Source organism: Mesocricetus auratus, unplaced genomic scaffold, assembly GCF_017639785.1.
Source record: "Mesocricetus auratus isolate SY011 unplaced genomic scaffold, BCM_Maur_2.0 Super-Scaffold_6730, whole genome shotgun sequence".
NCBI lineage: Eukaryota > Metazoa > Chordata > Mammalia > Rodentia > Cricetidae > Mesocricetus > Mesocricetus auratus.
Genome location: NW_024429184.1, coordinates 22857018 through 22929106, shown reverse-complemented (window position 1 = coordinate 22929106; position 72089 = coordinate 22857018). Strand labels below are relative to the sequence as shown.

The window sequence follows — 72089 nt, the reverse complement described above, 5'->3', positions numbered from 1 at the left end:
TGCCTATTGCACATCGTATGAATGAGACTGCCTCTGAATCTCATCCTACTATCTCTTCCTGTCTTCAGAGACTTCATGACAATGAAGGTTGTGGTGTAGAGAGATTCACATGGTATCGGAACCAGAAGATCTGGTTAGGAATCTGGGTATGGGTCAAGAGAGGCCGTGCTTTTGAAAGCATGTGCCCAGGGTCTGGCTCCCTCCTGACCTTCAAATGTGGAGTTTGAATCTTAAAATGTTCAAGATACAGCTATAAAAATCACCACCTACATGTAATGATGAGGACAAATACACACCGGAAGAAGTCAGTGTAAATAATCGTAAACATCAAATCCAGCAGTTCTTAATAAAACAGTGTAAAAAGGACTGAAGCATCTAGCCTTTAATTATTCTGTCAGGCCATGAGTTAAAGGCAGGTAATTTAGAATGTTCAACAACTATACTTGGTTGTGTTTAGTCAGCATAGGTTGACTTTAGTCACTGTAGTAATTTTTTTAAGCTTTTCTATGGCCATGTTTATTTTCTACACGTAGAAATATTTAATTCATCACATTTTTGGGACAAATTAGTCATCTTCCCTAGCCTAGTTTTATTTCTTTTCATTTATCAATAGTCACCTGCAGAATAACACAATGTATACATTTCATTGCCTGGGGGACCAGCCTCCAGAAGCGCAGGGCTCAAAGGGAATCCATGGAGTCCGGTACTACTACTTTTTTATCTGAGGGGGTTAAGGGAAAACACACACATTCTCTTGATGGTTTTCTTCAGATCTTTTGTTTATTCTTTTTTCTGCATTATCTATTCTCTATTCTTATCTCTATCCAGTTATGTCTCTTCTGTCTCTCTTGATGTTTTCCTTCTAATTCTCTCATTCTTGATGCCTTCCTTCTCCTTCCTCTAACTATATCTTTATTCTTTCCCTTGCAGCTTATATATTCCAGCAAAATCTTTCATGCAATGTAAAATCTACTATGTGGTTACATTCTACTTTTCAAGTGAATGATTGCAATGAATACAAATAAAAAACAGTATGTTTTCCATATCCCTTAACAAGATTAAACATTTTATGTATTACATGTGAAAAACAAATTATCCCAAGAACCCACGTACATTCATACCCAAGCAACTTGTTATAGATTAACAGTGTAAGGAAGGAAGATATTATACTCAGTCAAGTCTTTTACTAGAAGGCTGCATTTTGTGGTCACAAAGAAAGGACCAATTACTCTCTTACTTATCTTGAAAGGTAAGCTTATAAGGAATCACAAACCTAAACTTTTATACATGAAAAACAATCAGTCAGCTCTACTTTAAATCTTTAGGGTGCACACCCATGCCCACTCATCAATAGTATTTTATATCAGGAGACTGAGGGCAGAAATTGGTATAAGGAATTAATCATCACCTTCGGTCATCAACCATTGCTAGCAAGAAAAGTTCATCAGCTAATAAAAATTGGCTGCTTTGTTCTTGTTCCCTGACCTTAAAAGAGTTTGTCACTCAACTTCGTGCTTTTCTAAAACTTTAGATTGTCTTCTTGGGTTTTTTACCTCAAAGCTATTTGACAAAACATCTTAGTCTAACTTTAAGTTATTTTCAAGTCTTTGTTTCAGCTGTGATGCATTCTGAAACCTGAGAACACGCCTCCCAACATTAGGTTAACAGAATTTAAGTTAGCTGTCCTACAGGGGCCTAACTGTTTTCCTTAATCATCAACCCAAGCCACAGTCTATACAGCTTCTCAATGGAAACTCATGTGTTCTAGCTGTGTGACACTTCCTTGCTTTATTTTTTAATCATCAAAATTCTCTTTAAACTAACATTAATATTATCCATTAGACAGTACAGCTCAGGAAGAAATCATCTTCATAATAATCCACAGGTAAAAGTGCCCAGTAGAACTGGGTATATCCATGAGATAGAACACACTACAGTACAGACAGTGGGGATCTACCCACACCTGTTCACACCACGTAAAGAGAAAGATGGTAGAGGCAAACATGTAAAGGCACGGCAGAAGCAAAAGAAATTCTGGGGTCTGTGGTCTCAGGGCCTTGCCTATCCTAGATTCACCCATCAGGGATTCACCTCCTGGTGGCCGACACCCTGAAGTCAACTGCCATCTGCTGTTCCTCTGACATGGCCACTGGCATGCATACATGCATATGTGATTGTGAGTCACTTGCAGCAATAGACAATGTACACACTTGCATATATGTATTTGAGCACACACGTACTCTCTCTTACCCCCAACATGTGCAAATTAAGTCAAGCAGACAGGATGAGTCACCTCTTGCCTTTTAATTCAGGTTTTAGGGGCAAACAACTCTGTCCTATTTTTTCTCATCGGAGAAAAATATGGAGGAACACATTAGCATTCTCGAATGCACTGGCCTCATGCATTCCCTTTCTTGTACATGTTCTTGTCACCTTGCCAAGGTTTTCTAATATCTGCATGTCAAACGCAGATTGCAAGGCCCCTGGGCTGGATTCACACTGGCCCCTTGGCTTTTCACAGAACCTTACATAGCCTTGTCACCAGCTTGATGTTAAAGCAAATAATGCCAGGCCTTTGCACTGAAGACTGAGGAAATGGGACCACAATAAACATGCCGAGAATGAAATCAGGCTCTGTTGTAATTATTAGGTCAGAGGCAGGTAAGTGCAATTATTTCTTCACTGAACAAAGACAGATGGAGAGTAGCTGGCTCTGCAATAGGGGGCAAGGTTCACAAGGGCTGGGATGTTTAATCTGCAAGCCTGCATGCATTCAACAGCCACATATTACCTCTAACATATTTTTTCCTCTACACCATTCTTTCTCTTTGCTTTTAAAAAGCAGTATTAAATTGGTTACAGTTCCCCCCCCTTCCCATACTTCTTTCTTTGCTTACAGGCAAGGACAGGAAATTAAACATATCTAAGGACTTAATGTTCAAAATCACCTTGTGTAATTGGCTTGAAGGGTTAAGGCATGCTTTTCTCTCCATCTTTTAGTCTTAATGCTATTTCTCCTCAGAGGGTTTGCCTGTCAATAATTGATGGTGCTTTCTTGGGTAAATGAGCTGTTTCTTGGGACGTTATAAACAATATTTGGATTCAAGTTTATTTTCAAGCTGCTTTTAAAGTCCTGAAGCTGTGCTAAGTGAATAGAAAATGCTAAATGTTTGAGGGCGTCATGCAAGCTCTCAAGTGCTAACGGCATGAGCTGGACTTAAGAAAACAAATGGAGTGTATACCCTCTGAGAAAACGGGAACACATTTGGTTTCTCCCAGAAGCATATTGATTTGGAAAGGATGTTTCTAGAAGCAAGTATCATATTTCTGCTACATGCTGGGCACTGTGGTCTACGGCTCACATGGTATGTATGGACTCTGGTAGACTCACCTGGCTGACATTCATCCATAGATAAGGAAACCGAGGCTCAGAAAGGTTGGTTACTCCTTCACTGCATGAAGCGGACAATTTATGGGCTTGACATTGGTATGAGTTGGATTATGAAGTTGTGGGCATTCTACTCTACCTAAAATCAGATGTCTCTATGACCTGGCTTTATTCTGAGGTCAGTGGTGTTCTGCCAGTGGTGGTTTATCATCGAACCACTTCTAGGTCTCTCTTGTGTGTTCCAGTCAGTATGGCTGTGCTTTGGTCTGTTTAGTAGAGAGGACTTTAAGTGTGGAATTTTATCAGACAGTTCTGCTGTTCAGAGAAATCTGAAAAACCACATCTTGGTGAGAATAAATATCTACCTTTTAAAAGAGGAATATTAATACATGCAAGAATGCAACTGACATATACAAAGGAGGGTAGACTGAAGGATATTTTTCTCCTTTCTCTGCTCCCAAAGATATGGTCAAAGAAAATTCTAGAATGACTCCACTTGAGCTGAGATTCAGCATCTTAAGTTTTCATTTAGCTTGGTGATTAGCCCATACCATGCTATTATTTCCTTTCTCTCCATTTCTACATCTGTGGGCTGGTCACTCTCTCCCACCAGACTCTAGCTGTGATATACCAAAGATAAGTTAATCTGAAAGCAAAATACTCCTAAATTACAAAGTATTGCCATTATTGCACTTTCTAGTTTTTAGGAAGTTGGAAGATCATCAGAAATTGATCTGAACACCACAGTTAGGACTTCAAAGGCAAAGCAGTAAGAGTTTAGGCTGTTTTATCATGGGGCAGATGGGAATGTAAAACGCATAAAGCCATTTTTAAAGGCTCGTTTGGAACAATTGCTTCAGAGATAATGGCTTATTACATTCATAATATCTGCCCTTGAGTTTTAATTCTGCTGCTAATTTTTAAACTTCCAAGTGAAAGATATACTATAAATCACTTTGCCTACTCCCCTACCCCCGCCTTTAATTGTCAGGGCAAGTATGTGCTGAGTTTAAAAGGATGAAATAGCCGACGTGAGACCAGATTGCTGCTCAGCTCACACAGTGAGCTGGATCCCTGAGGTCTGCCTGCCATGCTTCCTTCCTCTTCTTCGTGCTTATTTCCTCGTTTCCATTACAACCGTGTACACGGGGAGAAAATACCCTAGCAGCTCCAATGATCCTCAGTTTAGCATCCAGACGAACGCACACTGGAGTGTGCTGAAGGCCAGCCTTGCCCTTACTGATAGCACTATGAACAGCGTGGACCCTAAAGGATGGACAGCTATTGTTCCCCAGGAAGCCTAGAGAGAATCCTTGATGAATACTGAGCTGCCTATAGCTTGGCTGAGTTCAGCTCTCCCTTCCACTTGTTTCTAAGCAGTAACATTTCAACCCACTTGCAGCCTGCTTAGTTTCTAGGACCCAGGTGGAAGAAAGATCTCCCTCTGATGAAACCTGTCTTTCTTAACCTCATAGACCTTAAATCCACAGGTGCCCTTCCTCCTGACTCCCCATCCTCTCTTTTTATTATTTCCGGATTTCCCCCATTCTTTCTCTGTTTTCACTCCCCTTCACTCGCTTCTTGTTTGTGTCCCTTTAAGAAACTCAGGAGCTGTGGACAAGAGAGCTAAATTAATTTGAGGAGACTTGGGGAAATGTTAGGGGAAGGTTGAGAAGACAAGTTGAGAACCAATAGTGCAATATAGGAATCCTCCCCCAGTTCTCGTGGAATCCTCTTGTGGTTTTTCCATGATACTTTCAAATTTGATTTTCAATTATTTCTGGCCGGAGATAAGAAGCAAATGGTTTATGAGTAGTGCCGTCTGGGACAAGCTCTTCTCTCAGACAAGATTGCTGTGGATAGTGCTTGTCTGGACTGTGCAATTAATGCCGCTTGGCACAACATATCTATTTCTTCCAAATTCTGGGTTTGGAGGATTCTGTCTGTGTGTCTTCACAGGACAGTGACTTCAACCAACACCCTGCAGCAGAGGCCGCAGCCACAGAACACTTAGGTGTTAAAGGTTTGTTTACCTAGAATTAAAATGAGAATTAAATTACAGAGAAAGACTGAAATGAAAATTGCAGGGGGTAATTTTGTCAGCCTACTCTTTTTCCAGTCAGCTACCTAATCACATCCACTTTTCCCTGTTGGGCTGTTTTCCCTTCTTGAATCCAGGTAGTGGGCCCACACCAACATGGTGGGTTCTGGTCAGCAGGAATGCCTCAAAGGGAGTTCCCTGTTGCCAGTCAGCACAGGGAAACAAAGCCTACAGACTCTGGAGCCAAAGTTGACTGGTTAAAATTCAGGTTCTGCACTTAATTTTTATATGAGCTTGGGCAAGTGATTCATTCTAACTCTCTTTTTAAAATGTAAAACAGGACAAATGCAGTTATTTTGGCTCTAGGATTTTGTGAGCATTCACAGAGGCGACAGCTAGCTCTGTCTTACTCTCGAGATCACTTTAAAGGGAGAAACAGCTACAAGAGGACTGGAACTTATCCTACTCCTCACCCCTGACTAAATCTATAAGGTATGTCCTGAAGTCAATAAGGTGACTTAGAGCACTGAACAATGACACCATTATTCTTGATTCATTTGCAGTTAAACAAACCTGCCTTGGGGATGGTCTTACCTTCCATCTCTGAGGGCACTCAAGGGCAACAGCAGTGGGCTGTATGTTTTGGGAGTCTCTTGAATAGCCCTAGCCAAGCACTCAAAGAAAGGCTTCTCATATCTAGTATGGGTTATTATTTGGTGGTCTTTGACTCTTGGAGGGAGTGCCATCACCCCAGATGAGAAAAGTTCATCATACATATATATATATGGGGTGGAGACATCTTTCCTGTGCCAGGGTCATGGGTTCATTACCCCAGTGCCTGTGAGGAACAGAATCAGTTCTCTGGTGTTGGTGGGGCGACTCTCCCCTGACAGTGAGGGGTGGGGCCATCTTAGCAAGGCCCTTGTACTTCAATACATGATTTAACCCATAGTTCAATACATGATTTTCATGGCAACATGAGCAATAGACGTCAACACACCCCAGCTGCGGCAGGACCATGGACCAGACATGGCCAGCAGCAGCAGCAGCAGCTTGGGCCTGGATGTCACCATGGCCCCTGATGGCAGTGCAGGCCTCTCTGATTGCCATGGTCCTGGCAGCAGCATGGTCCCAGGACTCCAACATGGCCCAAGGTAGCTGTCCAAACTCTAGGCAGTCCCATGGCCCTTGATGGCAATAGGAGGCATGGGCCTCAAAGCAGACCCTGGCTGTGGCAGGACGATGGATTCAGATGTGGCTTCTAACCACGGCTTGGTCTGACATCAACATGGCCCTGGGTGGCAGTGCAGGCCACACCAATCTGCATGACTCTTGGCAGGAGAATGATCCTCAGGCACCAACTTAGCCTTGGATGTCAGTCTAGACCCCAGACTTCTGCACTACCTTTGGTGCTAACTGGAGCAACAGACATCAACACAGATCCTGGCTTCAGTGGGATCACGGACCTGGACATGGCCCTTGGCTACAGGTGAAGCTCAGACATCTCCACGACCCTAGGTGGCAGCCCAGTTCACTCAGATCAGGATGCCCCTGTGGTAGCCTGGCCCTTGGGCACAAAGGTGACCACATGTGGCTGCCCAGACCCAGACATCTTCATGGACATCAATAGAGACCATGGCTATAGCAGGGCCATGGACCCAGACATGGCCCTTGGTAGCAGTACAGGACTGGAGGTCACCATGGCCTCAGGTGGCAAGCTGGCTTCCCACATCAGCCCATTTCTCATTGCCTTCTTCAGATCTCCTCTCTCCACAGGACAGAAAGCTCTCTGCATTCCTTCCCTTTTATTTCTAGCCATATATTTGCTCACCATAATGTTGGCAAGCAGACCCCATGATTTCCCCCGACTCCACCCCAGGGGCAAACTGCTTGGGAGGGTGTATGTGTGTCCATTTGTGTGTATTATAGTTTTTTTATTGAGCTAAATAGTGTGATTCCTTATGACCCTTCAGTCATTCATATTGTTATTTGACCTTCCTCTTTCTCCTATAAAGGAGCCCCCTTTCCCGTTCCCGCCTATCAGATCACTTGCATCCTGCTATTCTTCCCACCTTATTTTGTATTTACTTCCCCTTGCCTCCCTAAGGAACCCCCACTTTCCCATTTTGCCGTCTAAGTCTTAGTAAGAAAGTGAGTGGGCAGCAGAGACACACTGGGATCCTTGGAGGGCTTTGGGTGTGTTTAGAACAAGCCTCATATTCTGAATCACAAAACTACCCATAAGGCCTCACAGATCACCATGAACTTCCTGAAGTCAAGTGCAAAAGATGCAGAAATATGTGCTTCTAAGGCACTTAATTTTCACCATATTCTCAAAGAAATCCTTGATATCAAAGAGGTGTAAAATCATGTTGGCTCATGCCTTTAATGTAGGACTTAGGGTCTCTTTTCCCACTTCTTATCTTTTAGATGAACCTCTGAGTTTGAGGCTAGCCTGGACTGCATAGAGAGACCATGTCTCAAATAAGTAAACATACTCCCTGCAAAGACAAAAACCCAACAACAACAAAAGGAAAGTGTATTGACACTAGCCTTCAAGCCAGTCACAGGTAGAATTCATATTCCCATACAAGTGCTCTTAAATTTCATGCAGGTTGTCTCATCCATTCTCTAAACATACATTTAGCAAATATACTTATTGTAGCTGAATTCCTCTTACCAATTTCACATCTTTTAAGACTGCTTTCCCTCCGCAAATTGTTTGCTGTGGTTCTCAACCTGTAGGTAGCAACCCCTTTGTCAAACCTCTGTCTCCAAAAATATTTACATTATGCTTCATAACAGTATCAAAATTATAATTATGAGGTAGCAACAAAAATAATTTTATGGTTGGGGCCACTGCTGTGAACTAATCCTTCTGTACACTGTGAATATGTATTGTTCTCATTGGTTAATTAAAAGTTGACAGTCTGGTAGCCGGGCAGGAAGTATAGATGGGACAGTGAGACACAGAGGATGCTAGGTGGGGGAAAAGCAGTGTAAGGAGAGATGCCAGACAGCCACCGGGGGAAGAAGATATGCTAGAGGACAGTAAAGTCACCAGGCATGTGGCAAAACATGCATTAGTAGAAATGCATTAATTTAAATATAAGAGCTAGTTAGTTATAAGCCTGAGCTATTGGCTTAGCATTAATAAATAATACTAACTCTCTGGTGGTAATTTGGAAGCAGTGGTTGGGATGGGGTGCAGGCAAATGGGACAGAAAGCTCCACCTACAGGTTACCACAATATTAAGAACTGTATTAAAGGGTTGCAGCATTAGAAACGTTAAGAACCAGTGGTTTAAAGCATTATTAAAAATCCTTTAATATACAAGAAACACACAAAGCACAAAGGCACTTCAATAATGTCCAAGTACCAGAGTTGGTATCCTGGGAGTAATCAAAGAAAACAAGACTTTCCTTAGTACCCTTGGGGAAGGACACAGTATCACCAGGCTCTGGACCAATTCAGTGTAGACCTAGCTCTCCATGATTTTCCTTGTTACAGTCCTGGCTTTGTTCCCATGCTTCTCCTCCAGTTTTTGGAAATCTCCTAGTTCCAAAATGGCTCTTTCTTTAGTTCCCTAACATTTTCCCTTAGTGGAGATGGCTAGTTACCCTCTCATGTTATTAAAGTTCCAGGAAGTTGTCATAAAACAAGAGGGTGAAATGGTACCCTCTCAGTACTTTGCTGTTGCTTTCTGTCTGTTGTGCTTAAAATCTGAAGACTGGAGGTCTTGGGCTTGTCATTGAAGACTGTTTGGCTTCCTTCTTGTCAACACTTGTTTGGAGAGGAGCTCAGTGTGGTTCCAAGGTACAAACTGATCTTCAAGGGATGATATAGTACTCAAAAGTAGTTTCTGGGGTAGGGAAGTTCTGGGAAAAATAAACTGTGTCTGGAAACTTCTGTGTCAAGTATTTCACTCAGTTCTTTCATCAGTGGACTCTGAGGATCTGTCTGCACCGTGGGTCTTCCCAGATGTCAGTGCAATGCAGAGTAGGAGAGCCGAGATCTGAGTCCCGTGTTTGTTTAGGGCTGTTTAGCTGTCCTGCTGGTAGGGTGTGGTGATGGAGCACTCTCCACCTGGATCAGAGTGGGCTGGATGCCTGCACTAGGTGGATGAGGTTCCACAGTGAGCCAGATGACTGTTGCGTGGCAGAGGCAGAGCTGGAACGAATGGGATACTCTCACTAGTGGTGGCTAGGGGCCCAGTGTGCCATGACTCTGCCTCTGAGTATATGTCAGCTCAAGGAAGAGCCCCACGATTGCTTCTTTTCCGTTGCTCCTTTGTCGTTTATTGTGTCTGATGTTTCTTCAAATAACTTCGTCAACAATCTCTCTTGAACTTGCATCTAAATTACTACCCAAAGCAAAGATTGACCCAGGGAGGTAACAGCTTACAGTGGTTTTGAAGCCTGTGTCATTTTTGTGTGTTTGTCTCTTCAGGTTCTTAGTCTTCTTTGGGCTGGACAAAGGCAATGTTCCATGTGTTGATGACAGACAGTCTGCTGCTTTCAATCGGTGGTAGCTGTGCTGTATCTCTGCTCATTTCTGGAATACCATATGCTCAGTTTTACCCACTAGGGTTGGGTTGGCATTTGCTCTCAGAATGTTATAATGCAGTCAGGTGTTTCATGTCCTATCAAAGAACATAACTCTGAGATGTTTCTTCTCTTAAGTTCTTGAAGCATACCCCCCCCCAAGCCCAATGTTTCCTGAGACTTCAGATCTTAGAGATCAGATCTACCCCAATTTCTCTCAGATCATTTCAATAGCATATAACACTGGTAGCACACACCTTTAATCCTAGCACTTAGAAGGCAGAGGCAGGTAGATCTCTGAGTTGGAGGCCAGGTTGTTCTACATAGTGAGTTCCAGGACAATGAGAGCTACAAATAGAAACCCTGTCTGGAAAAACAATAAACAAAACAAACAAAACAAAATCTCTATAAGGCCCTAGAATCCTGTACTGGTTAGTCTGGACTGCTCTCCTTTGTGTGCTGTGAAGTACATGCCAGAAACTACATAGGAAGAAATTGACCCTAACAGAACAAGTGTGCCTCCAATTGCAGACAGTTTAGCCCCACCTTCTGTTCATTGCTCTGTCTTACATTACATCATCACCTCGGCCCTCTTTCAGTAAACATCTGAAAAAATTTTTAAAATATTTATTTTACTTTATTTTTTAAGTTTAAATTTTATTTTATGAGTATGGGTATTTTTGCCTGTGTGTATGCCTGTGAATCACTTCTATGGATGGTGTCGTCAGAGGCCAGAAGAGGGGGCTGAGTTCCCCTGAAACTGGAGGAACAGATGGTTATGATGTAGGATGTAGCACCGGACCTCTGGAAGAGCAGTAAGTGCTCTTAACAGCCCAGCTATTCCTTCAGCTTATTCAAAAGAGCTGAGAATGTAAGTCAGTGGTAGGCTATTTGCTTAGTATGTGAAGAACCCTGTATTTGATCTCCAGTGTTGAAAAGAGATAGTGTACATGGAAGAGTTGAACCCCTTCAAGATCTGCAATGCCACCAGCCTTAGCTACAAACATGGCTCAAGGCCAGCCTAGGCTACATGGGACTTTGTCACAAGCAACCAACAAGCAAAATGATTTTTGTTTCCTATTTCTGGAGGAAAATTCTCAGCAGCTTTTGATTTTTCTGCAAACTTTAGACTAATTTGTTTATTCCTCTCTGGTAGTGGATTTGTATCTTTGTATTATTTTTAATATTTCATATCTCCTATTACCATTTTTGTCTTTTCTGAATTTGATTGTATATTCATAATGCATAGTTTTTGTTTTAATTCATTTTCCCCATCAAGTGCTCCATTTACTGACTGCTGCTGGGTTCTTTTCACTGAAACCTACCACTCCACCTATTTTGAGAACATTTTGAGCCATTTTTTTCAGTTCCAATAAGAATCATGTTTTTGTCATTACTTAGAAAATATGTGAGCTTGGCTTATGCTTCCCGTTAACTTTTAATAGCTGTCAGTGTCGAGCCTACTTCATAAGCCAGGGAATGCTCAAGTGGCTCCATAGCAACCGCCAATTTGCTTATCCCTTTCTGTGCTGGATGACACTTGGCATCTTGGCCTTTATGCTAGAGGATTATAGGGAAGATGTTTTAAATGCTACCGTGTCTATGTCTACTTTCACAAGTCTTCATTATAGAGTGAAACAAAAGAAAGAGGCTGGGATTGAGTTTCAGTAGTTACTAGTTCTCTCGGCTTACTCCTGCCAGTCTCAATAGCCCTGCATGTGGCGGCCATGCCTACCAGAACCACACAGCTGTGGTGCTGGAGATGAACTTCGTGAAGCATGGAATTCACAGGGCACTTCCCTTTGGGGAAATGAGGATAAGAATGGTGAGTTTGAGTCATTCTCAATCATCCCTGACATTTCTTTGAATTTCTATAACCAGAGGCTTTTTAGGTTCTCCTAGGTCTCAAAGAAGTATCTCATGTCCTTTGTGACCTCATTCCTGGAGTTGGTACTCTTGCCAGGCATTGGCTCTTCTTATGAACAAAATCCTAGATATGATAAACAGGATGGTCAGCTTCAGGTCTCCAATTCTCTTTGCCCTGATTCTGAGTTTGGTCCATGAGCCATAAACAGATGTGATAGAAGCAGAACCTTGAATACTATATATGTAGCTGAGCTGGCTCTCTTACTCTCATGTCTTTGTTAATACAATGGAGACACTGCTCCCACGAGGAGGAAAACAGCCATCTGTATAAGAGTATCACACTACTTGAAGCCAAACTAAATCACCCAGCAGCAATGCGACCCCAGTTATGAAAAGAATTCCTGCAAAAATCTGTTGACACCCAACTGATTCCAAACAAATAATTATACACATATATGGGATGCTTCTGAGGTGTTGATACTCATTGAAATGTAGCAACAGAAACTAGGAATACTGGATACCATCACCACTGAGCTCTTGACTTTATGAACAGTAGTCTCAGTGACAGTGGGCCTGGGAGGTACCACTTTAGGAGAAACTGAACATTCATGTTTAACAGTGGGTGGGGAAGGATAACTAAAATACTATTAAGTGTATTTTGAAATAGAGATTCTTCAGCATGAAAAGCTGTGTGTGTGTGTGTGTGTGTGTGTGTGTGTGTGTGTGTGTGTCTGTGTGTGTGTTGTAGAGTGCAGTAGGAATAATAAAAACCCAGAGATAGATATTGGGGTTCAAGCTGATGGTCAGATAAGCAACTAGCTCTTACCTCTACTTCAGACTGAAAGAGTGATCCAGGCTCCATGACTGTAATGCTTCCTGTCTGGGAACTAAAATCTCCATATGAGACCCTTTGATTCTTTCTTATATTCCTCTCTCCACCCAGCCATATCACTTCTGTCCACCTCCCTCGTGCTGGGAATAAAGATGTCTGATCTAAAGAGCTGAGATGAAAGATCTGAGCTCTGTTACTTTTCTTCACTCTTGTGTAGGCCAGGGTGGCCTTGAACTCAGATGCATCTGCCTGTCTCCTGAGTCCTGGGATTAAAGGTGTGTGCCACCACTGCCTGGCTCTATGGCTAAGCTAGTATGGCATCTGGGATTAAAGGTGTGTTTTACCATCGCTTGTCTCTATGACTTGTGGCTAGCTTTGCTTTCTAAACCCTCAGGCAAGTTTTAATAAATCATAAATAATATGTCATCACAGTGGAGTTGTATTAGTACTTTTCTGTTGCTGTGATACAGCACCATGACCAAGGCAACTTATGAAAGGTTTATTTTGACTTCTATTTCCAGAGGGATAAGAATCCTTCATGGTAGGTGTGGTAAGGAGGTAATTGACCTCCATAATGTCATAGGGAGTGGCATAGTTAGGAGGTGTGTCTTTGTTGGAATGGGTATGGCTTGTTGGAGGAAGTGTGTCACTGTGGGGGTGGGCTTTGAGGTTTCCTATGCTCAGGATACCGCCCAGTGTCTCAGTCAACTTCCTGTTGCCTGCAAGATGTAGCACTCTCAGCTCCAGCACTATGACTGCCTGCACACTGCCATGCCCTCCATCGTGATAATAATGGACTGAACCTCAGAAACGGCAAATTGCCACCTCAATGAAATGATTCCTTTATAAGAGTTGCTTTGGTCATGGTAACTCTTCACAACAGTAGAAGCCCTAACTAAAACAGTGTGGAAGTGTGGCAGCAAGTCCCAGCTATGGTGGCCGGCCGGAGAAGGAAGCTGAGAACCCACATCCACAAGTGCAAGCACAAAGCGGAGACAGCAGACTGGAGGTGGCTTCAGCTCTCTAGTCTCGAAGCCCTTCCCCAGTGATAAACTTTTTCCAAGGTCACATGTTCCAAACCACCCCAATCAGCACTACCAACTGGGAACCACATATTCATGTACCTGAGCTAATGGGTGATCTCCTTCAAAGCAGTATAGTACTCACCTCCCAAACCACATCAATGGGTAAAGAAAATGGCTGAGGCATTGTGGTTTGCTGGGGAAGAAGGTCACCCTTAAACTTTTTCTTAGTCTAAACTGGAATGCATTTTTTGTTGGGGGAGGGTTGAAATAAGGTCTCACTGTGTAGTCCTGGCCACTTTGGTGTAATCCTTCTGTAGAATGTGTAAATTATGCTGTGATTGGTTTAACAAAGAAGCTGACTGGCCAGTAGCTGGACAGGATAAGGTTAGGTGATTTGTAACATGAATGATAAAATCCATTGACAGGTATTGGGGTTCAAGCTGAAGATCAGAAAAAGCAAAGCAGCTGGACACTAGCTCTTACCTCTACCCCAGGCTGCAAGGGCTGTCCTGTTCTCACAAATCCTCAGAGCACAATTCTGACTGCACTGCTCTCAGCCAAGCCTCAGACTGCTATCCCGTGCCTTCCGTGTCTGGAAACTAAATCTCTCATGAGATCCTTTGCTTCTTCCTTTTATACCTAGCCTAGTGCTGGATTAAAGGCATGAGCTATGTTATTCCTTTTGGCTCGTTCACTCTATTGTAGCCCAGGGTTATCTCGGACTCACAGAGATACATCTGCTTCTGTTTCCTGAGTCCTGGGATTAAAGGTGTGTATCACTATCACCTGGCTTCTATGGCTAGCTAGTATTGTTGCTGGGATTAAAGGAATGTGTCAATACTGTCTGGTCCTGTGGTTGTAGCTAGCTTTAAATTTTGATCTCCAGGTGCTGTATTAGATCATAAACAACATGTGAGGAAATCACCCTAATGACACTGGGAAGAAGAAGGGCAGTCGGAGGAGTCACCACCGAGACACAGAGAGGAAACGGGAGGTGCAAGATGAGAGGCAATGCCCTGTGGCAGAATGTTGATTAATATAAATGGGTTAATTTAAGTTGTAAGAGTTAGCAGTAACAAGCCTAAGCTATTGGCTGAGCATTTATAATTAATAATAAGCCTCTGTGTGGTTATTTGGGAACAACTGCTGGGATACAGAAAAACTCCGCCTACACTTGGCTGTCCTGGAACTCATTTTGTAGACTAGGATAGCCTTGAGAGCCACCTGCCTCTGCTTCCCAAGTGCAAGGGATTAAAGGTATCACCACACTTGGCTAGAACGCTTTTATTTCCTTCCTTGATTTTCAGCAGTATCAGCAAAATGATTGTGTAACTCACAGCTTTTGTACCTTAGCAGGTACCTGTTTCCCAGGCCAGTTCTCTGGTCTGTATATTGATGAGATGAGCATGCTTAGCTTCTCATTGCAGCCTCTTCGTTTGCAAAACAAGGCAGCAATCTGTGCACGGCAGCTAAAAGATAACACGCGAAGCTGAAACTCAGCTGCCTCTGCCGACTTCTATTTATTTAAAATTATTTTATTTACCTGTGTGTGTGTATATGCACACGATGCATGCACGTACAGATGAGATGTGCCATGGAGCATGTGTGAAGGCCAGTGGACAATCTTGAGGAGTGCTTTTTTCCTTCCACGGTGGGTTCCAGGGGTTGAACTCAGGTTGTGGGGCTCATGTAGTGTTTTTACACACAGAGACATCCTGCCAGCTACCTGCCACCTAGTGACTTTTGATCCCACAAATCTACTCAGTTGTGTCAGAAGACCTGTAGGACTGATGTTCCACACTGAGGGTCAGGAGTCGGGTATTCACAGCAAGGGAGGCTACCAAAAGTCAGGTAAACGAAGGGCAAACCCCTGGTTCCTAACGGGACAGGATTCTTCTTTCCATGTTTTTCCTTGATCCTTCTTCTCTAGCTCCTTCCATTGACAAGATAAAGATTCTCCATATTGCAGAAAAAAAAAGGTGGAGACTGACCAAACAGACAATGGCTTTAGAGTTCTTGAGACACCATTGAGTCAAATTCTAAGTGAGGGACCAGTGCTTCAGGGACCATTGTTACGATGCCAGAAATTTTGGCTCTGTTCTGCTTCTGGAACTCCGGAGAATCAGACTTCTCCCTTTACCTGAAGTTATCCAGGTCATAGCTATTGATAGCCTGCGACTTTCTTTAGCAGGAAAGAATGAGTGAGGGTGCCAGGAATTGTTTCTGCACTGGGACATCTGATTGAAGGTAAATTTCTCATGCAAAAGATAGCTATCATGGAAAGTTCCCTGGCATTGTAATGGCTTTTCTGTGAGTACGGAATGGATTTTGTTGATCTTTAAGATTACAGCACCAACCCTATCAAGGATAAGCTTTGCATGTGGATGGCTGGAAGGGGAAGGCGGGAGGCATCATAACAAACGTTCTCATACCTCTCAGCTCAGAGAAGTTGGACTGGATGATCCCAATGGCTCAAGGACACAGGGAGTAGCAACTAAACGTTCATGACCCACATAAGGACACATATTTCTGTGGATAGAGACATGACAAGCGGGTGTAACCACCAGTGATGGTCCAGGCCCTGGAATCCAAGACTAGGTAGACTGAGTGAGGGATACAGCATTTCAGTGGAGGCCAGTTGGAGAGGACACATCTTGTCAGTGGAGATCAACTCTCAACAACTAAACCCTCCTTTACTGTAGCTCTGTGCAATCCCTGGAGTTTGACTCAATCCCAGGGAGGAAGGGAAAGTCCATGGGCAGACTCCACACACTAATGAAATAAGTAAGAACCTATTGGAATGCTTAAGCTTACTTGGATGTGGCCAGATCATTTTCCTATCAGGAGGCATGAATGGCTTGAGATAGAAATTAACTTTGATTTTTTTTAAAGGAAAACTATGCATCTGAAAATATAAGCTTGTGGGTATGGAAAAGATGCATGCTTCATTTTCATAAGTGACAGGAACAGAACTTTTAGAAACTGGGACAAACGATTTCATGTAGAAATGCAAAATCATACTATTGCATAGTCATTTGGTTGTTGCTGGTGAGGGGCTTCCGTATTCTTTCTGTTCCAGTTCTCCTGGGGAATCTGGACCTTACCATTACCACTGGATTTCTGGTTATTTCTGCCCAGCCGCCCACATATGACACCTTTGTGCTCAGGCTCCGAGGCCTTGCTTGCTGTAGTTGTGGGAAGGAGAGTCTTCAGCCAAGTGCTGGCTGCCTCAGAGTCTAAATCTTGGCATTAAGCCACTTTGCCAAATGGCCAGAAATGTCCAGTGAATACTTTTGTTCAGTGGCCCATATTGTTTGGCATTGATATATTACATTGTTTCATGGGCTAACAACTTCCTTGTTGATTTAGAAACCTTGGAAGTAAAAGTACTTAGAATACACAGATAAGATAGGATGCCCACAAAGATACACAACAATGGAGCCATTCATATCATGATACACATGCTACAAGAGATTGCTCATTAGAAAAATACAATTACAAAACAAAACAAAGGGCCATAATGGTGCACACCTTCAATGCCAGCATTCTAGAGGCAAAGGCAGGCTGATCTCTGTGAATTCGAGGCCAGCCTGGTCTACAGAACTAGTTCCAGGACAGCCAAGGCTATGCAAAGAAACCCTGTTTCAAAAAACCAAAATTAAGTAAATAAAATTAATTTGCAAATATTCTTAGATTAGCTGGTTAAAATAATACTTCAGGGCTGGAAGATGGCTCACGGTATAAAACTCTTTTGCCTTGTAAGCTTGAGAACACAGATATCGATCCTTAGCACCCTCATACAAGGTAGATACAATACCATGTACCTATAATCCCAGTACTCTTATGTCTAGATTCAAGAGAAGAGAGACAGGAGAATCCCCAGATGCCCTTAGGTCAGACAGTCTGGTATATAGAGTGGCAAACAACAAGAGACTCTGTTTTTAAACAAGGCGGAAGGTAAGGATCCACATCTGGGGTGCACACATGCGCAGCAGCGTGTATACACCTACACTCAAACCCCCCGCCCTCACAGAGTTTCCAAAGTTTTTTCAAATTTGGAGAATGTGGGAAGGAAAGAAAGCTAATATGTCTAGAGGACTGTAAACATATTTGGGAAGAGTTGAAATGTCCCCAAACTTCCTTCAGCATACTAACAAGGACCTTAATTAACTCTACTTAACAATCTCATGAGAAATCTTTAAGCATACTTGACATATGAGAAAATTGTGATGTAGGCAACTTCTTCCATCCACATGCTAATTCTGGTTGACTGTGCTTAGAAATCAGAGAGCAGATAATGACTTCTCCAATACTACATAACTGGTAAGATAATAGAGCTGTTTTTGTTTTTAACTATTATCTCTCAGTTCTTTCCACTTTAACGGTTTTCTTTATAGGCTTTCCAACATCTCTTTGGGTAGTTTGGATTCCTTTCCTCATTCTTATTGGTGATCTTGATAAAGATTCATAAGGTGGATTTGGATTGAATTACCGAAGGGTGGCAATGCTAGGAATACAAAGTCCTCATGTAGGTTTGAGTCAGCCAGTGCTTGCCAGCTTTGCCTGCACAATAGAATTAATGAGACAGCTTATACATCATATTTATAATTGACTCCCATTTCTGGCCAATCAAATTAGCACCCCCAGGTGGAGGGGGCTAGAGTCTGGGCACTGTTCTTTAAGAAAAGGATCATAGGTGATTTTTCTATGTAAGTAGGACTGAGAACCACTGGCTGAGGTTCACATTTCAACACACTAAGAATCAGTTTGTAACAGGATATGGCAATTAGCACAGGTGCTAAGTCAATGCACTAAGTACCTTATCAAAGCAGGTTATCACCAGCGGGTGGTAAAGGGAAGAACACTAATCAGTCATCAGGGAGGGCTGCTGGGACCTGCAGTTCAGGATGCTGTTCCGGGACTTGAGAAATGAATGAGCTCTCAGCTGTATAGCTGGCGTTGAGATCTCATATTGCTTCCAATTTTAAGAACGAGGAGAGGGAAAATAAATGATGAGGCTCTGTGGGAACTGATGCTCTGAGGTTTCCCTATGCTTTACTATTTGTGAAATGGTGGGTCTTTGATCAAGAAAGAGATTTCTGCATATCAAAAGAGCTGCAGCCTGAGGAAGCCCTGTATGTTAGGCACATGCATAGTGGTAGAAACAGGAGGAAGCTAATCCCCACCCAAGAATTGGTGTTCTTATTGTCCAAGACAGCATATATCCAGAGGTGCCTTAGTGTATGTGACTGAATCTACAGTGTATGTGTCCTGGTTTGCTTTCTGTTGTAATGGTAAATGAAAGACCCCGAATTTATAGAAATAAAATATAAGCTTAAACAGGGAGGGCACCCCACTAGAGAACTTGGGAAGTGAGCAAAGGACCCCATCCCAGGAACTGGCCAAACCACAGAATGGAATGTATGGTTTAGCAGCCTTAATTGCAGAGGGGCTATAAACCCACAAAAGGCCAATTCTGGGCTGCTGACGACCTGTGAAGAACTGACCAGGGCGTCAGAGATGGGCAAACAAGACTAGTAGGAAACAAGGAGATGATAACATCATTTACTTAGGGAGAGATGATTAACTCGTACCAAGGTTTGAGGAATTTACAACGTGTAGGTCAGGAAGACATCTACTTCCCCTGGTCAGTAGTCACGTACCCCGCTTCCCCCGTCACAAGATAGGGACCCCTCCCAAAAGCTTGTGGTTTTTGTCTTTAAAAGCTGATTGTAACTGAACCTCGGAGCCAATAGGTCTAAAAGCTGACCGAGAGGCCCATCTGCAGATGCCTAATTAAAGCCTCTTGCGTGTTGCATCAAAAGGCGCGTGGACTCTTGATTCTTGGGGTGACAAATCCAGCTTGGGGACCCCTCCTCAATTCGGGGTACCCCAACAGTAAACACCATGACGAGAAGAATGTGGGGAGGAAAGTGATTTTGCTTATACTTCTGGGTTGTAGTCCACCATTGAGAGAAGTCAGGGAAGGACCTCAAGTGAGAACTGAAGCAGAAACCATGGAGGAGCACTGCTTACTCCTCATGGCGTGCTCAGTCCATTTAGTGACTGTTTTCCTTGTCACTTCCTAAACAGTTGCCCTTCTCTGATGGCTGCCTGATGACGGTTGAAATTGCTTGCTTGCTCCTAAAAAAACAAAACAAAACAAAACAAAAACACCCACCAGAAGTTAAGTGCCCAAAAGAGAGGCATGTGTTTCTCACTCCAGTATTTCTGGTTTGTTGAACAGGACTAGTCATTTGACACCCATGTGCTTCCAGTTTATTGCTTAGTGTTTGGTTCCATAATTTCTTTTCCTTACATGCATGTAGTTCTGGATATTCAGGACTGAAAGAGCCTTTTAAACTGTTCCAGACTGAAGTTGAAGCTTATTATTAATTTTCCTCATTAAAAACTAGTAAGTAGCAATCCAAGCACTCTGGAGCCTGACGTAGGATGATTGTAATGAGTTCAAGGCCATCCCAAGCTACTTACCAAGACCCTATTTCTCAAAAAACAACAACAACAAAAATTCACCCTTATAATATAATAGTAGTAACAGCAATTAACTGGTTAACTGGTAGATGTTCGTATGTCCAAATGTAGTAGTTTATATATAACAGTGTATAGTAATTTTAAAACAATCCCTCCTAAACTGGGCTTGAATCTTAATTTTGTCATTAGTTCTTGCAGTGTGGCATTTGATGGTACCAAGGAGATGAGGGACGATGGGTCAAGAAGCAACTGTTGGAGCTAGAGAGATGCCAACAGCACTGGTTCTTCTTCCCGTGGACCTCATTTTAACTCTAAACACTCACATGATGGTTCATAACTGTCTTTACCGCCTGTTTCAGGGGGTCCGATGTCCTCTTCTGACCTCTATGGTCATCAGGCACTCAAATTGTGCATAGATGTACATGCAAGTCAAGCACCTGTAAAAATAAATAAAATAAGCCTGTGTCTTCATAATCCTTCAAGATTGGCAGCTCTTTGTTTCCATGTTACCCCTGAATGTGGATGACTTCTGCTGTGGAGAGCTGCAGCTTTTCAAAGTACCGCATGTCTGCAGGAGATATTTGCTGTGGGTATCTCCCTGAAAGGATGTGCAATGATATTCAGATTGTTCCGTTGTGTGTGTGTTTTGGCTGCTGAGGGGCCCTTGGAAGACACTCCCCCCAGCTCTTGCTCAGCTCCCACATTATTAAGCCATGCCTTCTGGCTTCTCCTCTTTTTTACTCTCCACAAACGAAACTTTCCTAGAGATAGGCCTACTGGGGTTAGGAAATAAAGAGGATGCCTGTTAAATATGACTTTCCGATTAACACAAATCATTTGTTCAAAACATGCTAAGATGTGAGTTATTTGAAATTCAAATTTCACTGAAAGTCTGGTATATGTGTATATTTTTAAAAAAAATCTGGCAGCTCCTTTGAAAGCTCAGTCTTTGGAAAATTCAACCCTGTATCGTCTATGAAGTAACAAGCAGACAAGTTACCAACTTGAAAGAGAAATGAAAAAAACATTCCAGGGAGAAACATTCATATGTTAAAATCTTGTGGTATTATCCAGTCAAAATAACTGTGCTGCATAAAATACTCATATCCAAGTGAAGGGAAAATCCTTTGCGGTGTTATAGACAATTTGTCCACCTGTCATAGGTAATCTTTTTCTTTTCCTATTGTCAGAATTTAAATTTCTTTATTGTTTCAGTTATTTTCCTGGGCAACATAATAAATTTGTTCTTTGACAATTTCATGTGTATATAGAGTTTACTGTGATTAGTCTCACACCTCACCCTCTCATATCTCCCTTCTTAAACCCCATCTCCCTATGATAACCCTTTTCCACACTGATATCCTTTTGTTTCTCACTGCACCAGGCCCATCTGTGTAAGCATGGGTGTGGAGTCGTACTTTAGAACCTGGTGGGTTCATCAGTGGTACACAATTTAAGACAATGGCTACCCCTCCCCTATGATCCATCAGTAGCCAATAGTTCAGTAGGGAGGTAGGAAAAGCAGCTCTCCAACCCTTCCCTGCTGGTTGCTGACAGGTCTAGTCTTTTTATATTTTAATTTTTTAAATGTCCAGAGAAAAGCCAAAATATCACAGGGACTAGCCCCTTGAAACAATCTCTTCCTTCCTTCTTTCCTTCCTTCCTATGATTTTAATTTTTGAAAATAGATTTTTTTTTTCATATAGAATGTTCTGATCACAGTCTCCCCTCCCTCAAGTCTCCCCAGGTTCTCCCCACCTCTTTATCCATTCAAATCTGCAAGCTTTCTTTCTCTTCCCGTTAGAAAACAAACAGGCGACAATCAACAAACAGAAAAAAAAAAAAGGAGCTCAAGGAGAAGCACAAGGAATACATACAGATACAGAGATACATACAGTTGCATACACAGAAGTCACACACAAACACAAAATCAAAAATCAGAATATATAAGCAAAAGAACTGTAAGGTTGGGGAGGAAAAAAAAAGCCCGGACAAAACATCATGAGCCAAAAACCTTCCAAAAATGGCACCGAGTTCCTTTCGTGTTGGCCACCTGCTGCCACGCAAGGTGAAGGTTCACTGCAGGCAGCCGTAGCTGCCGTGAGCTCAGGGTCGCATTGACTGCGTCATTCCCGGGAGACAGTACTTCACAACCTCCTCTCCACCTTCCATCTTGTGTCTCTGCTCCGTCTTCCTCCGTGTTGTTTGAATCCTGGGAGCAGATTTTATTTGACAGTCAGCAGGGTGGAGTCTTTGAGCTGATACAGGATGTTCAGATTAGCCAGGAACTAGATGCCCTTGCTGGAAACAGGTGATCTTTGGGGTGGATTAAGTGAGGTCCAAGTAAACAGAACTCACTTTAAGAGATTCCTGGGGAATGCTGAATTTAGGTTTCTGTTTATCCAATAACAACCCTCTGTTTGCCAGTAGAGTCCTCCTGTTTAGGACATTGTTACTAGCACTGGCCGTTTTGCGCACTTTAGACCTAACATTACGAATGCTAAACCATTCACTTGAACAATCCTAAAACCAAACGAACTAGTGCCTTTTTATTTAGAATGTAAGGTTTTTAAGCACATAAGTAATTCTTGATAGCTATAAAAAGAGGTGTAATGAAGATAAATACAATGTGAAAAAATCCAAAGATGAATATATATCCTATATATGGAGGAAGCCACTGTAAATACTTTGTTGTGGATATGGAGTACTTTAAATAACTAGCACATATATTTGTTATATTTGGAAGTTATCATACAATTTTCATTTGATTTTATCACTTACAGTGTTCTTAAAACACAACTTCCCTCACACATGTTATTAATGCAAAAGAATATGATAATTCAAGACAGCCTGAGGAATTCTGAAGTGGAACTTTATTATACAGATAAATTTGATCCTCATGTTTTAAACAATATGCTTAATATTAGCATATTATCAAATAATGAAAGCAGTGAAATATTTACAAATAGGATGCCAAGTGTACATAATGCTGTAATAATAAAACAATGAGAGGAACTATCATTACTTAATCTGGGGTTAAATATTAAAATCCTAACTCACTCATTGTTTTTATTCTAATCAGTCATTTATGTGTCATTGAGGAGATTATAGGCACTAAGTCTGTAGGTTTAACCAAACAATCAAGGCATGTGCCCATTCTCACACTTAGTCCTCAAAGTAGTGGGAGTGGGAGATAAAAATGTATAAACGATAGATATTTAAATCAGGAAGGACAGAGGGTATAATCAGCGACAGAACAGTACACTGTGATCAGGAAGTATTAGTCTGTTTTGATCTGAATTATAATTAAAAGTAGAGTTTAGTGGTCAGAGGATTCTTGGACACAATACAGAAATGATAAGTTTTGGATTTGTTGCTCAATATTGCAATTCTTGTGAGAAACCAGTGAGGAAGCTTTTATTTTCTTTTGAAAATATATGTTTTTATTTAAATTAGAGACATGCATGCTTCACATGTCAATCCCAGCTCCCTCTTCCACCCCTCCTCCCTTGTCCTTCTACCAGCCCCCCCAGCCCCCCCACCCAATCACCACATCATTCCCCAGGGAGAGTGAGGCCCTCCTTAAGGGGGTCTCCAGAGTCTGTCATTTCATCCATGGCAGGACCTAGGCCCTTTCCTATGTGTCCAGGCTGAGAGAGCATTCCTCCATGTGGAATGGGCTCCCAGAGTTCATTCGTAAACCATGGTAAACACTGATCTACTACCCAAGGCCCCAGAGATTTCTGAGGCTTCCCAGTGAGGAAGCTTTTATTACCTCCTGTATGAGATTCAGAGAAGGTAGGTAAACATACTTTTTAAGCCATGCAGATTTTTTGTTAATTTAATTTTTACATTCCATCCATGCAAAGTTTTATGTTATCATAAAATCTACTTCTGATATGGGAATGTTCAAATTTTTAACTAGGACTGGAGAGATGGCTCAGTGGTTGGTGCATAATTATGAGGACCTGAGTTCAGCTTACATGTAAAGGGATGGGTATGGCAGTACACACTAATAATAAAGGGCTGGGAGGGAGAGACCAGGGAATCACTGGCCAGCTAGTCTAGCCAGTCAGTGAGATTTAGTGAGAGACCTTCTCCTGAAGAGAAAGGTGGAGGAGTGGTTGAGGAAGGCTCAGCATTGACCTCTGGCCTCCGCATATGCACCTGGGAGCATGCATACTTGAACACATGAGCTCAGAGGATACACTAGACACGTACACAATATTTAAAAGTAGAGCCTATGACTGATGTCATCACTCTTCGCCTGTCTAGGGCGTTTCCTGCCATTTATATTGCTAATTGTGTAGGAGTGAACCTGAGGAGAAAGTAGCTGATGTCCATGATTTAATAGTCACAATTTCCATTCAGTTTTCCTTTCCTTCCTTATATTTATTTTCCAACAACACAGCTTAGGTAGATTTTTTTAAAACAAGGTAGAAAACTATGGACATTAAGACAAATTTTTGAATTTTGGAGCAATGGGTTTGTGAGTGTGCTTCTGCGTGCGGCTTTTTGCAAACCTGATTACGAGTAGTAGAGCTTTGGGGAAGAACTCATGAGAAGCCGAGCTGCCATTATTGCCATCAAGTAGACAAGGAAGTGACTGTGTAAAACAGAGCCATATTCTGGGGCTGGGAGCAGAATAGGAATATAAAACGTATACCTGATTGGGTGCTCCACCATATTGGCTTACTGATGGGCCTCAGAGTCCTGGCTACAAGGACTGGATTCTTCTCAAAAGACTGTCTTATGTGTACTTTCACACTGAACCCTGAATAGCTGAAGTCCTGGTACTTTAATCTGTGTGAACAGCATGGTCGTGGTGTGTTTATCTTAGACAAACATCGAAGCATGTATTTTAAATTTCTACACTGTTTATCAACAAGAGTAAGATTACTAAAGTCTTTCTAGTTGGATAGTATGTCCTGCTGAGTACTGAGAAAACACAAAAGTCAGCTGTAAAATACTGAAATTTGTAACATATCTGTACTTGGAGATTTTCTCATTTGGAGAGGTCTTGGAAAGTGGAGTGTATGGCTAGAAATATTATCTTTCACTTCATTGAGACGGGGCTGACAAAAATTCTTACTGCTAGTGATTATTAATCTTAATTTCCCAAGCATCATAAAAAGCTGAAACAACTTTGTAGTTTCTATAATAAAGCCCCATAATCTTGAGCATGAGATTGAGGAACTCTGCTCGGAAGCTCACAATGGTGGCTCTTTTTTCCATATACTAATGTGAATTTTTAAAAGAAAGGAGGGGTGTGTAGACAAAGGCAAGGGAGAAATGTCAACAAATAGTAACATTTAACAGTAGGACAGAAAACACACATGACAGAAAAGAAACCAATTCAGAAAATATATAAATATATAGATATGTAAAATATGTAGATATATTTTTATGTGTATAAGGTCATGGTATTTGTATGTGTGTATTTGTTGGTGCATTTGTACAAATGTGGATGTGAACACACCCAAATATATGTTTGTATGTAAGCCTGAGTTTAGGTGTTTTTCTGAGTCATTTTCCACTTCCATATTTCTGGAGACAGGATCTGTCTCTTAGTTGGGGGCTGACCAATTTGAGCTGGATTGATCAGTGAACTCCAGAGATCTAGCTGTCTCTACCTTCTCAGGGCTGGAGTTACAGATGCAAAACATTATGGCCGTCTTTTACATGGGTGCTGGGAATCCAAAGCCAGGTCCTTGTTATTGCAGATAAATCACTTTGCCTACTGAGGCACCTTGCAAACACCTTGGGCATCTTAATAGTGACTTTTGGAATTCTCTAAAAAGAACATAGTGATGGAATGTTAGTTATACAGGATTCGTAGTGTTTAATACAAACTAAAATTGTGTGAAAATAGGGTTGGTCAAATGAAGCAAAGATGTATTCTAAAATGCAAATGAGAAACATTAACAAGTATGTTAGTACACATAACTTTGCAAATAGTATGATAGATACAGCACATATATGCATTGATGATATTGGCTTTAGGATGCTGTAATGGTTTGAATGAGGATGGCTCCTATCAACTCTTGTGTTGAATATTTGGTCTCCAGTTGGTGGAACTATCTGAGAAGGATCAGGAGGTGTGGCCTTGTTAGAGGAGGTGTGTCACCAGGGGTGGACTGTGAGGTACCAAATATCCTTGTCTGTTTTCTGCTAATAGTTTGAGATGATGTGAGCTCTCAGATGTTTCTGCTGCCATATCTTTGCTATCGTGGACTCTAAACTAGTGGAACCAGAATCCCAATTAAATGTTTTCTTTTATAAGTTGCTTTGGTCATGGTGTCTTATCACAGCAATAGGAAAATAAAACAGAAGTTGGTACTAGGAAGTGGGCTCTTGCTGTGGCAGATACAATCACTTTGGGAGGTGGTTGATCGCTGTACACAGAGCTTAATGGACCATCCTCACAGGAATTTGGAAAATATGGAGGCCCAGTTTAAGAGTTTTCCAAGGGGAACAGCATTAACAACTAGGTTAGAGACTGTTCTTGGGATATGTTGTCACAAAATGTGGCTTCTTTCTTCCCCCCATCCTAAGAAGCTGCCTGAGGCTAAATTGAAGAATTTTGCAGTAATTTCTTCGGAGAAAAAGTTTTCATAACAGCCTAATATCGACTCTGTTCCACGGTCACTAGTAATCACTCTTAGGCAGCTTTGCAATGAAAAAAAGCAAGTGAGGCAAAAAGAAAGAAAATACACCGTTTGAAGAGAAAAAGAGCAGGAGAAAATTCACTGTCAGAGCAAAGGGTTGTGCTGAAAGGGGAGATTAGGGAGAGGATAGATCTGCTTAACATAAAGGGAGGAGCATTCTGATCTGTATTAGACTAAGGGAGGGATAGTCCAATCTATATTAGCATAAAGGGAGGGGCATTCTGATCTGCTTAGCATAAAAGCAGGAGCATTTTCATCTGCATTAGATTAAGGGAGGGACATTCCAATCTATATTAGCATAAGGGGAGGGACATTCTGATCTGCATTAGAATAAAGGGAGGGGTACCCTTAAGGCAAGACTTTAACCAGTTAAATTTCTAACCTGTGAAAGGTAAAGGTCAGTACCAGGCCCCCTGAACGTGAGTGTCAGTTGGGAGACCTGGACAATCTATGGGGCCTTTGGCAGTGAATCACTGTTTATCACTAGTACATGAATGGACTTAGGGAGCCCATTCTCTTTGGAGGGATACTCTCTCAGCCTAGATACACAGGGGAGGGCCTAGACCTGCCCCAAATGATGTGCCAGACTTTGATGATCCCCCATGGAAGGCCTCACCCTCCCTGGGGAGTGGATGGGAGTGTGTGTGGGGTGTGTGTGGGGGATTGTGGGTTGGTAGGTGGTGTGGGAGGATGGGAAGGAGAGGGAACTGGGAATGTTATATAAAATAAGATTGTTTCTAATTTAAATAAAATTTATAAGTTAAAGAAAAGAAAGGAAAAGTTCAGAGGAATTTTTTGCTCCTGAAAATGCAACAGCAAACTGTTACCAACGTGATTCAAGGGTGCCAGAACTTACTCCAAGTTGGTAACCAAACTTTATAGTCCTGTTCATATGGTACTGGCTTTACACAAGTAAAAAGGTTATGGAATCTTCCTTAGTTATGGAGAGCCATAGAGGTTAGGAGAGTCCCTGGACGGAGGCCCTGAGGTGCTGCTGTGTGAAGCCGTGGAAGAGGAGTTGCTGAACATGCCAGAGCTGAGTGGTATTTGCACACGGGGAGTGGAGCCAGCTTGAGAGTGTTGGGGAAGTCCTGTGTATATGTCAATAAATTACTGCTGGCCAATAGGAATCTAGATAGGTGGGGCTAGGAGTCCAGGAGGATTCTGGGAAGGAGAAAGACAAGGGAGTCAACATGTAACGCCATTGGGGGTAGGAAGCCTGGAACTATTCTCCGGTAAGAGACATACTTAGATTAACAATTATGGGGTAATTACTTAAAGCAGAGCTAGCCAGTAAGAGACAAACAAGGCCAGCAGCTTCATAATGAATATAGCCTCCTGTGTGTTTATTTGGGACTGATGCGGATCTAGAACCAGGCTGGCGCGGCAGAGCCCAGGCGACTGGCGGGGGATAAACCAAAGCGGCTAGCAAAAGAAAAAGCTTCTCTTAACATGAGAGAGATGAAGCAAAGTTGGCAGGGAGAGTCATCTGAGCCCTTCAGCAATCAGATATGGAGGTCCAGGATTTGGAGTATGCCTGCTTTTGGTCTTGTTTTTGATTCCTCTCTTTTGTATGTTTCGTGTCATTGTATGTTGGATGTAATTTTTTTATTTTACATGGGGCTATAGTTAAGAGACTGGCTTGGGTGTCAGAGAGATTTTGAACTTTAGACTTTTAAATAGTGTTGACATGGAAAGACTATGGGGACTTTTGAAATTGAACTAAATGCCATTTGAATAATAATATGGCCGTGAACCTACTGGGGGAGAGGCCAGGGAGTGGAATGGGATTGTTTGAATTGGAATGGCCCCCGTTGGCCCATATGTTTGGATACTTGGTCCCAAGGTGGTGGAAAGATTTGGGAAGGATTAGGAGGTAAGGCCTTATTGAAGGAAGTGTGTCACTGGGGTGGGCTCTGAAGTTTCAAAAGACCCATGCATCCTCAGTGTGCTCTCTTTGCCTCCTATCTGTAGATTTAGATATAAGCTCTCAGTTGTTCTTGCTGTCATGTCTTCACTTTGCCACCATAGACTATTTCTGTGGAACTGTAAGCTCAATTAAATGCTCTTTTATAAGTCACCTTGGCCATGGAGTTTTACCACAGCAACAGAAAAGTAGCTAATGCAGATGAGAGACATTGACTTCCTTCCCCCCTTCCTTCCTTCCTTCCTTCCTTCCTTCCTTCCTTCCTTCCTTCCTTCCTTCCTCTCTCTCTTTCTCTCTCTCTCTCTCTCTCTCTCTCTCTCTCTCTCTCTAATGTATATGGGTATTTTGCTCGTGTACAGGTCTGGGTACCACATGCATGTAGTGCCTTAAAGGCCAGAAGATGGCATTCTGGGAGCGAAGTTAGAGATGATTTTGAGCCACCATGTGGTTACTGGGAATCGAACTAGGGTCTTCTGCAAGAGCAACGAGTGCTTTAAACCTCTAATCTAGCTCTCCATCGACTTCTTAAAGGAAATCTTCAACCATGATCATATTTTAACTATGAAAACACCAACTTTGTTATAAAAAAACAAGTTGGAACTTAACAAAGACAACTTTCAGGCAAATAGGTCTCCTTTAAGACTGCACCAGGAAGGCAAAAGAGGATGTGTCTCTGTTTAGTCCCATGCATACTGTTCTAGGTTTTGAAGAATGCCCTAGCCCTACACATGTGCACATGTCTATTTCCATCTGATCTTCATTTGTAGTCTAGAAGTGTTTTTAAGTTTATTTTTATTTTCTGTGTATGAATGTTTTACCTACACGTATGTATATGTACTACATGCTCTTTTTGTCATTCTTTTCATTTTTAAATTTAAATTAGAAACAAGGTTGCTTCACATGTCAATCCCAGCTTCCTCTCCCTCTCCTTCTCCTCCTCCCACCAACCCCCCTCCCCCTCCCCCAATCACCACTCCTTTCCCCAGGGAGGGTGAGGGCCTCCAGGGGGGTGTCCATAGTCTGTCATTTCATCCTGGGCAGGGCCTAGGCCCTGCCCCAAGAGTCCAGGCTGAGAGAGCATCTCTCATTGTTGAATGGGCACCCAAAGTCCATTTGTATGCCAGGGATAAATACTGATCTACTACCCAAGGCCCCATAGATTGCCTAGGTCTCCTCACTGACACCCACATTCAGGGGGTCTGGATCAGTCCCATGCTGGATTCCCAGCCATCAGTCTGGGGTTCAAGAGCTCCCCTTGTTCAGGTCAGCTGTTTCTGTGGGTTAAATAAGGCCAGTCTTGACCCCTATGTTCATCAGTCCTCCCTCTCTGTCACTGGGTTCCTTGAGTTCAGCTCAGTGCTTAGCTGTGGATGTCTGCCTCTGCTTCCATCAGTCATTGGTTGAAGGTTCTGTTTCCCATATTCTCTGGCAGTGGGACTATAGGCTGGCACTCCCCTGATTCATGTCTAAAATCCATATCTGAGTGAGTACATACCAAGCACATGCTTTCTTGACACCCATGAGGTGAGGACAGGGCATCAGGTCCCCTGAGATTGCTGTTATGGACAGTTGTGAACTTCCATGTCTATGCTGTGCATTGAACTCTGGTTCTCTGAAATAACAAGTACATCTCTTAGGTCCCAGAAGAGTAATTTGAGGTTCTGAGGTGGGTCTGCTTGTGTTTGGTTCATTTACAGTTTGGCCTCCAAGGAATTGCCATTAGAGGAAGGAACTTTAGGGGAGGGCAGACGGAATTCACAGAAGCCCCATATTGCTGCAGGACAGACTATATGGATTCTGTAAACTGGCTAAAGGGGATTTTAGATGAAGTAGCTGGAAACCAACTCCTTCAACTAGGCCATCAGTCAGCACTACATAGCTTCAGGGACAAACATCTTACAGGTCATCATTTCTGGAAAGGACAGGCTGAGTTCTTATAGAAATGATCTATTTATAAAGCTTTCTCTTTATACTTTCAGATCAAAATTAGCCCTTTAATTCTAAATGACAAAGCCCTCTATGATTTCAACTTCTTTCTTGACAGAACAGATTGAATGCTCCTTTTATGAGAAAAGATCCCAGGGCCTTTAGTTTGCATCTCTCTGAGATGTGCTTCAATATTAGAGTCTTATTCATGTAGTCCCAAATGAGGCTGAATGTGGAGTTAAGTGCATACTAGGACCCTGATAAATATTTGGTACATGAGATAAGCCATGGTTTCCTTCCAGTCTCCATAGCAGCAGCTTCTTGTGTCCGGAATGTCTTGGAGGCTTTGCAGGGGTGGGGTACGTTTGTGTGTGTGTGTGTGTGTGTGTGTGTGTGTGTGTGTGTGATATTCTAATGTTTCCCTCCACCTCAGGAGAAGCAGGCCATACTATTTACTTACTCTTTTTATTCTCCGTTCTGGTTCTTTCTCTTCATATTAGATTTCTATTTACTGTGTGGCCTTAAGATGGGATTCAAGCATCTGTCCTTCTTCTTTCCCCAGAGGTGACATTGGCTAGATTTTATTTCTGAAGCTAAGGGCATCCCAAATACCTCCTTAAGTCACCTTAGCCCAATTTAAGGCTTTCTCATCCTTACAGCTTTACAGATCAGCAGCATATGTCTTGCCTAGCCATCAAATCTAATATGAGCAGACAGCCTTGTCTCTCTGATGGTTCCTGTGTAATCATCCTGTTTCCGTGTGTCATCCAACATGGAACCTTTTGTCAGGTTAGGAAAGTGAAATTCATGAGCTTAAAAACAGAGAACTTCCTCTGGAGACTCGCAGCCATGCCAGACTTATGCTTTCTTCCCAAAGTTCCTGCAGAGAACTTTGCTTGTTGGGGCCACACAGCATGTGTGGGTGACTCCTTCTGAGATGCTGTCTGTGGCCACTGGTCCATCTGCCACTGATATGGAATGTTCCTGTGCTGAACATTTGCCCTTTGGCTGAACTCTCTGAACCCTGCACTGACTGCTACCACTTCAGACTGTAACTGTCACATCAGCACTTTTCTGATGTTGCCTTGGCCTCTTTCTGCTTGGAGGCCACAGTGCAGTCCCGGTAAATGGGAATTTAAGGGAGAAAAATCAAAAGGACAAAGCTCAGGATGGGAATCACAGCACATTATGATGAACATTTGGATATCAACCGTCTTCTAAAGATGAAGACAAGGACTTATCAAATATTATTTAAAAAACCCAAAACAACAAACAAACAAACAAACAAAAAACTGAAAAGCAAAACAAAACAAAAACCCAGCTACCAGGCTAGAGTATCATTTCTTGGTAGGGTATCACAACTCTGAATTAAGATTCAGGCCAAACAATTGTGTCTAAATTCTATTAATGTGTCCTCTGGGAGGACATGCCAACAGTTGAAGCTTGTTAATAAGATGAACTTGTAATATACAGTAAGTCTACAGGATTATTTGAATAATCAAGAAGATAATGATGATACAATTACAACATCATAAGCAACACTACATATATGGATATACATATATGAAATCTCTTAGTGCATCCTTCAATACATTTCCCCTTCTAAGAGGCCTACAAAGCGGGAATTACTATCTCAGGTTTTATAAATGACAAAATCCTGAATCTCTGAGAAGTGATTTTCTTTTTTTTGAAATCATACTGCTAATAAATGCAACGACACATGATCTAACTGCAGATTTTTTATGTGTCAGTTGGTGTTATATCAGAGAAACAGAGTCGCTATAAGTGTTTTGGAGTATAAAATTAATTATAGAAATTATATTTTCCCACTGGTAGGAACTAATAAAATATAAAGAAGCCTATTGCCTGTGCATTCCTAGTGGGGGCTTGTAGTTGGTGTTGCTTAGCAGATGGAACATTTTTTAGGGACGTAGAGGTAAGTTATAAATTTTGAGCTTCAGCAAGTGCCTGGAGTCAGCAAGCTAGATATGGGTTTGTTCTTACTTTCTCTTTTTGTCTCTGTGTTCTTCTGTTTTCCTCTCTTCTTTTTCTCAGAATGGATTTCATCTTCTCTTTTTGGGGATTGTATTCTTTTGCTTTTTGACTTTTATGTATATGGTGGGAGATGGACACTTAGGTAGATATCAAATGTTTGGCTCTTACCAGTGAGTGACTTGGGGCTCTAGATTTGAATGTCAGATCCTAGGATTGCGGGAACTCATTGACTCAGGTTGGATTAAGTGTTCAGTAAATTGTAGTTAGAAAGGAGTAGCAGGAAGACAGAGAGGGTAGTAACTGAGCAGACACCTCTAAGAGCACAATTGTAACCAGGATGTTGTGACACTATATAAAGAGTAAACTTCAGAAAATGACAACAGGAAGAGGGAGAGCTTGTGAGTCACTGTCATATCTTCTGGGTCTATTCTTGCAGAAAGGTGGGGAGATGTAATTAGATGTTTCTGGAATTTAATTATAAAGCTTGAAGCAGGTCTTTCTGAAGCTAATTGGGCAAAGGGCATGGCACAGATTTTTTTAAGTCATGTGTTCATTTCCAGCTGGGTGTGAACCACAAAAGCATTTTATTGTGTTTGGATTGTCAATGTCTTCAGATAATTGTACAATTTTTGCAGAAACATAACCCAATTTCTAGTTGCTCAGTTTATTAGTAAAGAAACCAAAGATCAGGGAGATTAAGGGATTACTAAATCTCTTCTTTTTATTTAATTATATTTTAAACTGTAATCCCTCATACAAATTATGCAGATCCCTTTGGAATAGGTTTAGAAAGGAAACTGAGAGGTCAGGACTCTATTTGACAGGTTGAGTTAATCTCCAGGTTTTTATGTAAATTGAGATTAAGCTAAATTATTTTCACCATACCTTAAAATAACTAATTTCCTCACCAAAAAGAGTACGGATTTAAGCTAGCAGTCTTTTGGTTCTGAGTCTGTGATGCCTTTGATTTGAACATACGGAGACTGTACTTAACACCTGTGCCGAAATTCTTGCAAACACGGAGGGATTTGAGACCAAATGTCAGCCCCAAGTTTGATATTTATTGGCTTTAGTTACTCTTTCTCATAACCTTCTCTCAACCTTCAAGCACTCTGAGACTATTATGTTTGTGCAAGTGTCAGTGAAAATGCCATTACATGGTGATAGAAGGATTTGAGCAATTGTAGTAACTTGTTCCAGTTCTAGAATTTTATGCTTTCCTTTGTCACGTGTTCTAGACCACTGATTCCTATCCTTAATATATTATATTGATTCTTTTGTTTTCATCTTTATTCTTTCATTATCTTATGTGAATTTAGGGTCATTTTATGAAAGCATTTTCTTAGGTGACAGCACATTTAACTTTTAGCATAGCAATACTTTTGTGGTATCCTCATTTCACTGCACATATTAGCATTCGTGCAGTTAAATTCTCTTCTAGTATTTCCTGAGACCACACTTTAGTAGTAGAAACAGAACAATGTGAAATGACTAATACATGAATATTGAGGCATTTTACATTAGGTTGCCTAAGGTAAGACATTTCTTAGCATAATAATACACTGAAGAAATGTATGTCTCATCTTATTCCACAGACTTGAAATTGCTACTATATACAGGTTTGGAAATAATGATATAGTTGGTGAAGGGGATGTGGAATAGAATTAACAGCATCAAGGACTGAAATAGAATACACTGATTTCATTTTTGTGAGATGTAAAAAGGGAATATTTATACCAAAGGAGTATGTATAGATACATTCTAATTCATTTTTGGTCCTTTTTCATAATTGTGGATCAGGACTGATAAGCATACTAGGCAGTGTCCAAGGTCATTTAGCTGTGAGACACTAAAGGAACTAAGGGAAGAGATCAGGTAGGTGTTGAATCTAATATTGTAGCCCAGCGCACAAATGCTTGTCTGAACTTGTTCCCTACAGGAATTCAATAAACCTCTTACTGGTTGAAATATGGAACCACAATATTCTCATCTCTAATGTTGGAATAAAAAAGCCTACCCATAGGATGGGGGAAATGGATGATTTACTTAAAATATGTGAAAGAGTTTAATGAAAAGGCAAATAAAAGTTTTTATGGATTTAGAATTCTAGTTCTAGACTAGAGCTTACTCGCTTATGGTTTCAAAACAGGCTTAAAACGAGAGAAAGTGTCTACATGTGTTACTCAATATGCGACACCACGAGGTGACTCTTGTGAATGTCTTGGAAGCTATGGGAAAGAAGAGGGTCATGCAGCAAAGCTGACTCTGGGGAGCACGCTGTGGTGGGACAGGAAGACTGAACGCAGGCACGCTGCCACCCATCGCCTGGTACAGGAGTCAGAATGCATTGCCCCTTTGCTCGATTGCAACATCTGTTTTCCACTTGAACTTCTTTTGAAAGCAAGCCACACATCATCCCAGTGAAGTTATGAGTTCACTGGTCGGCTAGCAGTGCTGCTGCTGTATCTCATTGCCAGCATATGGTCTGTGTGAGTAACCCTTCTATTATTTGCACAGCTGTTGGGTAATATTACGTTAAAACATTACATGCACAATTATGTTCAATTATATAAAATGAATCTATTTTACCTAATGCTTATTCTCTAGGGTTCATGCATCTTTAGTTACAGAAAGTTTAGGACAGGGTGGCAGATGGTCCAACACAATGTTTGCCAGCTAATCCATTTAAATGTCAAGACATGCTACATTATTTAGAATATATCTCTATACATTTTAGTCAAACGCCTGAGCTCGCTTTCGAAGTTACAGAACAGCCATATCAAACTCCATGTGTCTATTTCCTTCTTTGCTATGATGGAATGGCTTTAGGACTATCAAGCAAGTGGCATAAAGCCTTAATATGTTTTCCTTTGTCTTCAGGTCTGTTGTTCGTCCCCAAAGACACAGTTTTCCCTACACTAAGTTCTTGCTGAAATGACAGCATCTTAGTTAGGGTTTTTATTGCAATGAAGAGACCACCATGACAACAGCAACTCAGCTCTTGTAAAGGAAAACATTCAATGGGGTGACTCACAGTTGCAGAGACTCAGTCTATTATCATTATGGTGGGACATGGCATGGTGCTGGAGAAATTGCTGAGAGTTTTACATCTTGGTAAGCAGGCAACAGGAAGTGGTCTGAGATATGGGCTCGGCTTGAGAATATATGAGACCTCAAATCCTGTTTCTGCAGTGACACACTTCTTCAACAACACTACACCTATTCCAACAAGGCCACACTTCCTAAAAGTGTCATGCCCTTTGGGGGCCATTTTCTTTCAGCCACAACAAATAGTAACATTGCTGTCACATTTGTTCACCCAGTTTCCCTGGCTCAGTGGGCGTGTCTGAGGACTGACCTACTTGGCACCTTGGTGGTTTCAGCAGGCCTTACAGTGGTAAACCATAACATGCCATTTACGTCTTGGTCATTGTAAAATACTCTTGGCTCAGGCTTCCATTAGGGGATGCAGATTCTTACATTCAAAGTGTACAGTGGGACAGAGGTGCAGCTCTCCTCCAGCCCTTTCCTCTTACTGTCTTCTGTAAAAGTGAAGATTTCTCACTTCCTGGGAACATGATCTTTGCTTTTAATCCCATCCCTTCTAAGACAGTGTTATCTATGAGACTCGTGTGTCATTGACTGTAAGAGCTCTCCTTCTTACATGCCTCTGAAGACTCCACTGGGAGCATTATGTTTCTAAAATAATCTTTCTTCTTGCCTTCAGATGTACAACATTATGTCCGTCTCTCAACAGAGGACTTTCCAAACTCATGTTGTCACTGAAGTGCAGCAGAGCCACCTAGACACGCTAAGGCTTGATAGAGATGCCCAAACCCTCAGCTAGGAGAGCTGATCCACTTCCCCTGAAGGTCTGTCTTCAGTCTCTCCCCATCTCCAAGGTCCTTTCTGCTGCAACTCTAGGAGTAGAATCACTTTCAGCAAAGTTAATTCCATCCTTCCTTCCCTTTTATAAACTATATGTCATTTCTTGTGAAAGAAAGTTCAACTGGTAGGGGCAGGACAATGGAGGGGCTGAGAGCCTGAACATTGGGAGGAAACAAATTTGAATTATTCTTTCATGTTAATTATCTACTTTTGGCCAAATTCTCCCATTTTGCTTCCTTAAGTTTTAAAAGTACATACACATGTATAAGAACACACACACACACACACACACACACACACACACACACACACACAGTGGTAATTTGAAAGAAAATTGCCCCCAAAGGGAGTGGCACTATTAGGATGTATGACCTTGTTGGAGGAAATGTGTCACTGTGATGGTAGGCTTTCTCTTATGCTCAAGCTATTCCCAGTGTCTCAGACCACTTCCTGTTGCCTGTAAGATGTAGAACTCTCACCTACTTCTCTAGCACCATGTCTGCCTGCATGCTGTCATGTCTCACCATGATGATAATGGACTGTAAGTGCCCCACCACAATTAAATATTTTCATTTATAATAGTTGACATGGTCATGCTGTCTCTTCACAGCAATAGAAACCCTAAGATATATGTGTGTGTATATATAATTCTTTGAGAATTTTATGCAAGTCTTTTCTCCTTTCTGAAGTGATTCTTCACTTGTAAAACCAGTGTCCAGTTTTACCCAGCAAAATGTAGAAACTGGATGAGAAAGATAGTCAAAAGAACTCAGGGAATGGTAGCTAGTATTATGATATAAATGAAATGAATTAGGAGTAAGAATTTATTTATTAAATAATATATTATGCTATGCATTATGCTAATGATGATAGCTAACCTTTATTGAGCAAGTGCATGAGCCTTGCTCATTATGTTTATGTCCTATGTAATTTACATTCTAGAATTTCTGTAATTATCCTACAGTTCACGTACTCCATAATATGAAACCAGCCCTAAGCTCCATGACAGCAGAGGAACACAGGGCATGAATTCAAATTTAATGCAGCTCTACCCTTGACTCTTGTGTCCGTCTATATTAACGTGGAAATCTTCTATGTGCCAGTGTTTCCTTGTCTGCTGGTGGTGAAAATGGCACATTCTGTCTAAGGAGATGGTAAAGGTGAAACAGCCCAGTACGTGTTCCTCCTCCTTCTCTGCTCTGAATATTTGGTAGTAGCAGTGTAGAGGCTGGTGAGTTCACTGCTGAGTTCATGACACAGAATCATCTCCAAGTAGAATCATTTCACCTGTTGCCCAGACTGACTGGATACCCAGAGGTGAGACTTACCCACATCACCAAACTCTTCCAACTGTGAATGTCTATCAGCTAAGTGATGATGGTGGAATGTTTGTGGAGAATCTTAGTCAGGGTGTTCATGATACTTTTCGCCCATTCTTTTTTTTTTAATTTAAATTAGAAACAAGTTTGTTTTATATGTCAATCCCAGTTCCCTCTCTCTCCCCTCCTTCCCTGACCCCCACTGACTCCCTATCCAGTTCCCTTTCTTGGTGAGGCCTTCCTTGGGGGATCTTCAAAGTCTGACATATCATTTGGAGCAGGGCCTAGACTCTCCCCTGTGTGTGTCTAGGTATCTAGGCTGAGAGAGTATCCCTCTATGTGGAGTGGGCTCCCAAAGTCCATTCCTGAACTAGGGATAAATATTGGTCCACTACCAGAGGCCCCATAGATTAACTAGACCTCCAAACTAACATCCACATTCAGCGGGTCTGGATCAGTCTTATGCTGGTTTCCCAGCTGTCAGTCTGGGGTCCACGAGATCACCCTTATTCAGGTCAGCTGTTTCTGTGGGTTTCTCCAGCCTGGTCTTGACCCTTTTGCTCATCACTCCTCCCTCTCTGCAATTGGATTCCAGTTGTTCAGATCAGTGTTTAGCTGTGGGTGTTTCCTTCTGCTTCCATCAGCTACTGGATGAAGGCTCTAGGATGGCATTTAAGGTAGTCATCAATCTCATTATCCGAGAAGGGCTTTGAGGTGTCCTCTCCACTATTGCTTAGATTGTTAGTTACTTTTAGCCAATTCTTAATTGCTGCCAAGTTTCAAGGGCTTCTTATCGTCCTTGGAGATGTCAGTGAGAATTATCCTTGTAGGAGGCTGATGGTCACCTTGGCTGCATGTGAACTTACATTAACTAAACAGAAGCCTTTTAAACTCACCACATTTTCTAAAGGAAGACAAACCTTACTTTTATCTTGGGGAGGGGGCAATACATGCCAACCCGGTTAATATTCTTCTCAAAACTTTTCTTGTGTCGTACCATGAAAAATTTCTAGTTTCCTTTGGAAAGATTTAACTTTTTCTAGGTAGGAAGACTATGAGTAGTGGCCACACAGAGAAATACTGGGCACTGAAGAAGCTAGAGAAGTCAGGGAAAGAGTGCTTCACAGGGAGATGTTGAGGGTGGGGAACTATGGCAGTTGGAAAGCTTCCTCTAGAGCAAGGAGAGGGATATACTCATGCCAAGTAGAGCGGAAGCACAGGCTGAACGGAAAGGCAAGGCTCGGAAGAGACAGCCGCTCCAACAGCACTCATCAGTGAGGGGGAATGGAAACCGAGGGGCAGAACTGAGCCTGGGTACAAGCCTTGCTTTGAATGTTAGAGTAGATTTTTGAGAAATTGTGTCTCCCACAAGCTACACAGAGATGTCCCCTGTCCCCTTGCCTATAAGTTGAAGTGACCAGGAACTAGAAGTTGTCTGTTTAAAAGAGGGATGTGGGATGGCGCGTTTGAAGGTTTATATTTTGATGGAAAGATTTCTCTCTTGGGAATTGTTCATACAGAAATGATGCTATAAAGGAACAAAGCTTTATGTATCGTGGTGTTTGCTGCAGCACCGCCTGTTTTAGAGAGGATCTGAAAAGCGCCTAAAGGTCCAATATCAGAAAAGCATGAGCTGAGTGAAGTTCATCAAATCAACGAACCGTTCTGTAACCATCCTGAGTGATAAGTGGAAACTTTATAATCATACAGGGAAACACTTGTAAAAATAATATCTATTATATAGTAAAGTATTTGTAATATAAAATGAAAGAAAACTTCCAAATAAGATATTGAAGCTTCACCCACATCATTTATGTACAAGGGTTAGGAAAGTGAAAATAGAAAGCTTTGCAGTCCTGTAATGTAGATAGCTCTTTCTTTTGCCTGTTTTTTTGTTTTGTTTTGTTTTTCTTTTGTTTTCTTGGGACATGGTCTCTCTGTGTAGTTCTGGCTGCTCTGGTATGTAGATCAGGCTGAACTCAGGGATCCACCTACCTCTGCCTCCCATGTAGGTGATTAAAGACATGCACCACCATGGTCCAACCAGCCTCTTTTGATCACATTTTTGAGAAATTGATTCTTCCAATTGTAAATGTCTATCAGCTAGGCGACGATGGTGGAATGTTTTTTGATATAATGTTCTTTGACATAATGTTCTTTGTAGTTTCTTGGAATGTTCTTTGATGCAATGCCTGAGCAACCAGAGAAATTTGGGGACAACACTGAAGAGGTTATAGTGATTAGAGATATGAGTAAAAGCTTTTAGTGATTTTGATTTCTCAGTCAAGTCGACATAAATGAAGTTTTATTTACTGAGTTCAGTAACTCTTTGCTCTTTTGGTAAAGGTTGAGTTACTGGGAGAAGCACAGAAATTAAAAAAAGTCTTTTAAAGAAGTCAAGGCAATATTTGTGTTTCAATGCATTTCCAGCAAAACAATAGTAAATCTATTGAGGTCAATGAAGGATATCCCAGCAGGAAAAGTTATTGTTGTCCTTGGAGACGACAATGTGAATAAAGGGTCTTCTGGGTGTCATCTTTATCTTTAGTGCCATGGATTGAACTGGAATGTTTGTCCTTGAATGTCTTCAAAATGCACCGAATCTGTCACTGGTTTGATATATGTAGAGATTCTCCAGGTAATTTTGCTAACGCTAGTTTTCATTCTAAGTAGAGGACTGAGGTCAGGTGTATCTCTCTGAGCTAGCACCAGCTCAGGACCCAGAAGACTAGGCCTGAGGAATCCACTTAAGAAGCTCAAGGCAGGAAGTGCAGCCAGAAGCAGGAGCAAGCGGGAGAGGTGAAAGGCTCCCTCATGGGAGAGATCAGCCTGGGTCACGGCAGGCAAGCGGGACAGAGTGGCTTATCTCGTGACTAGAAAGCTAAAGGACTCAGGCTTACCTCTTTTGTATTTCCCAGGGCACAAATTATGCTTGAAGTCCCCAATACTGAACCCTAGAGAGTCTGGTGTCTGATGTCTTGGAGCTTTGTCTCCAGGGTTCCTTGGGTTGGGAACGTCCACCTCCGCACTGTGTTTGGTGCGGACACAAGAGCTTATTTGTGTAGGCAATTCCTCCCTTTTGCAGGCTTCGCTGTGCCCACCAGAACAGAGAAGAGCAGAAACCAGAGCTCCTTTAGTTTGCCAGCTTCGCTTTGTGAAAGAACTGCTCCTCTTTCCTTCTCCCCATTCCTGCCCTCCAGGTGCTTTCTTCTCTCTTTTCTTCTTCCTCCTTTTGTGTGTCAGACAAGGAGCCCTCTCTGGTGGGGACAGGGCAGACAAAAACTAAAACTGAAACACACATGGGAACTCTTCTCTCTTGCTTTGTGGACACGGGACAGCTCTCAGATGAGCCAACTCCACCTCCTGGCTTAGGGCTGCTTGTTTGTTGGCCAGGTTTTGATGCCAACCTGACAGTCACTAGCAGGGACCAGCATCCCTACATGGGTCTTCTGATTAAAAATATGACTTAGGGAAGAACAACAGAGGGTTAATGTCACGATACTGGATCTGGCTAGGGTTAGGATGGACTGAGATGCTGGTGATGTGTACTATTCCACATGAAGCATAACAGACACTCAAGGAGAGGTGAATGACCTAGAGTCAGAATGAGTGAAAGAGGAGTTAGGGGGCAGCATGGGGGAGGCTAAGGAGTTAGGGCCACAGCTGTGAGCATCAGAAGCTGACATCCTGATGGTCTGAACTAAGGGGAAGATGCAGTTGGGGATGTTAAACAAGTATTCCTACTTGTAGTGCAGTGAGACAGTGGCTCAAGGAACTCTGGGATAAAATTTATAGATTGTCTCTTCTTGGTCTAAGGCCATGTGAGCTGGGCTTCTTTGGGATTATGGGTGATCTATCGTAGCTTTGAACGTAGAAATGGAAACATCTCCTTTAAAGAAAATCTATCTTTCTCTCCGTTCCCTCCCTCCACATTGTTCCCAATCCTGTTGCTTCCCTCTTCCCCTTAGAATCTCTTTTCTCCTCTCTTTCTCGGGTGTTATTCTTACCTTCACTCCACAAAGACAACCCGTAGGTGAGAGGCCATAGTTCATTCAGGGAAGAGGAAGGGACTTTCTATGGGAAATGTGGAGTCACAAAACAGGGGCCATGTGTGGTTACATTTCCGGATTCTGAGTAATGTCACTGAATCACATCGTGAAAAAAAATCTGAGGGAGTGAAAGAAAGCCAAAGGCAAGAGATTTTGTTGTTGTGTTGTTTTGCTTTGGTTTTTTATTTTCAAATAGGACAGGACTGAATTGGCTGTTGGCATACAGTGGAAGGCTGTAGGAACCGATTTTGGCAACTTGAGAGAGAAAGCAATGCAATGTGCTTTCAGAGAATGAGAAATGCTTGGTGCTTTACACAAAAGACTTCATGTGTCTTTAGAAAACACTTGGGCTGGGTTTAGGGGTTGGTGTTGACAACCCTGGTATAATCCTGCTAAATGGAGTGGCTGATGGTTTGGAATGCCTAGAATAGAAGGATAGGAATTAGGGGCAGAAAACGATGTTCAGATTAATAGGGAAACAGATGCAAAGACCTTGACCAAAGGCAGAGGCAGAGGGGATAGACAGGCAGGGGAAAGGCAAGGAGCTTCAGGGCTTGTCCAAAGTAAAGGATGGCACCCTCAGTGATCACACTCCCTTTGAGATGAAAAATTTTGTCTCACATCACTTATGGTCAGGAAGTCAATGGATGAGTGATATCTGCTGAAACTGAAGTCCTAGACAAAGTAGAGAGCTGATGAGGAGGGAAGTCAGGGAGGGCCATCGCTTCTAAACAAAGCCCAGGTCCTTGACTGCAAAGCCCAGGAGGGCCCCAGGCCAGTAATGTGCCTTGGGAACTTTCTTGTAGCATACGGTCAAGGTCCAAGACTGGAGCACAGAACTAAATTTTAATGAAGCCTGGGGGAGACAAAGGGAAAAGAAACACAGTAACATGGTCAGGAAGTTTGGTGAGGTACATAGCATGGACCACCAGATTTGAGCGGGAGGAAAATGGGTTCTGAAGGCCACTTCTCTAGAGCTCTTCACGGTGACCGATGCCCATGTTATCAATCTGTGTCCAGTATGACACAAGTAGATTGATCACCTCTAGGAGTCGCTCACATTTCAAGGGAGTCCTATATAACCAGATGATTCACTTCAGGAGATACATGACACTTGGATGTGATGTGTTCCATGTCTCAGTGACCGCCATGGATTTCAGGGAAGAATTTGATGTTTTAGTGTTTAACAACAGCTGTGGAGCAGACACAAAGAGCTTCCGAGGAGCAGGAGGATTTCATCGTTCCAGTAAGTAAGGTGTGCTGCAGTGTCACCTGTGAACAGGACACGGGACACTAAGGGGATGTGGAGTAGTATTACAGAACATGGACCATTCAGGGTTGACACTGTCACTCTGAGTTGTGTCTGGGCCCTGGTCTTCTCTGAGCACAGCTGGGATCTTGGCACAGACAGAAGACTCAGAAGCAGAGATATTCCTGGCAGGGACTGGACTCCCTCAAAGGTTTAAATGTAACCCTCAAAGGGAATGGAATGATGGGGTATTTTTTCTTCTCACCCACAGGACAACAGAAAGGTCTTTTGCTGTTGTTGTTGTTGTCGTTTTGGCCAGGACTCTCCAGAAAAGAACAAATGGATAGCAAGCTGTTAAAAGCAATACAAATGGTGTTTTCCCAGCCCAGTCTGGCCCTTGGCCACTAGTGTAGATCGAAAACTTTTCACGGAAAGTGTGACCGTTCACATTTAAAGCATGACCCGTTAGAGAAGATCAGTAGGCTGTTCAAAGTCACACAGGTCTCACCCGCCAAAGCTGTGAGAGTCGTCAGTCAGCCCGACTCCCCAATGCTCGTCTGGCCTAGCCCTGGAAGACTTGATGGTCTCTGGAAATGTAGAAGCAGCTCAGAGACAGAAAAAAGCTCTTCATGCCCTGGGGCAATCTTACTTGCCACTTGTGGGCATTGCCTATAGACCCGGCTTCTTTAGGGTCCCTACGTAGTACACGTTTCCAGCTTTGCAGCCGGAATGGCAAGGAGCCCAGAAACAGTTCTTTGTAAGGAGCAAGTGAATATTGATTCACGAGACACCATGCTGCCTGTGAGAAGAGGCAAGAAGGAGCTGTGTAAATATTTTAAGACTATTAATTGTGGAGAACAGAAGTTCATCTGCAGACAATAGAAACAGACTGACGTATGGGCAGATCAGTTCACTATAGGAAAATAATTTCCAAGAACTGAAATTGTCCAAAGAGGAAATGGTCGCCTCTATCCCAGTGCTTGCCAGATTACTCACTCCCATTTTAAGTAAGAATTTAGGCAGATGGGCTCTAATGTTCCTCCTAATATTAAGTTTAGTGTCTTCTAAAGCTCTGAATGGTGGATTTATATTTCATGCTTTATCTGGTTAAGTGCTTTGACTGAGTTGTTGATAGAATCAGTGAACTACCGGCTTCTCCCTCTGGCGTTTTCTGCAGTGACCAGGTGTATGTGTTCAGACCAGTCTCCTCTTCCACCATGCTGGGTTCTCGGCCTTCTAACCCACAAGGCTGGGATTCTGCTGCTCAGCAGGGGCATTCTGGTCTTCAGGGCAGGGCAGCTGTTAGAGTTCCCACAGGAGAAGATTAATGCCAAGAGCCAGCGAAACCATGCAGCCCCGGTGAGATGTGGCTTCAAGGTAGGAGGCAGGTGTCCTGCCCTGGGGCGGAAGAAAGGAGCACAGCCTCAGATGACAGATTGGACAGATTGGGGACCGGAAAGAACAGGTGCAGACACAGCCAGGAGCATGATGGGCGAGGCAAGGCTACAGGTGTGCTTCCTTGTTCCTCTGGTGACGTGTGTAGTTCCGGAAGGCTGATTCCAAAAGTCTTTCTCTTTCTAGCTTCCCAGGGAGCACAAACCCTTCACCATCTAGTTAGAGCTGAGTGTCAAAGAACTCTTGGACTTCATCTAAGCTAGCAAGAGGCTGAGCTCTGAGGCAGCTGTAGAGAGAGAAATGGGGTAAGAAGAGATTCTGGAAGGAGGCTCTCGGAGGCGGGGCACAGGTTGTTGGAGAACAGAAGCTGTCCAGACCTCTGGGGACTAGCTTTTCTTTCTCAGTTTTTCCCAGCTATGAGCTGCAGCGGTTATGCTTTTGAATTGAAAATGTGCCCTTTGCCTGATGTAGAGGGCAGAATTTAAGTAATGTTTCCTGTCTCAAATCTTTCTCTGAAATCCTGGTTTAGAAGACTGCTAGATTTTGGCCAAGCTCATTTATTTCCTAAGGAGTTCCCCAGAGCCTTACATCCAGCCAGAACCTTCCATGGTCTCTGCTGTGATCCTCTCTGCCCCTGGCTCTCCCAAGGCTGGGCCACAGGTCTACTACAGGGCATCTCCCAGCAGCAGGCATTGCCAGCCAAGTGCCAACCAGGAGTTGGAATCATGACCAAAGCAAAAGCTTTGTCCTGGCAGAAATTGAAGATTCTCTGGAATTAAGATAAACAGGCTAACAAATGGTTTTCAAAATAAGGTCGGACACATACACACACACACACACACACACACACACACACACAGAGAGAGAGAGAGAGAGAGAGAGAGAGAGAGAGAGAGAGAGAGAGAGAGAGAGAGGAGACATATTTTGGAATTGTATAGATATGAAAACTCTATTCATGATTTAAAAGTTTTGATTGTGTATTTCGCCGATGTTTTTTAACTGTCCAATTCTTTATTAGTGTACATGTCATTAGAGTTGGCGCTCGACTGCTAATACAAGGATAAATGCCTACAGTTAACTCAAAGCAAAATAAAATGAGATTAAAGAGCCCTGATCAAACGAAATACTTACAACCTTCAGTTGGAACTGTAAAAGTTACATATACACATAGCCAGTAGCACTAGGAATGTACAGTATCAGTTATTGGAAAAATTAATGAGTGCTTCACAGTCATAGAAATCATTTTAATATTACTATGTACTTTTCCTTTACAGACAAACGTGACATACACACAGTTCCACCTTATACAAGACAAAGTAGAAAACTAAACATTACTGCATTTACCCCAAACACAGCACCAACTGTGCTACAGGTAGCCTGGTCCAAAATACTCAATTCTACAAATAGGCCATGGTATTAAATGCATTCGCCAAGATGTTTTAAGTCTCTGTATTTTGGTTTCTGGATGCACTTACACCGCTTTAAGCTTGCTCCTTCCTAGGAACCTCTAATACTTTCTTTTTCTTCCAGTTTTAAACTCTGTAGGCAGTGGTGAGCAGGAGCCCTAGATGATCCAATTAATGAAAACCCCAGCTTCTTTGGTAGAGGCCACACAGTCCCTTTTCTTATCCGAGTACCCACTCTCCACTCCAATCTGTCTTCTCTGCCACACCCACCCCAGTGGAGTCTGCATGACAAGCCTAAAAACTCGGTGGCAGGCCTGAGGCAAAAGTTTCATGGAAACTGGTCTCCTGGAGGTCCCTGGTGTCCTATATCAAGGATGTGTTCCAGATTTGTTCTAGCAATAACTGGTGGATGTTTCTGTATCTTATCTTTTTTGGTTTTAATTTCTCTTGTAGGAATAAGTATGCCTCAAGGGTCCAATCTGATTGAAGGTCCTGTAAAATTGGATGTTCTTCCTCTGACCACCACTGATGTTCCAACTTCCTTGCCAGAAACAGAACTAACAAAATCAGGGGCTGGTGGCGGGCTCCTCCAGTAAACAGGGAATCTCCCCAAATGTTTAGGATAATGGCTGTTCCCCTTCCTTATACTGGAATTTATGATGGAGAAGAACATGTGCTGTACTACACCCTGAATTTCATGGTAAGGCTTGCTAGAGTGAGACCCCCTTGATGTCTATTATTCAAGTCACAGAAAAAATAGCATAATCAGAAAGCTAGAGAAGGCAGGCCAATGGTGGGTTAAGCCCTGGACCAAGAATTGGAACTATGGCTGTGGCACATGTTCATTAGACAGAGGAAGTAATTCTAAGAATAGTTGGTCTCAGACAGAGCTGATGCTATCATGTTGTAACCACTGCTAGTTCTTATGTATTTGATTTTCTATTTTGTACTTCTAGTCTCATGATGTGCCTTATGTGCCAATTTTGCTGACTCCAATGTACCTTGACGTATGTACAACATTAACTTCCTTACTTCTTCGTGTAATGATTGTAAAAGTCTGATACATGCTTTGAGAAATTACCCTCAGATTCAGCACTCTCTTGTGTCCGTGTCTGTTTGTCACTCGCTGACTCATTGCCCACCTGAGTACCGGATCCCTGATCCTGATCCCGCTGTCTTTCTCTTTATCAGAAATTCCAGTCCCCTCTTCTTCTTCTTCTTCTTCTTCTTCTTCTTCTTCTTCTTCTTCTTCTTCTTCTTCTTCTTCTTCTTCTTCTTCTTCTTCTTCTTCTTCTTCTTCTTCTTCTTCTTCTTCTTCTTCTTCTTCTCTTCCTCTTCCTCCTCCTCCTCCTCCTCCTCCTCCTCCTCCTCCTCCTCCTTCTCCTCCTCCTCCTCTGCCTTCTCCTTCTCCTTCTTCTCCTTCTTCTATTTGTTTTCAGCTGTTCTGGTCATCCCTCTCGGGCTGTCTGAGGTCTTTCCACCTCAGAAGTTACTGATGTCTTTCTCCCCGTTGCCTCCTGTCTCTTCCGAGGACACATGCAGTCCCAGCACCGGAGTTACAATTCAGACTTTTGGTTGTCTTCATATGCTTTGGAAACAGTGAAGCCGGAGGAGGTGGAACAGAGAATGGAAAGGAGAAAGGAAGAAAATACTTGGCTTATAATCTTCTAGAGAGAGATGTCACTTCAGGCTCTTGAGAACACAAAGAATGGTTTTCACGATGACACCTATTGAGTGAGAGGTAGGTAGGGCAGAATGAACTTACTGTGGGTTTTGGGAATGCGCAGTGATTTTTCTCCCAGGAGTGGTGTATTATAACTGTCTTTTCTGTAGTTGATATCTAATGTATTCTTTTCCTGTCATTGATGAAGGAGATGCAATTTATCACCTTGGAGCAGGCCTGGGGAGCTATTTTTGAAGAATCAGCTGAAGCTCTAGAGCGTGCTTTAATACTCCTTTCATGTCTTTCCTTGTCACTAGGGGACTTGTCCCCAAGATAGCCAACCAAGCCCAGTGCTGAAACATCACACGGCGTTGACAGATATAGATCTGAATTCCCAGGTTATCATTTACTGGCTGTCTCCTTAGGCAAAAACTTGAACGCTGGAGCCTTATTTTCTTTGTAAATGGGATCACAATGATTCTCACTGTGAATTTATTAATTCAGTGGGATAGCACACATCCCTACAAGTGCTTTGCATATGTAAATATTAGTTCTCCCTTCCTGGGAGACAGAGCATCTATAAACTTTCTCTTGGGTGTGTGTGTGGGGTGGAGGGTTGTGCATTTATTACTTTGGTTTCCTTGGCAACAGCATCACCCAAGTCCAGTCAATCATTAAGCTATTCATCCTGCCACATGCATGTCTTCATGGTGAAGTATTTCCATCATGATGAGCCGGGATGTGGTATGATGTGATATAATTGTAAAAGTTGTAAATTTTATTTTATTTTTAGTTTTGTGTGTGTGTATGTGAGTACAGACACTGTAGAGCCCAGAAGAGAGCATTGGATTTTCCTCAAGCAGGAGTTATAGGCACTGCTGGGAACTGAACTCAGGTACTCTGAAAGAGTGGCATGTTCTCCGAACTGCTCAGCCATCCATGCAGCCCTGTGACGTGATATTTTATTAGGCATTTTCCCTCCTGAAACTTAAGGGAAAGCAGGCTTTTCTGTCACAGGTGGAAACTGCTTAGTGAACCATTGTTTGCCTCTGTCATACAGATGCAGAAGCTGCCATGGTATCAACTATGCAAGCAGACCCCAGGTACACCAACATGACACACACATCAGGTTGAACAGAAGCAGACACAGTTCTCGAGAAGACACCATTTGGGGTTTACAGGAAACATTTTGTGTTTCCAGTTTCGTCTTTTCTATTTTCCTTTCCATATAAAAATGGACCATGGATAAATAAAGCCATTGAACAGGGGAAAGATAAAGGACGTTAATGTGTCTTTTTACTCTCACATAGGCATCAGCACTCCACAGTGAGCAGCAGTGGTATTGGTCAACACCCAAGGTGATCCTCAGACAACTCTGCAGCAAAAATCATGTAGCTGTTGACTAAACCAGTAGGTGGCGCTGCTACTCCATGTGTTACCTCTGAGGACCCCGCGTGAGTAAGAAGTTGCATTTCCAATGTAATGGCGAAGTATTTTAAAGATGCGGGCGTACGGGTCTGCTACAAAGAGTAGCCCCCTTTTGTGTCAGTCAGAAGCAAGTGTCTCTTCGAAGTGGCTTAGCTCATTTGACCTTGGAAACCGAGGATTTAGCTCTACCAAAGAGAATGAAAATCAGAGGGAGATTTGGAAGGACCAGAGCCTTCGATTCCCTCATAGAGGAACAGAGAAATAAGGTTAGTGGTCTGGAGACAGCAAACAAGAAACAGCATAGCTAGAGATATTAGCCCCCGAGAGCCCCGAGGTTAATGTGGATGATAAGAGCCGCAAACCCTACTACATACTAATTTGGTTTGTTAACTTATTACATCCTTGAGAGGATATTTTTCCCCCCTTGGACTAGATGAAGAATTCCCCTGAGCAGCAGAGGTTTTTGTACCAGGAGATTAAGTAGCATAGAAAATTACAGCCCTGCATTTGTGCTGTTGGAGTTAAGGCAATGTCAGCATTCCTATTTTAAGCCATTATTTTCAAGGATGTGAGCTTGCCTGGGACTTACGGATTCAGACCGGGGATCACACATGCACACCCAGTGGTGTAGTAGGTCGGGGCATCACTGTACCAAGACCTCTGCAGAAGGGACGGGGCACTGGAGTTGGCTTTTATTATTATTCCAAAAAGACAACGGACATTTAAAAATCTACTGCCCAAATGTGAAATGATTTTTTCTTTCTTTTAAAAATGCTGCAAGATTTGTAGCACAAAGACTTAATGCCACGCAGGACAACCAAGTTGACAAAATGCACTTTTATCAGCTTTTATTGATTGCTCAGGCCAATGGTCTGGGAATCAAGACCCGTAAGCCGTAGGTCTCCATGGAGCTATAATGGCCCCAAAGGGTATCTGCATAATAAATACATAATTTCAACACTGGCTAGCAGACAGACATCAACAGCACCCTGAAAGGCCATCTGCCTGAGGCATATGATAATGTGGCCAGAATGCCTGGCACACAGAACTTCTATCTTCTAAATGTGCTCCTTGCAGTCATATGGCAGGGAGGAAAGGTCGTGAACATGTGTGGAAGTTCCCGTATAGCCCAGACCCTCTATGGTCTTCTCCCCACAGCGCCTCTTACAGGAACCTATGTGTGACAGCAATTATTGATCGTACTTGAGAGATGAAAAACAGGGTCTTCATCACATGAAGCCTTCTTCTTGGGCACTAGGTTGGTAAGTGCCTACCTAATACAAGAGTTTAGCCTTGTTCAGAGGGAAGCCCACGACAGTTCCACTTGAACGGGCATCTCTTCCTACAAAGTGACTTCATTCATTTCCAGCACCTATTTGTGTCTGACCCTGCTTCAAGGTCGCCTCATCTATAGAGAGAGGGCCGCACCTGTCTTTCAGGGTTGCAGAAATGACTCAGTGTGGAGGTTAATACAGAGAGGGTACACCAGGATGCTGAGGCCGTTACCGCTTTGATGTTTGTCACAGAATGGGAAACAGAGCCACAGTGGCAATGAACAACCACACCTTCCGGTGGTTCAGGCACGTGCGCCACAGATGCGCTGCTCTCCTTAGACGCATGAGGTGTAAGAGTGGAGTGCATACATTGATTTTCTAGCCAATAAGCAGACAGAGACCAAGAAAGAAAACAGGCGTGGAAAATTGTGTGTCGATACTTAGAGAAACAAGGTGATTGCAGTAATTGAGCGGAGCCAAAAGAAGTCACACATGTAATTATAAGCTCTTCTTGGCGGTATCCGTGAAGATCTTCACTTCCTGGTTTTGAAATGTCCTGGGTGGGAGTTGGTAGACAAGAACCTTCCTCTCAGATCAACAGGATTCATGTTAGGAAATTATCGTACATGCATAGAAGTCCCTCTAAGGAACAAAAAGTGGACTAAAAGTTTTAACAAGAAGCACATTTGTAGTAATGGCCCGGCCTTTCACAAGGCCCAGTGGCTTCTTGTGGGTGTCATGGTACCTAAAGGTCCCTTGCTCTTTCGTGTCACGAAGAAGGGGAAAGGAAGGCATCAGTCTGAAAGGAGAAAACCTTTGCCTGGGAAAATGAGAGGCAGAGGGCAGGAGGCGGTGGGGAGGAAGGGTGAAATACAGAGAGTGAATTTGAGAATGAGTCAGAGAAAGAATTTAAATATGTGCACCACACACACACACACACACACACACACACACACACACACACACACACACCTGCCCTAACCCATGCGCCCCAGAAGGCTTAGAGAGAGGGATCCCTGAGGAACTGCTTTGTGCTTGAGGAGAGCCCAAGTGCTCCTGCACTCTTAGTGGAAAGGATGGGACTGATTTGGGCATGGCATTTTTCCATATTCGGCAGGAGGGGAATGACAGTCTGGTCACCTAGGCAGCCAGAGGTAGAGCAAGCTTTGCACGGGCCCCCAAACCTTGTTTTCACTGTGCTGCAGAGTTCAATAGCTGCATCACTGTCCGAGGTTAGTTGTGACAGTAAAACTAGACAAGAATGTATATGTAAAACCCTTTCAACACAGACTTGTAGATAATGCATGCTTGGAACTGTTAGTTTATCTTTACCCACTCATTAAGCAGTAAGAACGGATGCAGACTAATGCCTCCCAGTTAATTACCAAGCCAGACTTCAGACTTTTGTTCTTAGGGAGACGAAGCATTCTTTTTCTTTAATAGGAGAAAAACTTTAATTTTATGAAATAGCCTCTAAGAGACCCTAAGATGCTGCTGAGAATTGAGTAGTTCTCAGTTTCATTACAAATGAAAACAATAGGAACTGCTGGCCGAGGCAGGGTAATCAATTACAGGTGACTGTCAGGAGTGGTATTTACTGGGAAGCAATCTGGAAGCACAGCAATATTGAAACCCAGTGTGAATTGCATTGCTCCTTAATGCCTCTGGCCCTCTGGATCCACACAGATGTGTGCAGATGTGGGTATGGGCTTCTTTAAGCGACTCTATTCTACCTCCCGAGGGATTTCGACTCATCTCCATCCGGTGCAGGTTGTCGCCAGTACAGTGTGTGTCTTAGGAGCGGGTGGCAGACAGCGAGGCTGGGGATAGGGAGGCAACCCCTGTTGATGCACAGGGGACACACTGCAGCTAAGTGGAACTGTGCAAATTAACACCATCTGGGTTAATAAGGCCGGTGTTGACAGAGTTTAGAATTGCTTCCTCAATTAAAGAGCCGAGGGAAATCTATATGTTTGGGTCTCAATGAGGACACGCCAAATAGTGATAAAGAGTCTTTGTTTTGCTAAAAATAAAGAACCCAGGGCTTCACTTCACACATTTTAAAAGGAAGGGGATGGTGTGAAATAACTGGAACCGTGGACCTCACTGGGTCTTCATAGCAGCAGGCTGTTTGCGGAATAGCCAGGCCACTGTTGCTTTGGTAGACTTACACAAGCCTTGGCACACTCTTCTCCTAGGAGGGAAGACACTCGTTTCCTTACCCCCAGTGCTCTGTGCCTGCCCTGTGTTCATTTTCTGTTCTATGATCACTATTGTTACATTTTACAGAGCTGAATGTCGAGGCACAGAACAAAAGATCAAGATCCGCATTGTCATGGCCAGTGAGTGGTGGCTTATAGAAGGGTGTGCGTCTGTGCTCACCCCCAGGCATGCAGGGCTCTAGATTTTAAAGTTGGGCTCAGTGGCTTTCCACTGACTAGGTACCATCACGACAGCAGTAGAGCATGGTGTTCAGCACGAATTACAGGCATTTCATCTCACAAACCTGGCTAGGACTAGCCTAGTCTTCTTTCTCCTTACTGCTAATTCTCTGACAGAAAAGTCACTTGATTTTATTTGATTAAGTTTCAGAAATAAATATCAACATTTACTTCACCTGGAATGTTCTTTCTTTGCATTCGAGGTGAAGTCCTAGTCCTCCTTGGAGTCATCTTCCTGAGGTGACTCTCATCTGAGAGCATCTTCAGTATCTGTGACATGTCCTTAGAGGAGGCCTTAGACTCCTGGCAGCCTTTTGAAATTGGCTGTTCACATCTTTTTTGTGAAGAGGAAGGTTCTGGAATTGCTTCACTTGATGGGACACATCACTTCCTTCTTCATCTGCCTTGTCTTTGTTTTCTCTACTTCTGCATCCACGAATCAGGAGCTGGAGTGTACTCAGGTGTCTAGGGCTTTACAGACTCTCAGGATCTGTGTGTAAATTTGACGAGTGTTGCTTCCACATGTGTCTGAAAACAAGGCCTACGACTTAAATCAGATTCTCAAAGAGGTCGTATGTCTCCTGGAGAAGTTAGGTTACATGGCACTGTGGTGGTCTGAAAGAAAATGGCCCCCAAAGGGAGTGGCAGTCCTAGGAGGTGTGGCCTTGTTGGAAGAAGTGTGTCACTGTGGGGGTGAGCTTTGAGCTCGGTGTGACAGCCTACTTCCTGCTGCCTCTGAGTTGAGATGCAGGACTCTTAGCTGTAGCACCACATCTGCCTGCACGCCGCCATGCTCCCCGTCCTGATGATAATGGACTGAACCTCTGAAACCGTAAGGGAGTCACCTGAGTTAAATATTTTTATTTGTAAGAGTTGCTGTGGTTCAGCTCCAGAGAAGCTAGGTAACAAGGAGGACCTGAAGACAGACACATGAATCACCCTGAGAAGAGAATTAGATGATACCTACAGGGCAGACTGGGGACAGGGGTGCTGTTAAGGGCAAGGGGAGAGGGGATGAGAACAGGAGGGAACGAGATGGCCTAGGCGGGAGGGACACAGTGGAAGAGCAATAAAAGGGACATCTTAATAGAGACACGGTGGGATTAGGGAGAACACTGGCGCTAGGGTAACTCCCAAGAATCCACAAGGAGGACCCCAACTAAGACTCCTTGCAGTAGTAGAGAGGATGCCTGACCTGGCCTACCCCTGTAATCAGATTGGTAAACACCTCAACTGTCATCATAGAGCCCTCATCCAGCAATTGATGGAAGCAGATGCAGAGACCCACAACCAAGAACAGGCTGAGCTCTGGGAATCCAGGCAAAGAGAGGGAGGAGGGAACACATGAGCAAGGGAGGTCAGGATCATGGTGGAGAAATCTACAGAGACAGCTGAACCAAGTTCGTGGAAACTCATGAACTCTGGACAGCTGAGACAACCTACCGCTGTAGAGAGTCCAAGGGACTGGACTAGGCCTTCATATGTGAGAGACAGTTGTGAAGCTTGGACTATCAGAGGGGCCTGTGACAGTAGGACTATGATACAAACCTGGTACATGAGCTAGCTTATTGGAGTCCACTCCTTAGGTGAGATGCCATGCTCAGTGGTAGTAGGACCATGATATAGTCCTGGTACATGAGATAGCTTGTTGGAGCCCACTCCCCATGGTGGAATGCCATGCTCCGTCTTAATGCATGGGAGAGGGGTCGGGCCCTGCCCCAACCTCTTGTGAGAAACTATGTTGACTCCTCATGGGAACCCTTACCCACGAGGAGAAGTGGACTGGGGGCAGGCTGGGGGGAAGAGGGGGTTGGGAGGAGGCAAGGGGTGGGTGGGAGGGAGGACTGTGGTTGGAATGTAAAATGAAATAAAAAAAATGGAAATAAAAGTAAGAAAAAAATAGTTGCTGTGGTCATGGTGTCTCTTCCCAGAAATGAAAGACCACAGACGCTATGAATTTCCATAGGATGAGAAGGTTTTCCTGATATGGTTTGAATCCTCTCTATAATTTTGTCTTTATTTTATACATCACATTCCACTTGATCTTTAGTTTATTAACATCGTGGAATAACAAGATGACTGGGCACTGCCTTCCTTACAAACTTTGGACTCCAGTAATGTGAGAAACATTTTGTGGAGAATGACTATATTTCCATTACTTGAATAGGTTAATTTTCTTTTTTTTTAATTTTATGTATGTTTTTTATTTAAATTAGAAACATACATGCTTCAAATGTCAATCCCGGCTCCCCCTTCTCCCTCCACCATCCCCACCCCCACCCCCCCACCCCTAGCTCAATCCCCACATCCTTCCCCAGGGAGGGTGAGGCCCTCCTTGGGGGGATATCAAGAGTCTGTCATTTCATCCAGGGCAGGACCTAGCCCTTCCCCATGTGTCCAGGCTGAGAGCATCCCTTCATGTGGAATGGGCTCCCAAAGTATGCCATGGTGAACACTAGTCTACTACCCAAAGCCCCAGAGATTTCTGAGGCCTCCTCACTGACACTACATTCATGGAGTCTGGATCTGTCCTCTGTTGGCCTATGAGTCATCAGTCTGGGGTTCAAGGCTCCCCCTTGTCCAGTCAGCTATCTTTGTGGGTTTCACCAGCACGGTCTTGACCACCTTACTCATCACTCCTCCATTTCTGTTACTGGGTTCCAGGGGGTCAGTTCAGTGTTTAGTTGTGAGTATCTGTCTCTGCTTCCATCAGTCACAGGATGAAGGTTCTAGGATGTCACATAAGGCAGTCACCAACCTTATTATCAGGTAGGGGCTATTAATGTAGTCTCTCCGCTATTACTTAGTTTTCCAGTTGGAGTTATCTTTGTACATCTCTGGGAATCTCACTAGTGTCAGCTCTCTCCTCAAAGCTATAATGACTCCAATTATTATGGTATCTCTCATCCTACTCTTTATTCTTACCCTGGCTCAGCCTTCCTGCTCCCCCAAGTCTTCTTCTATCCTCCTCTTATCCCCCTCTCTTTTTCCTGGTTCCCTCTCAGCATAGGTTAATTTTCAACAGTGTTTATAAGATTATTCTTTTTATGGGGTACTCCAGTCAGAAATTTGTAACTGTCACATTAAAATGGCAAATGTTGCCTGAAACATTTTGAAGAGCTACTGAGGCCGGACGTCTGTGGAAACACATGCCCACACCAAGTGTGCTTTCCCAAGAGCCAGCCTCTCTTCCCGATGCCCCCTCTTGTTCTCACACATTTTCCCCCTTTAGAGAAATGTATTTCTGCTTATCCAACCATCTCATTCATCTGTCTGCCTCTTCCTGTACTAGCTCTAAAGCTTTAAGATCAGAATCTGAGAAGGAGAAAGGGAAAAGAAATAAGTTCCTGCTGTTAACTCCCCAAGCCAGGCATCCAGGCACCAGAGGGCCCTCAGCTGCCCTCGGCTGGTTGCTAATACCTCAAAGCTCTCCTTTCTCATGCCTCCTGCATGCTGTGGAAGCTGTCATCCTTCAGTAGGCATTCCCCAACTCACACGCCAGGGGCACACAACCAGAGACTGATCTCGGGATGCAAAAGTGAGAGGAATCTGCTGTGCACTTTTTGTTCCAGGCCTTGGCGGGGTCAGATTAGAGCAGAGTCCAGCTGAGAAGGCGGCTAGATAGCTTCCCTTCGGGATCTGCTGAGCTTTCCAGTCTCCTACATCCTGAGGGCACCCACCCAGACAATTTCCCAGAGACATCCTACCTGCAGCTCATAGGAACTTCAACCAGAAACAGTACTGTCTGTTGAGACCGTGGAAACGATTGCAGTTTGAGCTTAAGTGATTCCAGTTTGGTCACAGAGTGAGGGGGGAACCAGAATTTAAAACAGTATTCTAAAGTCTCACGGCCTTTTAGTTACCAGAATAACTGAGATCCTAGAAATGGCAAGAAAATGTTACCAGCTTCTTCTGAGGACTGTGCCCAGGATGACTCAGATTGCCTTTAATTTGGAGAGGTGAATAAATGACAACATAAGAGAGAGGTCAGTCCCACTGAAAGAGAAGTTCAATGTTAACACAGTTCTTGGAAACCCGCGGTCTGGCTCAGCAGGCAGAGCTCAAGAAGAGCCCAGATGGAGCAGAAGCACAGTCTGTGGTGGGTGGGAGTGGGGGCTGGTCTTTTTCAGCTGAGGGAGGGCAGAGGTGATGGCTTAGAAGGGCTGAGTCGAGTGGTTCTTGTGGTACAGGAATAGTAGCCTTTCTAGTTGCTTGAAACCTGGATCTTCCCGGTGGAAGAAATGTTGACTTGATGTGTAAGATAAAGAGGTAAACACAGGGCTGGCTGCTTTGCATATGAAAGATGTACTCTTAGGTAAGTTATCCTCCTTAGGAATTAGCTGTTCCTGGCAGGAGTCGTCCCCAGAATTCCCGAAGACTTCATAGCAGGGCCTCAGAAACAGCAGAAGTAAACACAACTAATACAATTGACTCTGTGGTGCATGAATGCCAGGTGGTCATATGCAGAACCCGAGAAGACAGAGTAAGCCACCATGTAGACTCAGGGGAGAGAGGTTATGCACAATCATGAGGTCTGCCTGACTTCAGGATACCCCCGTCTTACTTATGTTTTCAAAGCTCAGTGTGGGTGCCAGTTCTTTCTGGAAGGTTCCCTGGACCCAGGAGCAATACTAGCACTTCTACAGCAACCTGCAATCATCTCTATCATTGCTTTTCTTAAAATGCTTAGGAAACTTATGGAAGTATAACTGGATACTTATTGTATAAAGGACACCATGACCGCTCTATGGTATGGTTAAGGGGAAGGAAGGTTTTTATTGTAGATGAGAGAGATCACACGCACACACACACACACACGGGCGGGGGATATAGCATGAGCAGGATTATAAGGAGAATGAGTGGTTTTGAGAGGCAAGCCTGTAGGCTGGAGGGAGTATAGGGTAGGAGAGGAGGTGAGAAGCCACACCTCCTAGCCTGGAGTCTGCAATGTGGAGCAGAGGCACTTGTGGATCACAGGGAGCTGGAGGTCTGAATGTGCTCTGATACGCTGATAGGCATCACAGATAGCCATATGTCTTTCCTACCAGAGGTAAGGGAAGTGACTCTTTTTGGTAGATGGGAACCAGTTTCACAAGTTCCTGAGGAATGCTGGCTTTTATCTAACCACCAGAAATTCTCCTATAGTCCGGGTGGAGTTGATTTCTGGATATCTATGCTACCCTTTGGAGTTTGAAGAATTGGAGTTGCCTTTGTGTGGAACAGGTACAAACACAAATGCATGATGTGGTGGTCTTGACTGCTGTAAAAGCATCACCATAGTCCTGAGAGTAACACATCCATCACCGTAGCGTTTTCCCTTATGCCCTTTGGAGCCCTTCATTAACTTCTCCATCCTTCGTCTCCCCAAACCAACACACATCTGCTTTCTGTTACTATAAACTTGGCTTGAACTTTTCAGAGTTTGTAATTTGCTGTGGGTTTTTTCATCTGGATTCATTCATTTACTTGTTTCAGTTATTTTGAGATTTGTCGCTATTGGTGCATTCTTCTATATACTGAGCAGTATTTCATTGTATGGATATACCACAATTTGCTTATATATTGCCCTGCATTTGTACTATTTCTAGTTTGGGGTGTTACACATAAAGCTGCAATGAATATTTGTATACAAGTTAGGAGAATGAAGCCATAGCCACAGAAGAGGAAAAAGTAATTGCAAGGTATTTACTTGGGGTGGGTAGGTAGGGACTTGCATCCATAACATTTAAAGAATATTTAAACTTAAATGATAGAAAAGAAACTTCCTGATAAGGAGATGGGAAAAAGATTTAAACAGGAATTCCATGGATGATGATAAGGTTGAGGTTAGGTGTCTTATTTTATTGCTCTTCACCTTGTTTTTGGGTTCGGCTGCCTTGGAGAACCTAGGTCTCACTGTTTCAGCTAGATTTGCTGGCCAGCAAGCTCCTGGGTTCCTGTCCCCTCCCATCAGTGCTGGGGTTGGAGATGTGCACTATGCAGCTGGTGCCTAGTTTTCTTATGTAGGTTCTGGGGGTCCCATGGAAGACTCAGGTCCTTACACTTACACAGTGAGCTCTTTCTGTCTCCTCAGCCCCTTTTACTAGAGTGAGGTATAAGCAAGGCGAGTGCAGAGACACTTTTAAAATCTTGAAATTCGCAGGGAAATGGATAGCACTGGAAGAAACCATCCTGAGTGAGGTAACCCAGTCGCAAAAAGACAAACATGGTATGTACTCACTCATATATGGATTTTAGACATGGATCAGGATAGTGCCAGTCTGCACTTCCACTGATAGAGAGTCTGGGAAACAGGAAAGAACCTAAAAGATATGCATATATGCATAGTACCCAAGAGAAGAGGATTGAGACAAGATCCCCTGAATGGATGGGGAGTGCGGCGAGGGGTGGGGGGGAGTGGGACCTGGGAAGAAGAGAGGGGGTGAAGAGGAAGAGAGTTGGTCATGGGGGAACAGAAAGTTGAGGGACTGGGGGTAGAATACGGGGAAGAGGGAATCATAGGATCGAATACAGATCAGGCACCAGAGCGACCTCGAGCGATCTGAAGGGATGGCACCAATTGGCAGGCTAGGCAATGGTGGAGAGACCACCTCGAATGCCCATTCCAGATAATGAACTTGATGTCTGTAGCCATCCGGGAGCCTTCATCCTGTGACTGATGGAAGCAGAGGCAAACACACAATTAATCACTGAACTGAACCCAAGGAACCCAGTGACAGAGAGAGGAGTGATGAGCAAATTGGCGAGGAATGGGCTGGCAAGACCAGCAGAGACAGCTGATCTGAACAGGGGAGAGCTCTTGGACCCCAGACTGACAGTGGGGAGGCCAGCGTGGGACTGATCTGGACCCCCCGGGTGTGGGTATCGGCGAGAAGGCCTGGGCAACCTGTGGGGCCCTGAGCTGTGGATCGGTGTCTATCCCTGGTCTGCAGACAGTCTTCGTGTGCCTGTGGCACGGAGAGGGATGCTCTCTCAGCCTGGACTCTTGGGGGAGTGCCTGGACCCTGCCCAGAGTGGGATGACAGACTCTGGATGTCCCCTATGTGGAGGGATTTGGCAGTGGGGTGGGATGGTGGGGGGGAAGGGGAGTGCGGGAGGAGGGGGGAGAGGGAGCTGGGATTGACATGTAAGGCAAGCTGTTCGAAGTTAGAATGAAAAATGATAAAAAAAAAGAAAAAAATCTTATTTAAAAATATATGTATAATCCTGGATTTAAAGCAAAGCAGGCAGGGACTCATTGGTCTAGGGTTGTGTCTATACCCAAAACCCTTGTAAGAACCCCAAACTTAGGGGGCAATAATTGTATCTGACTCATTTGGAATCAAGCATCAACTTGTGCAGAGCCAGTCAACTAACCCATTGCTTCTCAACCTGAGCCCTGCTCTTGGGACAAATCCTGCCATCGAGGCATGTCTAAGTAGGTGGTCAAGAAGTCTCTTCTCCTATGAGCTGAGAAGACACAACACCCGTGTTCCTGCTGTTGGGGTAGGGCTCTCTGCATCTCTATTGGCTTGGAATGCTGGCCAATGAATCATTCTCCAGCCGGTAAGTTCTGTTGTCTTCTGTTTGATTTATTTTTCCCTAAAGGCTCGTCTTACCATACGAATCAGGTCTGGTATCTCAAACTTAGAAGTTAAAATCTCATGAATGAAGATAAACAATAAAAAATATTCCTGAATTTGAGCACCACCAAGAATTATCACAAACAGAAGACAGAGGTGAGAATACTATGATAGCACCTATCCAACTTTGCTATGCTTCTTATGAGTTTCTGACAAAAGATTTTCTAGGGTTTCCTCCAGAGCACCTATCTCTACACTTCACAAGTTATAGTGAGCATCTGTAGGGCAGTACCTCCCTGGGGCAGCTTCTCTCCACCTACTCTTATATATATATATATATATATATATATATATATATATATGCATATATATATGAGACTATGAGTTATTTTTGTCCCTTCCCACAGTCTCTAAATTTGCATATATAGTTTAAGATAATGTGATTGGATAAATTATACAGTTTGATGCCCTATATATGATCTTTTACTCTCAAAGCATTCAGAATTATTTAAGACATCAAAAATCATGCTGTCTTTATTCAGTTTATCCGAGTATTATTATTACCTTTAGAACCGAACACTAAAAACTTTAAAACAAAATATAAATGTTATTTCCCCATGCATTGTTTGTATGTAATTATGTATTCCCTCTATATATTAGTTATCTACCCAATATAATACTTACATATGATTAGTATACATTATATAATATGAAAAAGCTATGGGAAGTACATGTGATATAACACCTTTTGGGGAGACCACTTGTCAATTTAAAATTTGCTCCCATTTATTTTGTATTCTTTGAAATTAAAATATAATCAAATCATTTTCCTCTTTTCCTTTCCTTCCTCCAACTACTTTTATGTGCTTGTTCTCTCTCAATTCATGGCCTCTGGCTTCTTTTTTTCCTTTAATTGTTATTACATGCATGCATGCACACATACACACACACACACACACACACACACACACACACACACACCCTGATATCCATATTTCTATGGAACAACAAAGATTAAAAAAAATCTATCAAGCTCTCCTATGCTTTTAAAGAATGTGCTATATCCTTTCTGATTAAACAAGGAGCATTGTCTTGTATCTAATTTTTTTCCTATTTAACGCAGTCTTTTGGGGGTATTATTTATACCCCTCCCTTTCAGACAGGGTCTTGTGAAGTAGCACAGGCTGCCTCTGAATACACTATGTGTCCCTCCTGCCTTAGCTTCCCAAGTGCTGGGATGACAGATGTGCCCTCACAATTGCCATTCTGAGATTTTACATGTCAGTTTAAATGCAACATTAATGTCTAGCATGGGATGACAACACAAGTCTCTTGTTATTGGTGATTTAATTTCTTTGCATGGGATGAAATGAGAGCTAGTTATCAATGGCTGATGTGTTTATAATAAAGCCTTATTTTCTTATTTATGGATATTACTTAATTGCTTTTGGAAAGTGTTTCCAAAAGGGTGTGCCATATATTGTACCTGCAGAAATGCATGAGTATTTTTAAGAAAATGTAATAGCTTTCAGATATTGACTTGATTGTGAGTCAATTACATGGTTGTGTGAGGAGTGAGGTTGGATGGATGGTTATTGATTCAGTCCTCGACACAAGCTAAAGATCATCTTCTCGCTGTGTACATTTTATCTCCACTATTTGCTTATTAAATAAAGCAGAAGTTTAAATATAGCAGAAGACTAATAATTCCTTGCTACAGTTGGTGTTCTGGAGAAGTTATAAGCACTGATTAGGAATCTAAAGAGTCCTGTAATTCTGTGCCCTAATTGTACATCAAAGCTTTCATTTGGCACTTAGGTATTCCTAATTATGTGGAAGTCTGACCGATAACATCCTGATTAATTTATTTTCTCTAGTTTATGCTTTTCAGTGCTTGCAATGCTGCTGCCCAAATCTCCTGAAAAATGGAATTGAAGGGATTTAGTGCCCATCTCTCAGTTAAGCATCAAGTTCCTACTCTAAGATTTTCCTTCACTCAAGTTAAATAGCTTTTAGATCCATGGTTAGAGAGTTGCAGCTCTAATAAGGATAAATGAAATTGCAGTCATCAAGGTGGCTTGCGATTCTTAATATGAATAGGAAAAATGCAAGGGAAATGAGATAGGAGAAGGTGAGATCTGCCCTTTACCTTTCTTTGGAATAGGTTGTTGGTTTTATGTATGAAGCAATTACTGTTGTCTTCATTTTTCCTGGAGCTCTCTCCTCTCTCCTCTCTCTCTCTCTCTCTCTCTCTCTCTCTCTCTCTCTCTCTCTCTCTCTCTCTCTCTCTCTCTCTCTCTCTCTCTCTCTCTCCCTACCCACCTATCATCTATTTCTATTGTTATCAATAACAGTGCTAGCTAGTTGTTTGCCTCTCTACTCTAAACTGCTTTGTGATTCTGAGGTTAGAGTTGATGGCCCTGCCACCACTGGGAGGTAGTTCACTGATGTTTGTCACTGGGAGGGAAAAACTGAGGGACACACTGCAAGCAGGAGCTTTTGCTCTGTGCTCTTCTCCTCTTCCTTCTGCAATGAGTGAGAAGACCAGGAGTCTACTTCAAATTGCCCTAGGTTCTCTAGACAGACCCTCAGTAGGAAGCTTCCTGCAGAAGAGCTGCGATCTGTTGTTACCCCAGTGAATAATTTCCTGCGTCACCTCAGTGCACTCCAGCATAGTTTGTCAGCGTCCACACATGTCACTTGCAGATCAGCCTCGGCCCACAGTACCTGTGATGTTCTCTGTTGTTCAGCAGGTCTGGTTTACCACAGTTAGCACTAAATATTAGTCTTTGTTGAGAGCTGGTGCTCTTCTGCGGTTTTAGCTTCTCATTCACCTTAGGGGTATCTATGCTTTCAACGTTTTCTGTGAGAGCTTTATAGCTCCCTTAGTAGTTAATCATATTTTACTGGCTAAGATGCTTTCATCTAACCTCTTCCTATTGAAATTCCTGCCTTGCTTTTGGTTCCTTTTTTCTCCTGACTAGATCCTTATTAATTTGATAACTAATAGTCCATGCACTCTGGTTTGGCTCCATACAAAGTATGAGATGCTCATGGTATTCAGGTTTTCATTGCTAGTAAAAGTACAGGAGAGAGCTGGACATTAGTGATGCACACCTTTAATCCTAGCACTTGGGAGGCAAAGGCAGGTAGATGTCTATGAGTTCCAGGACAACAAGGGCTATACAGAGAAACCTTGTCTTGAAAACAAAATAAAACCACAACAACAAACCAAAACAACAACAACAAACATCCCACAAAACAAAAAAACCTAAAGCCAAACTAGGCAAACAAAAAGTACAAGAGAGAAACAAAGAATAGACCACATATTTGGGCTCACAGTTTCAGTCCAAGGCTCTCTTACTCCATTGCCATGCCTTGTGGTGAGGCCAGAGTGTTTGGTAGAGGAAGAGGCTGCTTATGTTATGACAGCCAGGAGGCAGAGTCCTACAGCAAAGCTCCAGGGCAGGGGCCAACTTTTGAAGCCCTCATCTTCCACAGTTCCACCATCTCCCAAACGCTTTTCAGAAGCCGAATCCATCAGTGGATTAGCTGCTTGATGAAGATCAAGCTGTCACGAACCATTCACTCCCTCACACCCTAACCCATGAACACTGCTGCCCTTTGAGACTTACCCTTTAATATGCGCACCTTTGGGGGGTGACATTTCCTAACCAAATCATCACTGGAGAGGTGGTGACAAAGCATCACTTCAGATAAGGTCCTTTTCCTCGACAGTCCCTCGATTTCCATGTAACAAACAGGGAAGGAGATGGGCACGATTGGGAAGGACTGTCATGAAAAGGGAGTGAGGTAGGATAAATAAAGAGTTCTAGTTAAGGGAATTTTATTGAGAACTAAAAGCCCATTGAAATTAGCTAGAAGAAGAGGAGAGACTGGAACAGCTTATGTTAGGTTGGGACTGAACAAGGTGACCCTGACAGTACAAGGAAGGGGGGCCCAACCCTGGCACAGTTTCACACTTGTAAATACTAGCAGGGGTTTTGGTATGGAGGTCTCCTCAGGAGCCTCCCAGATCCCCATCCTTTAGGGTGAGTCAACTTTCCTGCATGGAGTTTCTCATCCCACCTGAGGTTTGGAGTTACTAGCCCTTCCCTTTGCCTAGGAACTGGAGTTAGCCTTTAGAATGGCATGTAATAAGGACCATAGCATGGAAAGCTGGTGGCTGGACAGAGGAGGACCGATGAACTCACTCCCCCTCCAGTAGTTCCAGAGTTCCCCCATTACCCCCAGGGAACACTGAGGGGTTGCTAGCAAAGATAGACCAGGATCACATATTTAGTAGCTACATGATCTACAATGGCAGTTCTTAATCCCAAACTGCATCTGTCTTAAAAAGAATCTGGGTGCTATGGTCTGAATGTTGGTGCTTCCTCAGACTCATATGGTTGGTCAGTTGTATGTACCTATGATTTTAGCACTTGGGGGTACCAGACAGGAGGATCATGAGTTAGAGATCAGACTGGGAAAAAAAAGAAACTCTGTCTCAAAATAAAACTGAAACTCAAATACTGGAATCTAATACCTCGGGACTTGGGATTGCTTAAGTAATCAAGGGCTGGCTGTCATGAGAAAAAGACCCGAGGGAGTTCCCATGTTCCTTCATCACGCTAAGGCACAGCTCCAGGTTATATCTTCCAAGCAATTGTCACCAGACACAAAGTCTGCTGGCTTTTTGACAGATGAACTTCCCACCCTCCAGAATTTGGAGGGGTAAATTTCTGTGCCACATGTCACCTGGTTTGAAATATTTGCTATACCATTCCAGGTGTACTATAGCAGTGGGCTATAGTGCCAAGCAATTACATCAATCTTTCAGGGACTCAGGTGATTTCAAGGCACATAAAATTTCATGAAAGTGTAGTGTGGTGAGTGTTAAATAACCAATTACCAAATAAAACCTAATATTAGAGAAAGTTTTTGAGCCTAAGGATTGTTTAAACCAATCTTCAGGGCAGCCCGACATGTGAAAATCACATAGAATTACAAATGCACAGATTTGGTATTTTTGATGAGCAAAGCGTGGTTTTAGGTGGCAAACATTTTTATATGCACTTCCTTCAATATTCAATTAAGAAAAGGGTGCTATCACTGTGGAGCAAGGCAAAGTTCAGAACTAAGGAAATGAACATAGCACAGAACCATAATGGGTTTTTACTTTAGTTTAGGAAAAATGGCGCAACTAAACAAATATTTGCCCAGTGAGTAAATGAATGAATGACCTCCTTGTAATTAGATTCCAATTAAACAAAAATAAAGGAAGTATATCTGCCACCTCTTAACTTGAGGAAAATTAATTAAACATTAATTTCTCATCTGATATTAACCTCAAGATAAAGCAGTTCTTGGAGCTGTGTTTGACTAATTTATGAAAATCTATACTTAGTGTGGGGGTGAGGAGTACCAATACCTTTGATTTAATTTTTTCCCCCAGCTCTTTAAATGAACACTGGTTTCAAAGGCGTCTTAAGCACTCTTCAGCTACACAGCTGTTTCAACTGCTTTTGAACCTGCTGTGTGACCCCCAACCACACTGTTTATGTTACTTTAGAGACTGATTCAGATGTGCCACCTCTGGAGACCATGCAGGTTGAAAAAAAATCATTAGGCTTTGTATTATAGAAGCATTCAGGGGAGCAGGGGTTGAAATCGTAATGCAGCCACAGCAGAACAGCTAATCTCAGTCAAATGGAACGTGGCTCTTGTATGCTGATTGCATGGCTTGACAACTGATGCAGAACCGGATTGCTGTCTAGAGAGAGTGAATTAATTGATTATCAGGGGGTATTTTAGTCAACCTATAATGTGGCTGGAACATGAAAATTAATGTTATTTAAATTCCTATTCAGTATTGAGTCCCCTACCATCATGCTTATTTTCCATTCCACTTCCAGCCCTCTGTTTTACAAGGTGTTACTTTCTCCTTCAGTGGTTGGTTGCATGCTTGCAAATCTCCTCCATGAGAATAGAACCCCTAGAGACTGCAGTGCCGAGCTCATTATAGAATGCTTTTCTTTTACTTACCTACCTGGTGGGAAACAGGGCGCAGAGCTGAGACGCATGGTAAGTGCTTTTTGAATTATGTTGGGAAGAGTGTTGGGTTGATAGGTCATTCCATAAAGAAAACATGTGGCTGATTCCATGGTATTACAAAGTGCTTCAATATGCTGTAAAATGAAAGCCTACGACATTCCCTGGGGTTTCTCTCTATCTTGTTTCATATACACTCAGCTTCCTCATACATATTCCGTAGGCAAATTACAACGACATAGGAAGCTTTGTTTGATGGTATCTGAAATTTTTTTAAAGTAGCAATGAAATAGGCCTAAGCATAATGTATGCTGCTTGGGTGGTATCTTAAATAAGAACCAAGAATAATTCTGACTGGAAAAACAGTTGAAGGATGCTGTCTTGTTTTGCTTTGCTTTGTTTTGTTTTTGAGGCAGGATCTGGCTGGCCTTGAACTTATGAGGCTCCTAAATCTTGGGATATAAACACCACCATGCCTGTTGACAATGGGATTTTAATGACTGAGAGAATGAAGAACTCTCCCAGTTGTTCGGTTCAGGCTTAGCAGGCCCCTTACAGGGCTGAACTGAACGTTCCAGTTGTTTATATGTCATTGTCTAAACTAAACGGCATTCTACTGCAGGACTACAATACAGCGTCCTTCATGTACCACTCCGTCATTTACATCTGAAGACATTGCTACTCAGGAGAGGGGAAGGAGGTTTGCTGAGGAGCATCAGGAGATGTGGGTTCGGGCTTTGGGTGAGCTGCTGAGTGAAGTGCAGCCTTGGCAACCGCATCGGTTCATTTTAGAGAAGACACATAGTCTGACTTTAGTCGACACAAAGCATCCCCTGCTGTAGCACCTCTGTGAATTCAGCTCCAATGAAGGAGCTTTCTTTAGGAAAGAGGGCTCATTATTTCTGAAACGCCTTATTCTTTCCTTCGACAGCTCGAAAGACTTGATAGAGTCTAATTATACCAAGTGAAATTTTAATATGTAATATCTCCCTATTGGTGTTGCATGACTTCTCTTCAGAAAATGTGAACAAATGATTATTATTTATCACAGACAGAGGATCAATAACATGCCAAGGAACAATTCCACCCAGCTCTAACGGAGTGAACCCAAGAGTATATTAGGGTCACTCATAGGCTGCTGGTGATTTAAAGGCAGCTGCATCACTGAAAGCCCCACCCAGCATAAGTGACAGCTAAAAAGAACTGTCCCTCTGTACTACCTACTACTTACAGGCGGCTTGCTTGGTCAGAGTCCCCTCTCTAGCAATTGTTTATTGCTTTTGCAGCATTGGGAAGGAGATTGGTAAATCACTTTCAGGAACTTTCTGAGCCTTGAGATTTTGTTTACTTCCAGAGTCTTAGGAGTTCCTCTCCTGCCTCCCAGAAGGAATGCTTTAATTTGAAGAAAACAGCTACACAAAACTCTACTCTTTTCTCTGAATCTTGCATTCTTTCTGTCCTTTCTTTAGTTGTATCCCTGAGCATTGGAAAGGGTGACCATTGATACCTGACTGTCTATATCCATCTGATGCTGAGCACTGACTGGACCACTATGGCAGAGCAACAGCCAACTATTCCTAGAAGCTTGATAAATTATACATCTCTTGTGTGCATTGCAAAGGAGAAGTTTCTCTCCATGACTGACCAAGGCTGACAGCACCACTAATTTATTGGATTAAACATAGATATTTAGAAGGGAACTTGATAGACACATCATATCCATTTTGAAAGAGCAGCAGTAGTTACTTCATCACTGGAACCTGTGACATCTATGACCACAGGCTTTGCCTTGGCTTCCGTATTATATGTGAATTCTCTCCTGGTTGTATCCACAACAGTCCTGCCTCTGTTTTACCATTTAGTAAGTTTTTGCCTGGGGTGTTAGTTGTATAGCATACAGGGACCACAGCTGAGCACAACTGTTGGTATTAATTCTCCCTCAGAAGTTACATGGGACTTCTCTGACAGTCAACAGAGAGGGAACTTCTTGCTCAGTTATAGCTTTGTTTCTTCATGTCCTACAGCCACAGCATATGATATGTATAGCAATAGGTACTTATCATCTAGTTTTGGTATGCCAACAACAGTAGTAGCAGTAGCCTAGCTAACTCATTGGAAGGTAGCTTGGCTCTGGCTTTGGAATTTTCACCCAACAGTGTTCTGGCTTATGGGTGTGCCCCTTTCCACCAATGAGGATGTGTTTGTTTGAACTCTTCAATTGCCGTTTTCACCACCTTCTAGTCTTACAGAGGATGTGGTATCTCTGATTTCATATCCTCTGGTCCCATTCTTTTCCTATCCTCCTCTTCTTCTTATTTCCTTCTGTTCTGTTGACACTGAGAATTGAACTCAGGGCTTTGTACATGCTAGGCAAGTATTCTACCACCTAGCCACGTCTTTACCCATTTCATTCCTTCTCGATCGCCTTGGCACTTTCTGAATGCAATCTAAATGCTAATCTAAGTCATTTATATCTGCTAAAGCCTTACCTCTATTGTAGAAATCATGTCTTACTGTGGGGCCCAGCAAAGCCACCTAGGCCTCTTGGCAGTCCTGAGGTCCCTGTGCTGTATTACTCTGTTTTTCTACTTTCATGGCACTCATACTGATCCTATCTGGTTCATAACCTTAGAAGTCACAATGTGAGGGGCTCTTTCATTTTTGTTTAAAAGATTTCTCCAATTCAAATAGTTTAGATACAGGGTATTCCATTACCATCATAGTCTCCTATAGGGTAACTATTATAGACCTTGTTTATATGATAGGTCATAGCTAATTTGTTTCAGATTGAATTTGGTTACTTGTATTAAAAGGTCAATGTGAAAAATCATATCATACATTGAATATGAAAAATAAGTTTAGAAAGGTGCTAAATGTTGTTATTGTTGTTATAGGCTCCTCATGAAGCAAACTCACTTAGCAGCTAAAGAAACTATAGAAAGAAAGTGAAGAGAGGAAACATTTTGTTTGAAACTGCTATAAAACACTTCATGGATTTTTGTGGTTCTGAGTGTAGCTTATGGTCCGCATTGAATAACACGCAGTTTTTGTCATTCTTTTCAACCCTCTAAAACACTTCTAGGAAGCTATGGCACTTCCTTTAGGATTATGGAATTCTAAAATGTTTCTCTTTCGAGTTATATATAGACAGATGGTAATTTTCCTTTAGTTTCTCTAAAAAACCCTTTGGTTGTTGCCAAAGCAGGAATTTTCTTCTTATGCACTGAAATTCACGACAAAATTCCTTCTGCTTAACATAACATCATTTCTTCTTTTGTTAGCTTCAGTACTAAGCATTCTTCATGACAGAGGTCGGAACAGTTTCCTGTGAGAGTGAATTTTTTAGGGATATACGATTTGTGTCGCCAGTGTCTTTCTTGACTGCCATAGTATAAAAGCAGTGGTGTGTGTGAATTACACTATTTGGAGAGGCTACATTCCAATCATATCCTATTTGCAGAAGCAAGCAACTGCTGGATGGATTTGGCCTGTTGGCTGTTACTACAGTTGCAGAAGTTGTCATCCCCTTATCCAGTACATTGCTACTTAGACTGTGGTCTGCAGAATTTAAGTATTTTATCACCATGTGGGAGTCCTTGGAAAGTATAGGCTCTGGCTCTACCCCAGGCCTGTTGTATCAGGATTGGTGTTCCTACAGGATTTCCAGGTGATTCATATGTATTTACATTTGTGGAACCATGGCTGCAGATGGATAGCACAAAGGAGACATCTGGGAGTCTATGTATCATGCTCATCGGGGTGGGCTGTCTTCTCCGAACGTAACTTGTGAGCCTTTTTCTTCCTCTGGTACATCATCACCTACTAACTGCATGCTCTGCTTGGGCTGTCAGCTCGCCTTGCCACCTCCTCAGCCTAGCAGCTGCTCATTCCCCAGTTTCTGTGTCCTCATGGGAGGTTGTTGGGAACTTGTCAGATGAAAAGAGTTTGGCTGGCTTGCAGCTCTGCGGAATACACGGCATGCCTTGTTCGCAAGGCTGCCTAGCATACCACCTGCCCCCCCCCCTTTCGGCAGCACCTCTTTCGAGAGGCAAATGTAACTGGAAAAAGAAGTTCAAGGCACAGAGCTCATTTCTCCTTGCATTATGGGCTATGGAAGAGCCTACCACAACCATTGCACTTTTTAATGATGCAATAGTGGCAACAAGCTTCTTCCTCAGCGAGACGTGGCTGCTGTGTCTTTCTCATCATCATGGCTGCTCTCCAGCCTGTGGTGAAGCTGAAGATAGTAAAAAAGAAGATCGAGGAGTGCATCCAGCACAAATTAGACTGACTGATCAGTCAAAATTACGTGAGACTGATGGAAACCCTGAGGTACTGATGACGGGTTTCGGAGAAGACTCATGGGCCAGATTTGCATGCTCGACATCAGTTATGGGAACAAGAAAACAAATTGCATGCTGCCTAGCAGCTTCCAGAAGTTCCTATCCACAGGGTCAAGGAACATGTGCAACAAGTCTTACTGTGCTGAGAGTGCGTACTGCATTTCAAAGCCACTGTAGGAAGAGCAGCACAGCTGGCCATCAGAGTCACTAAAGCCAACACCAGCGAAGAAAACAAAAACAAAAGAATGAGTAAATGGCTCGCATGCATATTTTATTTGCACTTGAATAAAGTCACAGAAACTGACAAGTAAGTAAGTAAATAAATAGATAATGGCAGCCTCAGAGAGAAACACTCTAAGAGTGCAGGAGGTTGCAAGGCGATTGGGCTGTTTCAGAATTTTGTTAAATGGAACCCAGAGGCCTTAATTATGATGTATATTTCTTCAGGAGAAGCTTTCAAATAAATCAGAATATACAATTATATAATTTTCCTGCTGTTTCCCATCCTCTTACCTTTATTCTTCTTTATTAATTCAGGTACTCTCATAATAAACTGGCCTATACTGGGTTGACTTGCGTAGGTGCAAGCTGATTATTTAGCCCTGAAATCTGATTAACGGTCCCCCTAGAAGAGTTGCCTAGACTGCATGAAGTATCCTGCAGTGGAGGATGCAGTGTGCTAGCTATAGCTCTCACTGAGCAGTTGCCTTTCTCCATTATCAGACGACTTTTCTACCTGGAGCCGAGTGTCTCATATGTAGCAGCTTCTTATCGAGAATTTGTTGGAGTCATACCTAGTAAAGCTCTGTCCTAAAATCTCCCTCCTGGAACATCTGTTTTTAATGGTCTTCTTCTGTCTTGTGAAACCCTGTGAAGGAGATAATGAAACTAAATACAGTTTACTGCATCTGGTACTATACATTGGTTTTCTCACTTAACCTCTACGATATACAATTGTTATTACTTATCTCTATTTTAAAGGTGGACATACAGAGGCTTTGAAAGAGTAACATGTTTGAAGTCTTAGAATTAGAAGTAGAGTTAACAGAGATTTGAATTTGGGAGCATGCCCAGAAAGTAAATTTTAACCATTGACGTGGTAGAGAACTCATGACAGATTTAGCATGCCTTGGGCTCTTCAGTGGCTAGAATTTGTAGAAACTTGCAAGAATCAGTATCACAGTGAGTCATGTACTCTTGAGGCTCATGTACAGAAAGCTGTTGTTCATGGGTCATTAGGAAAGACACCGAAAGCTAATGCTGACATCCTCCTCGTTCCACTAAAGTACAGTAATGCGAAAATCCTTCAAGTTGTC

At 42.8% G+C, this 72089-nt stretch overlaps 1 long non-coding RNA gene across 2 annotated transcripts; it reads left to right on the top strand.

Annotated features, from left to right (window-relative positions):
* Window positions 1–28051: 28051 nt before the first annotated feature.
* Window positions 28052–53655, top strand: LOC121137641. Of its 2 annotated transcripts, XR_005874930.1 has the most exons (5): window positions 28052–28092; window positions 34855–35194; window positions 46465–46711; window positions 47543–47752; window positions 48985–53655. It is a non-coding gene; the product is annotated as an uncharacterized LOC121137641 (long non-coding RNA). The 2 variants fall into 2 exon arrangements; XR_005874929.1 differs by lacking the exon at window positions 28052–28092 and having other exon boundaries at window positions 33392–35194.
* The last annotated feature ends 18434 nt before the right edge of the window (window positions 53656–72089 follow it).